At 44.3% G+C, this 72,089-nt stretch overlaps 1 protein-coding gene across 1 annotated transcript; it reads right to left on the bottom strand.

Moving 5' to 3' along the window:
- Positions 1-36,125: 36,125 nt before the first annotated feature.
- Positions 36,126-54,321, bottom strand: LOC124597149 (ran-binding protein 9). Its single transcript, XM_047135919.1, has 3 exons — positions 54,090-54,321; positions 49,647-49,849; positions 36,126-39,293 (listed from the first exon to the last, which is right to left on the bottom strand). Exons 1-3 carry the CDS (start codon positions 54,319-54,321, stop codon positions 39,084-39,086), a joined length of 645 nt encoding a protein of 214 aa, XP_046991875.1. The 3' UTR covers positions 36,126-39,083.
- Between the last annotated feature and the right edge of the window lie 17,768 nt (positions 54,322-72,089).

Genomic DNA, 72,089 nt, shown 5'->3' with positions numbered 1-72,089 from the left:
TTCTGCAAGAAACAGGGGGTATGGGGAGAGGACTGTTACTGGTACTTTCATAACATGCAACTTACAATACAGAAACATCCAAATACGATAATTCTTTAACTACCAATACGTAGTTTCCCGTCGTATTATTACATCAAATCGTACCAGAAACTGTGCATTTTCGAGAGATCCTGACTGTGCTGCTGCTTTGAAACAGCATATCACATTAAGGCGGTGAAGATATAATATAGAACGTAACAAATACGGGCTTCCAACTGCAAACGACGTTATTCAATATGGCGTCTTCCAAGTTCTGTTTGTGACAGAATGCGACCTTGTGTCTGATTGGCGACGTTCCTCTCCATGAAGCAAAGTCTGGCTTATTCAGTCTTCCCCGCATCAGAATTCTGTGATGCGTAAAATTCCACATTATTGCGTCACAAAACTTGTCGAGCTCCACGTCCACAAACGCTTTCGAGTTCCGTGCGAGGAAGGCTTTAGTGTAGCTGGCAAGAATCTGTTTGAGAAGTGACTTGCAGTCTCCCTGCGACCATTCGTACCACCACCTTCATATATCTTCATCTACATCTACGTGATTACTATGCTATTCACAATAAAGTGCCTGGCAGAGGGTTCAATGAACTGCCTTCAAGCAGTCTCTCTACCGTTCCACCCTCAAACGGCGCGCAGGAAAAACGAGCACTTAAATTTTTCTGTGCGAGCCCTGATTTCTCTTATTTTATCGTGATGGTCATTTCTCCCTATGTAGGTGGGTGCCAAAAGAATGTTTTCGCAATCGGAGGAGAAAACTGGTGATTGAAATTTCATGAGAAGATCCCGTCGCAACGAAAAACGCCTTTGTTTTAATGATTTCCACTCCTATTCACTTATCATGTCTGTGACACTATCTCCCCTATTTCGCGATAATACAAAACGAGCAGCCCTTCTTTGTACTGTTTCGATGTCATCCGTCAGTCCCACTTGATGCGCATCCCACATCGCACAGCAATACTCCAGAATAGGGCGGACAAGCGAGGTGTAAGCAGTTTCTTTAGTAGACCTGTTGCGCCTTCTAAGTGCTCTGCCAATGAATCGCAGTCTTTGGTTTGCTCTACCCACAATATTATCTATGTGATCGTTCCAATTTAGGTTATTTTTAATTGTAATCCCTAAGTATTTGGTTGAATTTACAGCCTTCAGATTTGTGTGACTTACCGCGTAATCGAAATTTAGCTGATTTCTTTTAGTACTCATGTGAATAACTTCACACTTCTCTTTATTCAGAATCAATTGCCACTTTTCGCACCGTGCAGATGTCTTATCTAAATCATTTTGCAAATCGTTTTGATTATCTGATGACTTTATAAGATGGTAAATGACAGCATCTTCTGCAAACATTAATACAGATCAGGAACAATAGAGGGCCTAAAGCACTTCCATGGGGAACGCCGGACATCACTTCTGATTTACTCGATGACTTTCCGTCTATTACTACGAACTGTAACCTTTCTGACAGAAAATCACGAATCCAGTCGCACAACTGAGGCGATACTCCGTAGGCACCCAGTTTGGTTAGAAGGCGCTTGTGAGGAACGGTGTCGAAAGCCTTCTGGAAATCTAGAAACATGGAATCAATTTGACATCCCCTGTCGATAGCACTTTTTACTTCATGAGTATAAAGAGTTAGTTGTGTTTCACAAGAACGATATTTTCTGAATCCGTGCTGACTATGTGTCAATAAATCGTTTTCTTCGAGGTATTTCATAATGTTCGAATACAGTATATGTTCCAAAACCCTACTGCAAATCGACGTTAGTGATATAGGCCTGAAATTCAGTGGATTACTCCTACTTCCCTTTTTGGGTATTGGTGTGACTTGAGCAATTTTCTAGTCTTTAGGCACGGATCTTTCTGTGAGCGAGTGGTTGTATATAACTGGTAAATATGGAGCTATATTTTCATCATACTCTGAGAGGAACCTGACTGGTATGCAATCTGGACTGGAGGCCTTGCCTTTATTAAGTGATTTAAGCTGCTTCGTTACTCCGAGGATATCTACTTCCATGTTTCTCATCTTGGCAGTTGTTCTTGATTGGGATTCAGTAATATTTACTTAGTCTTCTTTGGTGTGGGAGTTTCGGAAAACCGTGTTTAATAACTCTGCTTTAGTGGCACTGTCATCAGTGACATAACTGTTGCGCAGTGAAGATATTGATTGCGTCTTGCCACTGGTGTGCTTTATGTATGACCAGAATCTCTTTCGGTTTTATACCAGATTTCGAGACAGAATTTCGTTGTGGATATGATTGAAAGCATCTCGCATTGAAGTACGCGCTATATTTCGAATTTCTGTAAAATTTGGCAATCTTGGGGATTTTGCGTTTTTTTAAATTTGGCATGCTTTTTTCGTTGCTTCTGCAACAACGATCTGACCCGTTTTGTGTACCATGGGGGATCATTACCACTACTTATTAATTTATGTGGTATATATCTCTCAATTGCTGTCGATATTATCTCTTTGAAAACACTCCACTAATTTTCTTCAGTTACATGATGAGATCGGAAGGAGTGAAGACTGTCTCTTAAAAAGGTGTTACGAGAATTTTCACCAGTTTTTTTAAATAGATGTACTTTGCGTTTCTTTTTGATGGTTGTAGGTGTTACGGTATTCATAGTTTTCCAGGTGACCGACTTATCTCTCTCGTCCTTCGATGGAAAAGGTAAAAGGTTTTGTTCCGTCGCATAAAACAGAAAATGCGTTTCCGGACCGACGATTCCAAGATACGAACATCAGCGTGGAAATAATGTGAGTAAAATTTAAAGGCGACTATTTTGAGAAATAATTATCAGTTTAGGGCAAAAACTGTTTTTTTGCATTGTTTTTGCAAAAATAAATAAAAATGTAAAATGTGTCCCTTGTATACCAACATTCTTGCTGTGTCCATCTCAGTACACTTGCAGTGTGGTCAGTAAACCGCACTCACTATCATCCAGTTAGGCTAAGCTCTCAATTCTGGGAGTAATACCTGTAGCGTATCGCGAACCATAAAAGCGCTCAACACGCGGCCTCATCCTAACGACATACATGGTATCTCGCTGTACTGAGCGCTGATTGCACTGAACGACCTGGAGCGATCTTCGCCTCGCAGTTCAGATAAACCTGCCACCATCGCGTATGAAAAACTCCCCCCCCCCCCCCGCTCTCTCTGTCTCTCTCTCTCTCTCTCTTTCTCTCTCTCTCTCTCTCTCTCTCTCTCTCTGTGTATTTCTCCCTCGCTCTCTCTATTCCCTGGTATTATTCCCATTTCAGCGACCCACGTATGATGGGCACTCACTTATCTAGGATTAGCAGTTGGAGTATTTCACTGGCTTCATGCGATATCTGTTGCCGTATCGTCACCTACGCTAAAGTTAGAGAGAAAATCGTGTGCAATATCCACATACGAATCGCTTAAATTCTCTGCTGAGCATTTTTGTGCTTTAACTGTTGTGTTTAGTTGATGTGTGTGAAATGAGGGATCAGCCCGCCTTTTACCCAGATGGAAGTGTCCAGTACGAAATACTGGCAAACACGAGGGCCACTGAGATTATCCGGGCAGCGCGCCTTTGGTGCTTATAACGCAGCCGTCGAGATTTACTGTTTAATTATCATTCCTAGTGATCAGGAACGTATCGGACTCCAGTGCTGCGTTACAACAAAATTTTTATAATGCACGAATAAAGGGAGTACTTCGCTTTTGGGTTCACGATACTAAAAGTGAAAAATAAAAATGACTTTTTTGCTCACACGATATAGTCTACAATACTGCATTTGCGTAACACCAATATAGCACACTAATAATCCACACACCTTTTCACACAATCTGCGTTATTGACTATGACAATACACCATAATGCTGTGCAGCTAATAAAAGGTAATCAGAAAGATTTCAAGAAATGAATTTAAATAAATTTCAGCGCCAAGTAGTATCACTGATTCGAATTTGTCCTTCCATAGCAAAGTAATGGCTGCTACTTTGTCAAGATAGATTAATTAAGATTAATAAAGGTTAAGATTAACTTAGTAAAGGCAGTTTCGTCTTCTTTAAGATGAATTTGTCTTATTAGAGTGGAGGAGGGGAGGCTGGGGGAAATATAATAAATGTTAAGATTGACTTTAACAAAGGCGGTTTCGTATACTTCAGACTCAATATGTCTAATTAGGGTGGGTGGGGAAATGGAAAAAAGAACACATTGACACCGGTGTGTCAGACCCACCATACTTGCTCCGGACACTGCGAGAGGGCTGTACAAGCAATGATCACACGCACGGCACAGCGGACACACCAGGAACCGCGGTGTTGGCCGTCGAATGGCGCTAGCTGCGCAGCATTTGTGCACCGCCGCCGTCAGTGTCAGCCAGTTTGCCGTGGTATACGGAGCTCCATCGCAGTTTAACACTGGTAGCATGCCGCGACAGCGTGGACGTGAACCGTATGTGCAGTTGACGGACTTTGAGCGAGGGCGTATAGTGGGCATGCGGGAGGCCGGGTGGACGTACCGCCGAATTGCTCAACACGTGGGGCGTGAGGTCTCCACAGTACATCGATGTTGTCGCCAGTGGTCGGCGGAAGGTGCACGTGCCCGTCGACCTGGGACCGGACCGCAGCGACGCACGGATGCACGCCAAGACCGCAGGATCCTACGCAGTGCCGTAGGGGACCGCACCGCCACTTCCCAGCAAATTAGGGACACTGTTGCTCCTGGGGTATCGGCGAGGACCATTCGCAACCGTCTCCATGAAGCTGGGCTACGGTCCCGCACACCGTTAGGCCGTTTCCGCTCACGCCCCAACATCGTGCAGCCCGCCTCCAGTGGTGTCGCGACAGGCGTGAATGGAGGGACGAATGGAGACGTGTCGCCTTCAGCGATGAGAGTCGCTTCTGCCTTGGTGCCAATGATGGTCGTATGCGTGTTTGGCGCCGTGCAGGTGAGCGCCACAATCAGGACTGCATACGACCGAGGCACACAGGGCCAACACCCGGCATCATGGTGTGGGGAGCGATCTCCTACACTGGCCGTACACCACTGGTGATCGTCGAGGGGACAATGAATAGTGCACGGTAAATCCAAACCGTCATCGAACCCATCGTTCTACCATTCCTAGGCCGGCAAGGGAACTTGCTGTTCCAACAGGACAATGCACGTCCGCACGTATCCCGTGACACCCAACGTGCTCTAGAAGGTGTAAGTCAACTATCCTGGCCAGCAAGATCTCCGGATCTGTCCCCCATTGAGCATGTTTGGGACTGGATGAAGCGTCGTCTCACGCGGTCTGCGCGTCCAGCACGAACGCTGGTCCAACTGAGGCGCCAGGTGGAAATGGCATGGCAAGCCGTTCCACAGGACTACATCCAGCATCTCTACGATCGTCTCCATGGGAGAATAGCAGCCTGCATTGCTGCAAAAGGTGGATATACACTGTACTAGTGCCGACATTGTGCATGCTCTGTTGCCTGTGTCTATGTGCCTGTGGTTCTGTCAGTGTGATCATGTGATGTATCTGACCCCAGGAGTGTGTCAATAAAGTTTCCCCTTCCTGGGACAATGAATTCACGGTGTTCTTATTTCAATTTCCAGGAGTGTAGTTATTAACCAGGGAGTAAGCCAAGAGCGTGTATTATCACCCACTCTTTTTAACATTTGGACTGGCGGTATCCCACACATCTGAAGAATCTCAGGTACAACCTGAAATTAAGTAATGGGGGACCATTTTAAACGTACCACCTAATGCTGATGACATAGTGATTGTGTTAAACACTGAAGACGATTTTCAAAGAAGTATTTATCTACTACAAACGATTTGTAAAGTATGTAACTTTCAAATTTCTACTTCTAAAATCCATAATCATGGCAGTCCAAGGCACACATTCAGTAGGACCAAACATTACTTTGAATGACAGAATTCTAGAACAGGTTCAAAATTTTAGTAATTTAGGACATGATATCTCGTGTGATTACAATATCGATATAACTGCCTATTGGCCTCTGCCTCGGGTTCCTCGGCCGACGTTCATCTAATGATTGTACTGACGTTTAGTCAGCACGAGTGGCTGGCATTGTCAAAGCTTCACCCTCCATTGCCGGTGGTGAAGCTTTGACAATGCCAGCCACTCGTGTTGGCGAAACGTCAGTAAAATCATTAGATGAACGTCGGCCGAGGAACCCGAGGCAGAGGCCAATAGGCAGTTTGTCAACAAGTGGCCACGAAAGCCTTAACAATTTTGTAATAGAGACATAGATAGTATATTAGAAAGATACCAGACAATGTGCAGAACTATTCGAAGAACGCTGAAAATGGCGTGGTCCGAAACACAGTTGAAGCTGTACAAGATGAGGGCAGTGTCGGTTACCCTACGCGACAGTGAAGCGCGGACACTAAGACAGGAACTCCACACCAACACAGCTGCCACAGAAATTAAATTCCTTATAGTTCTGCTGGGACGCACATGCCTTGATAAAGTAAGAAACCAAACCAAGACATACGGGATCAGTTACAGATATTTGCAACACGGGAAAAGATAGACGAATGTAAAGCAAAGTGGGAACAACGCTTAGAAAGAATGAATAATCCAAGTATTCCGAAAAGTAGCGCTGCCATACAGACCTATTGACCGAAAAGGCCCTGGAAGACCAAGGAAAAGTTGGTCTGAGGCCAGAACAGGCCGAAAGGTATAATCCCTGAAAGGATGGGTTAAATACAGGGTGATTCAAAAAGAATACCACAACTTTAAGAATTTAAAACTCTGCAACGACAAAAGGCAGAGCTAAGCACTATCTGTCGGCGAATTAAGGGAGCTATAAAGTTTCATTTAGTTGTACATTTGTTCGCTTGAGGCGCTGTTGACTAGGCGTCAGCGTCAGTTGATGCTAAGATGGCGACCGCTCAACAGAAAGCTTTTTGTGTTATTGAGTACGGTTCAAATGGCTCTGAGCACTATGGGACTCAACTGCTGTGGTCATCAGTCCCCTAGAACTTAGAACTACTTAAACCTAACTAACCTAAGGACATCACACACATCCATGCCCGAGGCAGGATTCGAACCTGCGACCGTAGCAGTCGCGCGGTTCCGGACTGCGCGCCTTGAACCGCGAGACCACCGCGGCCGGCTATTGAGTACGGCAGAAGTGAATCGACGACAGTTGTTCAGCGTGCATTTCGAAAGAAGTATGGTGTTAAACCTCCTGATAGGTGGTGTATTAAACATTGGTATAAACAGTTTACAGAGAATGGGTGTTTGTGCAAAGGGAAAAGTTCTGGACGGCCGAGAACGAGTGATGAAAATGTAGCACGCATCCAGCAAGCATTTGTTCGCAGCCCAGGAAAATCGACTCGCAGAGCTAGCAGAGAGCTGCAAATTCCACAATCAACTGTATGGAGAGTCCTACGAAAAAGGTTAGTTATGAAACCTTATCGTCTGAAATTGGTTCAAGCACTGTCTGCAGCTGATAAGATTAAAAGAATCGATTTCTGTGATTTTATCCTTGCTCAAATGGAAACAGATGAATCTTTCGGTTCAAAGATTGTGTTTAGTGATGAAGCAACTTTCCACACTAACGGGAAAGTCATCCGTCACAATGTCTGTATATGGGGCACTGAGAATCCGCGGGAAACAACTCAGTATGAACGTCACTCGCCTAAGGTGAACGTTTTCTGTGCCATTTCAGCCAATAAAGTTTTTGGTCCCTTTTTCTTCGAAGGTGCTACTGTAACTGGACTACAGTATCTGGAGGTGTTAGAGAATTGGCTGTTCCCTCAGCTCGAACAAGAAGCACAGCAATTCATATTTCAGCAGGATGGAGCGCCACCACATTGGCACTTATCTGTCCGTAACTACCTGAACGTCAACTACCCGAGGCGATGGATCGGCCGCCAGGCAGCCCGTGACAGAGCACTTCATCACTGGCTTCCAAGAAGCCCTGATCTTACCCCTTGCGAGTTTTTCTTATGGGGGTATGTTAAGGATATGGTGTTTCGGCCACCTCTCCCAGCCACTATTGATGATTTGAAACGAGAAATAACCGCAGCTATCCAAACTGTTACGCCTGATATGCTACAGAGAGTGTGGAACGAGTTGGAGTATCGGGTTGATATTGCTCGTGTGTCTGGAGGGGGCCATATTGAACATCTCTGAACTTGTTTTTGAGTGAAAAAAAAACCTTTTTAAATACTCTTTGCAATGATGTATAACAGAAGGTTATATTATGTTTTTTTCATTAAATACACATTTTTAAAGTTGTGGTATTCTTTTTGAATCACCCTGTATAAGTAATCAGCAACTACTTCTATAAAATGAATTTTATTTCCTTGACTGGTTTCAGGCACTTAGTGCCCTTATTTATAAGGTTATAACTATCGAATTATTTGCGAGTGTCAAAAACAATATTCATGCAGCGTACTGCTGTGATCGTGTGGTTCTCGGTGCTTGTAGTGAATCACATGACCACCTCAATCTTGTTTTTGACACTGGATAGATGGGGTGAGGGTGCGATGCAGGACAGAGTCATGCAAGAAGAAGACTGGCAAGATAGGAAGAGATGGTCGCATTGAGAAGAAAACTGGCAGAAAGAAAAGAAGATTGAATTTCGCCGTGGACAGCTTGTCGTATTACATGGCCACAGATAAAACTAGTAACGAACAGCCATTATCAACGGGGTCCCGTTACATTGTGACATAATTGGTGACGTTAGAAATAAAAGGCAAATTTGTTTCCGCGAGTTCATGGACTTGGGTTGTTGAATCGCGCCGGAGACCACTGTCGCTGCCACGTCCCTCGCTCCCACATTCCAGTGCCAGTCTGGAAGCTCGCACGCTGCTCAATTGCGCCCTCAGTCTGTTGGAGGAGTTGTGGTGACGGGGGGGGAAGGGGGAGGGGGTTAGGGGGGCGCTTTGCCGCACCATTGAGCGGTGCGTTCGCGGCGTGTGATTTGAGGGTAGTCGCGCCGCTAACGCTCCAGTAGGGGCGCAGCCGTCGCTGGTCTGCATTCTGCTCTGTTCCACGACCGTATCTGGCGCGCTGCAGGCATTACTTGCGCCACAGAACGTCGCTCTCTCGCTTGTCACGAGGGGAATCGGCCAGACAGAATGTACGGAGTATTTTTCTCATCACTAGAAATGCTAGGAAGACTGAGAGCGCTGTCACTAATTTTTCGAAAGTAACGATGGTAACGTAGATATAAGGGGGCTCTTCAGTAAGTAATGTAACACACTCCTTTTTTCCGTCAGTTTCGGTTGAAAAAAATGCAGAATTTGTTGTGAGACGTCGTGGAATACTCCTCCTTCAGCCCCGTTTGCTTCATAAGGTTCAGATAGGTGGAGGCGCTGTAAGAAGCTTTCAAAATTGCGTCTGAAACGGAGCAAGCTGTCAGTGAGTTTCTTTCACCGGAAAACCAGAGCACAGTGGACATTCGTAGGCGTTTGCACTATGTCATTGAAGACATGACAGTGAACAAAAGCAAGGTGAGTCGTTGGGCGAGGCTTCTGTCGTTATCATCGCAACAATGTCGTGCAAACCTATCCAATCTATCGCATGCCGGTTGGTCGCACACAGCTGAGACTTCTGTAATGTTGGAACGTGCGGACAGTCTCATTCGAGGTGCTCGGCTGATCGCAATGAAACACCTCGCTCCGCAGTTGCACGGTACTCAAAGGTGTGTCCACAGTGTTCCTCGCCACCTAACAGAATACCATAAAGAGCGACGAAAGACAATCTGTGCGGAACTGCTTCCCGCTGCGAGGCTGATTATGAAAATTTTTTGTCGAACATCGCCATAGGTGATGAATGGGTGCGTCAGTTCGAACCGGAAACAAAATTGCAATCCATTTCCGAAGAAAAAGTTCAAAGCCAGACCTCCAGACGGTATAGTCATAGCGACGATCTTCTGAGACTGAAGGGGTTATTCTGTTTGACGTCCTCCCTCATAGTGCAACAGTCAACTAAAAAGTGTATTTTGCCACACTCAAGAAATGGAAGAAACGACTTCAGGGTCACCGTCGCCAAAAATGTCCAAACGAACTTCTTTTCCTCCGTGACAACGCAAGGCCTCACACAAGTGTGCAACGCCATTGGCCTGTTTTTTCTCATATACCCAACAATCTGGATTTCGTACCTTCCGACTTCCATTTGCCTGGAACAATGAAGAGTGCTTTCAGAGAGAAGCAGTATCTGGATGATGGGGAGGTTATTGAAGCGAGGTCGACCAGTGGAGCGATAACATGCGGGCATACAGCCCCATCCTCACCCCCAATAAGGTGCTGTAAGGCCATCGCATTGAACGAAGATTAAGTTGAAAAATAAGTTCTTGTAACCAAAAGAGTGGGAAATAATAGGGTGTACTGGAATCCTGGCGTATTGTGACGAGCCAGTTGCTCGGCCACCATTGACCAGACGTTTTCAGTTGGTGAGAGATCTGGAGAATGTGCTGGCCAGGGCAGCAGTCCAACATTTTCTGTATCCAGAAAGGTCTGTACAGGACCTGCAACATGCGGTCGTGCATTATCCTGCTGAAATGTAGGGTTTCGGAGGGATCGAATGAAGGGTAGAGCCACGGGTCGTAACAAATCTCGATTGTAACGTTCAGTGTTCAAACTGCCGTCAGTGGGAACAAGAGGTGACTGAGACGTGTAACAAATGGCACCCCATAGCATCACGCCGGGTGATTCGCCAGTATGGCGATGACGAATACACGCTTCCAATGTGCGTTCACCGCAATGTCGCCAAACACGGATGCGACCATCATGATGCTGTAAACAGAACCTGGATTCATCTGAAAAAATGACTTTTTGCCATTCGTGCACCCAGGTTCGTCGTTGAGTACACCATCGCAGGCGCTCCTTTCTCTGATGCAGCGTCAAGGGTAACTGCAGACATGGTCTCCTAGCTGATAGTCCATGCTGCTACAAACGTAGTCGAACTGTTCGTGCAGATGGTTGTTGTCTTGCAAACGTCCCCATCTGTTGACTCAGGGATCGAGACGTGGCTGCACGATCCGTTACAGCCATGCGGATAAGATGCCTGTCATCTCGACTGCTAGTGATACGAGGCCGTTTGGATCCAGCACGGCGTTCCGTATTACCCTGCTGAACCCACCAATTCCGTATTCTGCTAACAGTCATTGGATCTCGACCAACGCGAACACAAATGTCGCGATATGATAAACCGCAATCGCGATAGGCTACAAACGTGATGGTACGCATTTCTCCTCCTTACACGAGGCATCACAACAACGTTTCACCAGGAAACGCCGGTCAACTGCTGTTTGTGTATGAGAAATCGGTTGCAAACTTTCCTCATGTCAGCACGTTGTAAGTGTCGCCACCGGCGCCAACCTTGTGTGAATGTTCTGAAAAGCTAATCATTTGGATATCACAGCATCTTCTACCTGTCGGTTAAATTTCTCGTCTGTATCACGTCATCTTCGTGGCGCAGCAATTTTAATAACCAGTAGTGTATGTACTAGCCGTCTTCTTCACAGTCATACCAGAGATAAGCACATCTGAGCCCTTGTCATTTAGGCCATTACTATGTTGAAGACGCTTGAAATTAAAGAGTAATCTTTACCTATAAGGATCCCCGTATTAACTTTGAATTATTATTCTCAGAATCGATTAGGCCAGAAGTTATTTATGTCCTCGGGGGCTTGTATTTTCTGTGTACTGAAGTTGTGATTTTTCCAACGATTGGCACAAAACAAAAGCTATTTCGTCTCTTTTGAACAGAGGACGTGACGCCTCGGCCAATATTGACTGCAATATTTGCAACCCCTGAGGATGTGTGCTGTCAGCTATTATTGTTTACCCACGTGCCGTCCGTCTGTTTACAGACCACCTGTACTTTCGTCGTTAATCGTTTTCCGACTGCAGCCACACAGCAAAAATCGTTTCCAGCGCAGCTGCCGCCGCTGACAGCGGTAAATCACCCTGGGGGCAGCGGTGTCATTCTCTGACAGGTAGAGCTGCGGTTTTTAAAGCGCAGTTCTTTTGCCCAGTTTAGGCTCGCGGAAATACCACAACAGCTACGGCTGCGGGGTCATCTGCACCACTCACACAGTACTTTTATGTACATTTCAGATCGTACAAAATTTTCCGCCTTGGCTGTTATTAAATGTTCCGTGTAATCATAACGTCGATGAAACACTTCAAAAAATCGGAACAGATAAATAGACAAGAACAACGCAATAAATGAGACATTATCTAAAGACAAAAATGGTTCAAGTGGCTCTGAGCACTATGCGACTTAACATCTGAGGTTATCAGTCCCCTAGAACTTAGAACTACTTAAACCAAACTAACCTAAGGACATCACACACATCCATGCCCGAGGCAGGATTCGAACCTGCGACATTAGCGGTCGCATAGTTCCAAACTGAAGCGCCTAGAACCGCTCGACCACAGCGGCCGGCATCTAAAGTCAAACTCTTAATTTTTTACAGGTTTTATAAACATTCTGTGCGTCCACCCTTCGTCACTAGGTAAAGACTAATCGGAAGTCCAGTTCTGCCCACACCGGACGCAGGAGTAACAGCAAGAAAAGATTCTGCAATGCAGTCTCGCAAGTGTTCGTGGTTCTGCGGTAGAAGTTGCAACCTCCCCCTTCCTAATCGGCCTACTGGACTGCGATATAACTGACCGTGATTGCATATGCCTAATGAAATTTTACAGCGAATAAGGCTATCGTTGTCGAAGGAAAATAAGACCGGGTATTCAGAGGAAAGCGCACAACAGACCCTTCTGAAGGAAGAATATATAATAAAACTAATCTAACTACTGATGATAATTTTGAAATGAGTGGAATATACTGCAATCGCGCACGAACCACACAGAGAGAAAAGGGTACCACGTAATGTATACTACAAAAATCACTGATAACACAAAGAAAACACTGCTTAGCTAAAAAGGGGATAATTAAACGGTCGCCAGCCCGCTAGGGCAATTAATCTCCAGAATCTTAAGAAAGGTAATGGCAAAGAAATTGAAGCAAATAATCACTGGCATGGCAACAGAAGGTTGTCACGCTTTTCCATGGCACAACAGTTCACGAGAAAATAAATGAATCAGAAAGAACTTCAAAAATGGTTCAAATGGCTCTGAGCACTACAGGACTTAACTTCTGAGGTCATCAGTCCCCTAGAACTTAGGACGACTTAAAACTAACTAACCTGAGGACATCACACACATCCATCTCCGAGGCAGGATTCGAACCTGCGACCGTAGCAGTCGCGCAGTTCCAGACTGTAGCGCCTAGAAGCGCTCGGCCACACCAACCGGCCAGAAAGAACTGAGTTTGCAGTTACTCATTCTGAAATACTAAATTTTGGAAGTAAAGTTAAATGAAACTGCCGGTTAAATAAATGGAACTAAATGTTTCTTATGTAAAAAAAAAAAATTACTTTCAGTGACCTCAGTGTTACGTAATGCAAAATTTAGAAAGAGGCGACCAATGTACTTTTGATTATTGAAAGACTCAACTGAATTTCGATCAAGCAAATGAACATACTTTAAGTATAACAACAATAAAATACATTCCGAGACAGCAGAAGTCACTCGCTGAACTAAGTACAGAATAAATGACATTGTGTAGTCTTAATTTGTGCTGTATGTTTTGTTATTAGTTTTGCCAGAGAAATTTTAAGTTACTTTAAGTAAATGAAGTTAATATTCAACATTACAAATTATTTAAGCCTCTGTTATGCAATACAAGAATGAACATTTACTGAGGAAGAAAATTTAGACTGAAACTGGTCAGTAGCAAACACGCAAAACCGGCAGAAAATAGTTAATCATCTTTCATAATTTTACGACACTCAGTGATTAGCTGGAACGGAAAGGCACTCATATTGGTAATGTCTGAGGACAATAACGATACAAGTGCCCTGCATGTTTCAACTATTGCAGATTATCATTCAAGTTAGTCACACCTCGTGAAAGAAACGCCTCTGGATACGGCCTTTACATTCATATATTAGTCAGTTAATAGTCTTACGATGCTGTAGCTGTGCGAAAGACGAAGAATGTAGCCGACGACAATGCTGAGCTGTCGTTGTTGCTGCTGATGTTTGAGAACCCCGCGTCGTCTCCAGAGCCACGCATAATTACGGGACAGGCAGTAGCTGGAGCTGCAACTTCCTCCGCCTGTCCACTCAAATACCGTGCTCTCAATATTCGCGGGTTAACAAATCAGGCGCGCCTACACTGGCGCGAGCATAGCTGCACACCACACTCTTTCATCACTCAAGCTGCTCTGCCTACTCTCTGCTCGCAACGTGACAAAGACTCTCCATACACAAAGATAAACAACGGCACAGCTACTGCCATTTCGTCGTTGCTATCGATACATTTAAATAAAGTTCCCTCACCCATTACGCAGCAATTTACAGTATTTCCATTATAATTACAATCAATTATGCATAGTCAAAAATAAATACACTATTATATCGATAACGTATTAAATATAGTTTCTGTAATAAAGCTTACAGATTCAGAATCTGCGACGCAAAATCCATTTATCTGCATTTTCGGTTTTAGAAAGTGGAACAAAATCGCTATTCCTGATGTAACCCACAAGAAAAAATTTGGGGCTGGTTCTAGCCCCTAAATAGCTGTCTCCAGCCAGTCAGGTTTTGGCGTAGTGATACTTCCTGCAGGCCGTGGCTCGAGCTCTCCCTGCAGAAAGTAGTGCTCGAAATGTCTGTTTCCATTATCTTGTATGTAAATAGCCGGTGTTTACCATAGTGCTTTTGGTACGCCTTGAACATAGACAACCCCGTCCCCTGTGGTGTAATTTGGGTTGCCGGCCTCAGAGGCTACCTTGGCTCCGGCACAACAGACATATTAAGTTTTCTGTATCTCGGTAGGTAGACTTCGTGAGACTTCGCAACATCAAGTCCCTCAGTCGTTCCACTGCATATTCTGATACGCCCGCACAGACAGGCATGGAACGGTCAATCATCTCCTCCAATTTCTTGTACTACTTCAGTACGTTACAGTAAACTGGTGGTGTCTTGTGAAGCTTGCCAGGGAAAGCTCTATTTGCATACTCACTACCGATTGACAGTGAGCGAATTCTAGCGCAAAATTTGCTTTCTCTACCTGGTTTACCGCCTTATTCAGGAACTCTCGTTGGTGGGGCCCGTTTCGCCGGTTTTCCAAAGTAAGTCGCCGGCATCACAACGTTAAAAAAATAAGAATAAGAATAAAATTTAAAAAAATACTTCCATGTACCGCCTCATTTGTTAATTTATGTTAAGCCACTTACATATACAGATTTTTAAAATGTTCAGTGCACTTCATAATTACCCTGCACTTATTGAATACGATCGCGATTTCTCAAATTACAGCTCACTAGAAGGGGCGTCATATCGTTACTTTCTAGAGAACGCGGACTTCGTCTGAACCCCGTTTATATATTTCATGTTTCCATTACAATACAGACATTGCATAATGTTGGTGCTTCAGTTCGTAGCGTTTTGCATGTTGATATTCTGATTACTATCGCTTTATTTATCGATTGTCACTTTTTATTTGTAGTTCCCTGTTGGTATTTGAGTTTACATACTGATTGGAGCTGTGGGCGCTAGAAAATGGAGTGCCAAATGGAGAAATCGGAACATTGCCGACATGCGCTTCTGATTCAGCTCAATAGAGGGGAGACTGCAGCGGAGGGTGACAGGACCATTTGCGCCCTGTATGGGGATTATGGGGATAGTGCTACTGGAGAGAAAATGGCTTTTTTTCCTTTTAAGGGGTATTTTTTCACATTAGTCTCTCTCCACGTTCAGAAAGATCGTTTAAACGTATTAACCCACAATGATCCATAACAGTGTACTCCAGAAGTGGCAGATGTGATAAACTGTGATCATACCACCATCTTGCAACATTTCCAAGCAATGGGGAAGGTTCAAAAATCGGTTGTATGGGTACCGCATGCCCTAATCTGAAATCACAAAAACTAATGGCTGGCCATATATGAATCTCTGCTTGCTCGTCATGGATTGGCTCGTGAACAACAGCGACCATTCCCATCCTGTGTCGTCACTGCTGACGAGTAATTGTGTCTTTGTGTTAACATAAGGAAAAGAAAGGAACGGTTGAGCCCAAACAAAACAGCAGCTCACCGTAAAAAGACCTGTGCGCATTGATAAAAGACAATATTATGCATCTGGTGGAACGGCGACTGTGTGGTATACTACGAATTGCTTCCCCCGAGGTATAACCAACACTTCTGACATTTATTGTCATCAACTGAGACGTCTTCAAGAAGCAGTCCAAGAACAACGACCAGGAAGACAGCGTGAAGTGATGCTACTCCACTACAATTGAAACGTCCCCTTTGAACAATTCTACATGACTGTGCTTAAACTGACACACAATATTTTGTTAGCGCAACGCAATCTGACTTTCAAAATTCCCTACAAAAGAATGGCCCTGACTAACATTAAACTATACCTTTCACAAATCACTTACCTCACAAAATCTTCGCTGCTCAAGCTACTGCAATTCAGCGAGCGCCACTACTGCCAGCTAAATAAAAGATTCAAACTATGGAAGGCACTAACTACTGATAGGGATAGTTAGCAAATGAAAGATATTAATAGAGAACAAACAATGTATTTACCTTGATATCATCATATATAAATATAGCAGTTCATGACAAATTTCAAAACTCCGCCATCTCTCTCCCCACATCCACCACTGCTGGCGGCTCACCTCCAACTGCGCAACGCTACGCGCTGTTCACATCCAGCTGCCGCTGCCCAACACTACAATGGCGAGTATTACAACAATGCAAAGCAGACACAGACTGCCCACAGCACAGCCAGTGATTTTCATACAGAGGTGGCGTCACCAATAAAAAAACCTAAACAGCCTACTTACATAGCCCCCATGCTCCCCACAAAAAATTTTACAAATTGGATTGGGCAGTGGCCAATACAGATTTGAAAAAAATTTTTCGTAACTACAATAACAAAGAAATCAAATGCACACACTTATTGATACAATGTTGGTCAAAAGCTAAAATTTTCTCACAGTCCATAAAGATAGTCCTGATCATTCATCATAATAGTAATTACAGGTTTTTTTCACAAAGTCTCATTAGTAAAAGAAATTGCACACAGAAGTAGTGGATTTCCATGCAGTGTTGAAGAAGTAGTGTTGTCCTTCCAACGGAAAGACAGTGCTGACTCTTGACATGCAGACAGGTAATGGGCCACAACAGAGCAAACCCACAACAGAGTCATTCGAAGTGTTGAAGACTATTGGTAGGTAGCTCATCACAGAGAAGACCCACTGCAGTCCTGGTAGAGAATACGGTATTGGTGGGCCACCAGAGGTGCAGACCCACTGCAGTCCTTGTAGAAATAATGGTATTGGTGGATCATCAAAGATGTAGACCCACTGTAGTCCTTGTACAGATAATGGTACTGGTGGGTCATCAAAGATGCAGACCCACTGTAGTCCATATAGAGACGGCCAGCAGCCATCTGTTGCGACTGTGTAGGTGCACAATCACCATCGAAGAGTCTTGCAGAGAATATAGCAAGTCCATAACCACCACTTGTGCACTCACAAAGTTTTTGGAATTGTCCTTAGAACCAGCAATGCTGTTATCCAGTCCCTTGCTGAATTATCAACACACGTGCAAACACTAACAGTCCATACTTCTCACATATTGTCCATATACACTCCTGGAAATTGAAATAAGAACACCGTGAATTCATTGTCCCAGGAAGGGGAAACTTTATTGACACATTCCTGGGGTCAGATACATCACATGATCACACTGACAGAACCACAGGCACATAGACACAGGCAACAGAGCATGCACAATGTCGGCACTAGTACAGTGTATATCCACCTTTCGCAGCAATGCAGGCTGCTATTCTCCCATGGAGACGATCGTAGAGATGCTGGATGTAGTCCTGTGGAACGGTTTGCCATGCCATTTCCACCTGGCGCCTCAGTTGGACCAGCGTTCGTGCTGGACGTGCAGACCGCGTGAGACGACGCTTCATCCAGTCCCAAACATGCTCAATGGGGGACAGATCCCGAGATCTTGCTGGCCAGGGTAGTTGACTTACACCTTCTAGAGCACGTTGGGTGGCACGGGATACATGCAGACGTGCATTGTCCTGTTGGAACAGCAAGTTGCCTTGCCGGTCTAGGAATGGTAGAACGATGGGTTCGATGACGGTTTGGATGTACCGTGCACTATTCAGTGTCCCCTCGACGATCACCAGTGGTGTACGGCCAGTGTAGGAGATCGCTCCCCACACCATAATGCCGGGTGTTGGCCCTATGTGCCTCGGTCGTATGCAGTCCTGATTGTGGCGCTCACCTGCACGGCGCCAAACACGCATACGACCATCATTGGCACCAAGGCAGAAGCGACTCTCATCGCTGAAGACGACACGTCTCCATTCGTCCCTCCATTCACGCCTGTCGCGACACCACTGGAGGCGGGCTGCACGATGTTGGGGCGTGAGCGGAAGACGGCCTAACGGTGTGCGGGACCGTAGCCCAGCTTCATGGAGACGGTTGCGAATGGTCCTCGCCGATACCCCAGGAGCAACAGTGTCCCTAATTTGCTGGGAAGTGGCGGTGCGGTCCCCTACGGCACTGCGTAGGATCCTACGGTCTTAGCGTGCATCCGTGCGTCGCTGCGGTCCGGTCCCAGGTCGACGGGCACATGCACCTTCCGCCGACCACTGGCGACAACATCGATGTACTGTGGAGACCTCACGCCCCACGTGTTGAGCAATTCGGTGGTACGTCCACCCGGCCTCCCGCATGCCCACTATACGCCCTCGCTCAAAGTCCGTCAACTGCACATACGGTTCACGTCCACGCTGTCGCGGCATGCTACCAGTGTTAAAGACTGCGATGGAGCTCCGTATGCCACGACAAACTGGCTGACACTGACGGCGGCGGTGCACAAATGCTGCGCAGCTAGCGCCATTCGACGGCCAATACCGCGGTTCCTGGTGTGTCCGCTGTGCCGTGCGTGTGATCATTGCTTGTACAGCCCTCTCGCAGTGTCCGGAGCAAGTATGGTGGGTCTGACACACCGGTGTCAATGTGTTCTTTTTTCCATTTCCAGGAGTGTACTATGACCAACGGTTGTCATACGGGTGGTGTCTGTTTTGGTCACGATTTGTGTTGTGAGAATAGCCTTGTCGTGTCAAGTTATTACTTCTTTCATCGCGGAATTGCGACGGATGTGACCTGTAATTGTTGTGTTCCTGGTTTCGCGTTCCGCGATTGTCAGTGTCAATTTCTAATTCTTGTAAGAGTCCCTGAAATGCTTCAATGTCGTCTTTGCAACGTCCTGCCAAAATAATATGCCGTAAATGTTCAGGCAGTTTGATTAAGCAAATGCGGATGAGTTCTGAGGGGCTGTATGGGTTTGAAAGATACTGATTCTTATGCAACATGTCTTCAAAATATTTCATAAGACTGGAAAATTCAGATTGTTCGAAACGTTTCATCATTATGATGCTATGTTTTACTCAGTCTTGTGTGGCTTGAGACCAATATGCTGAGAGGAAGGCATGGTAAAACTCTCCTTCACTGTGGCAACCGTGAATTACCGATCGCATTCTTACAGCTGGTTTATTCTCCAAGTAGCCACACATAAATTCTAATCTGTGTTCTAACGACCAGTTGGGAGGAAAACAATGCGAGAATTGATGGAGCCATGCTTGTGGATGAATGTCGTTGCCAGAATTCTTAAATGTTTTGAATTTACGTGTAGTAATGAACAGCTTATAGTCAAAATCATCATGTCGCCGAGTCGCATATCGGTCATTGTTAGGTCGTGTCGGCCGTTCCATCTCAAAATTCGGTGCACATTGCCAATTTCTTTCATAACTTCCGAAATGCCCTGTGTTATTATTTTGTGGCTGTTCCGTATTTCTGTGTCCCTCTTCCCGTATTGGGGCGCGAGTATCCTCTGAAATACGTAATTCTTGTATTACCTGTGTCAGCTGATCTTGTACTTCCCGGATTTCTCTTTTGTACTGTGTATTGATTTGATTTTGATTCTGTTTGAATTTTCTAATTTGTTCATACTCTTCTGTGTCAGTGAAGGCTACAGGTCTTGTGTCATTCAGATCATCATCTACCTTTGTAGATAAGTTAGTGACCTGATCCGTAAATTCGGCTACTTTCTCCGGTAGTGAACACATTTCCTCAGTGTGTTTTTCTGAACCAAGTTTCAGAGTGTCCATTTGTGTTGAAATCGAATCTACTGTGTCCTTTAAGTTTTTCTGAGTTTTTGCAAGTTGCGTAACCGAATCGGTAGATGCAACTGAGTCAATTTTAGCCCACAAGGTCTCATGATTTTCGTGAACAATGGTTTGCAGTTCTTTTATGGCTGCTTCGTGATTCTGTAATGCATTTTCATGCCGCGAAAAAATAGGTTGAAAATGCTCACAAATTTGTGTTTTTACGTCATTACAGACTTTTTGACATTTCGATTCAATGTTATGTAACTCAGTAGTTAAATCTTCACGTGTTTGTTCAAGTGTTTGTTCCAATGAGTCTAACTTTTTAAGATTTTGTTCCACTGTGTCTAACTTTTGAAGCTTTTGCTGTGTTTGTCTCTGATTTTGTTCCATTGTGTCTAACTTTTGAAGCTTTTGCTGTGTTTGTCTCTGATTTTGTTCCATTGTGTCTAACTGTTGCTGTGTTTGTCTCTGATGTTGTTCCATTGTGTCTAACTTTTTAAGATTTTGTTCCACTGTGTCTAACTTTTTAAGATTTTGTCCCATTTGTCTCTGATTTTGTTCCATTTGTTGCATTAATTGCAGTAATAATGTATTAGTGTCTGGAATCTGTTCCCCTACGCTTTTCGGCAGTGCATTTGCACCGGCAACATTCACATTTTGACAAGCAGAAAAAGTGTCTTGACTTATTTGAGAAAACGGTGATGACCCAAAACCTGAATCTACAGTATTTGCGAAATTGTGTCCTGTCATTTCGGATTCCTGAGGCGAGCTGTTGCCGACCGATCGATCAATAATGCTTCCCTGCTCACTACCTGTTTCACTGTCTACACCATTGTTTGCAGCCCGCTCCATTTCCCTATGCACAATTACCAAATTACTACTTTGAACATCAGTTAATTCATTACTCGGCGGCGCTAACTGTCATTTCTCAGTTTACTTTGGAGCCTAGTATTATGAAACGTCCCCTTTGACAATTCTACATGACTGTGCTTAAACTGACACACAATATTTTGTTAACGCAACGCAATCTGACTTTCAAAATTCCCTACAAAAGAATGGCCCTGACTAACATTAAACTATACCTTTCACAAATCACTTACCTCACAAAATCTTCGCTGCTCAAGCTACGGCAATACAGCGAGCGCCACTACTGCCAGCTAAATAAAAGATTCAAACTATGGAAGGCACTATCTACTGATAGGGATAGTTAGCAAATGAAAGATATTAATAGAGAACAAACAATGTATTTACCTTGATATCATCATATATAAATATAGCAGTTCATGACAAATTTCAAAACTCCGCCATCTCTCTCCCCACATCCACCACTGCTGGCGGCTCACCTCCAACTGCGCAACGCTACGCGCTGTTCACATCCAGCTGCCGCTGCCCAACACTACAATGGCGAGTATTACAACAATGCAAAGCAGACGCAGACTGCCCACAGCACAGCCAGTGATTTTCATACAGAGGTGGCGTTACCAATAAAAAAACCTAAACAGCGTACTTACACAATGTCCGCCTGTATTCTGCTAGACTGACAAAAAACGCTACACAGGAGTTGGATTCGGAGATCATTTCCGCATCCACCTTATTCACCTGATCTTGTGCACTCACATTTTCCGCTCTCTATCGAAAATGGCTCAACTAGTTCTTCGCGTCAAAACTACGTGATTTCTACATTGCCGGGAGGAGAATTTATTTTAAATGTGAACATTTTAGGTTAGGCTTTACCGTGACTGTTATTGACATTAAATGAAACAACAAGTTTACTGTTACCAGTCACCATTTTATTTATTTCCACGACGCGTTTCAAAGGTTTAAACCTCCATCATCGGGTGGATTTACATTAGTTAGTATGACATTTGTGTGTGTGCTGTGTTACGATTTTTTGGAGGAAGTTATGGCACTGCCTAATGGAGATTCAAGACACTATTTCAGAACGGAATTAATGTAATTAAGGAGAATATATTATTCATGAATAAAATCTCTCTTATGTATATCTGTTTTGTCTATTAAACTTATGGAAATACTCTATGGACTTATACACCCACCTAAAATGCAAATTCAGACATAGCAGTTTACTTTTTACGCAACACGATGTCCACTTTATGCCATTTTCGCCGGCCGCTGTGGGCGAGCGGTTCTAGGCGCTTCAGTCCAGAACAGCGCTGCTGCTACGGTCGCAGGTTCGAATCTTGCCTCGGGCATGGATGTGTGTGATGTCCTTAGGTTAGTTAGGTTTCAGTAGTTCTACGTCTAGGGGACTGATGACCTCAGATGTTAAGTCCCATAGTGCTTAGAGCCATTTGAACCATTTTTATGTCATTTTCACATTTGTTTCATTGCTCAGGTACCGCTGTTAGTTCAGTTGAGAATGCGCATCAGTTACTGCGTCGAGTGTTTTGCTAATGTAACTGGTTCGGTGGAGGCGACACCATTAACACAGAAATGATACAGGATTTGGGGTTGACATCATTAATACAAAGATGTTTTTCGCTGCGGAGGAATCTTCTCAAAAAATTTCAATCGCCAACTTTCTCTACCGAATGCGAAAATATTTTGTTGACGCCGACCTACATAGGGAGAAACGATGATCATCATAAAATAAGGGAAATCAGAGCTCGTACGGAAAGACATAGGTGTTCGTTCTTTCCACGCACTATACGAGATTGGAATAATAGAGAATTGTGAAGGTGGATCGATGAACCCTCTGCCAGACACTTAAATGTGATTTGCAGGGTATCCATGTAAATGTAGATGAAGGATGGTTGTCGGAATGGCGTGATTTAGAATTTTTTTAATCATTTAGCAGAACAGTCTTCATTGCAACTGATGTTTATTTTGTCAATGTCAATGAAATTCACCAACATCCTGTATCTTAAGATGTAAATTTATTTTACTTTGGAGGCTACCAGTCTCAGAATTTCATTATGCCATCTTCAGGTCCCATATGCATCTCTACAAGCAAATCAAAATGTCACATAGAGCCGTAGATCTCCGGATGTCGTGAACTCGATCGTTACACTTGTGCTTCTTTGGAAGATTTGATAGCAACTCAAGTCTTCGAATGAAACACTACTTTATCAATTGAATTCAGCCGGCCTGTGTGGCCGAGCGGTTCTAGGCGCTTCAGTATGGAACCGCGCGACCGCTACGGTCGCAGGTTCGAATCCTGCCTCGGGCATGGATGTGTGTATGTCCTTAGGTTAGTTAGGTTTAAGTAGTTTTAAGCTCTAGGGAACTGATGACCTCAGATGTTAAGTCCCATAGCGCTCAGAGCCATTTTAACCACGGCAGTCAGAGATTTATAACTCTATATGACATTTTGGTTTACTTGAAGAGATGGACTAAAGACGGCATAGCGAAATAGTGAAACTGGGAGCCTTCAAAATAAAATAAAGTAACATCTTAAGATACACGCCTGTTGGTAAATTTCATTGACATTGACAATTACTCAACCAGCCGATGTACCCTGCCCATGGTGGACCAACAGAGACTGGATGTTTATTTTGGTTGGCAACCGGCTTCGGTCTATAACGCGACCATTAGGCCGTAGGCACCATGATGAGGGCGGAGAAAGATTCACAATAACACGGACGTCAACTGCAGTCGTTCCGTCCACCATCACCTGCCGCCGTCATGGTGCCTGACGATGGCCTAAATTATAGGCGAAACCAGGGCCAACCAAAATAATCAGATGTTGGGATCGAGACTGATTTACAAAATTTCCAAAGTATTTTACATTGAACGCTGCCCACTCTTCAATGAAAGAACGTTTACCTTAATTTTAGGATGGTGTGTGCAGAACGATGGGTTGCACACTACCCACTTCCCGGTAGTCATGGAATCAGAAGAGCTCTATTAGTAACATCCTTTACTTAGTAAGTGATGGGTGGCATCCGTGGACCCCCTCAGGCAGCAACCATTAGGAGAACACGCGGCAGCGTGCTTGGTTACAGTAGTGCGACGGCTCCGGGCAGGTGTGGCTTGCGGAGTATGTATGTAGATGTAAATGTAGATGTGGTGCCACCTCAGGGGGTTAGCAGTGGCTGTTGAGACCTGCGAACCAAGGACCCCTCGTCCAGGTGCCCAGAGATCCATTGACTTCACCCTAGTAGTGGTCCGCTCTTCATGGCACAGGCTCGAGGCCTGGAATGATCATGTCTACTAGCGCTCATAGATCAGCAACCGGTGGATGATGCGGTAATAACACGTAAACGAACCAGACTGGCCCGCGTGGCACTGACACCTGGCGTGGAGTAGCATCGGCCACAGTCGAAGGCCTGTTTACAGGTCGTCTGCCCAGTTTCGTCGTGACAGGGTCACAGCGTCAGGAAATTCAGTTCACAACTGCTGTGGAGTAGGGTCTCGCACCATGCTGTTTCAGCAATATTCCAACCCCGGGAGCAGGATTTCACTGAAATTAATACACTACTGGCCATTAAAAATGCTACACCACGAAGATGACGTGCTACAGACCCGAAATTTAACCGTCAGGAAGAAGATACTGTGATACGCAAATGATTAGCTTTTCAGAGCATTCACACAACTTTGGCGCCGGTGGAGACACCTACGACGTGCTGACATGAGGAAAGTTTCCAACCGATTTCTCATTCACAAACAGCAGTTGACTGGCGTTGCCTGGTGTAAGGAGGAGAAATGCGTACCATTACGTTTCCGACTTTGATAAAGGTCGCATAGTGGTCAATCCTGATTGTGGTTTATCGTATCGCGACATTACTGCCCGCGTTGGTCGAGATCCAATGACTGTTGCCAGAATTTCGAATCGGTGGGTTCAGGAGGGCAATACGGAACGCCGTGCTGGATCCCAACGGCCTCGTATCACCAGCAGGCGAGATGATAGGCATCTTATCTGCATGGCTGTAACGGATCGTGCAGCCACGTCTCGATCCCTGAGTCAACAGATGGGGACGTTTGCAAGGCAACTACAATCTGCACGAACGGTTCGACGACGTTTGCAGCAGCATGGACTGTCAGCTCGGAGACCGTGGCTGCGGTTACACTTGACGCTGCATCACAGACAGGAGCGCCTGCGATGGTGTACTCAACGACGAACCTGGGTGCCCGAAAGGCAAAACGCCATTTTTTCTGGTGAATCCAGGTTCTTCGTACAGCATCATGATGGTCGCATCCGTGTTTGGCGACATCGCGGTGAACGCACATTGGAAGCGTGTATTCGTCATCGCCATACTGAAGTATCACCCGGCGTGATGGTATGGGGTGCCATAGGTTACACGTCTCGGTCACCTCTTGTTCGCATTGACGACACTTTGAACAGTGGACGTTACATTTCAGATGCGTTAAGACCCGAGGTTCTACCCTTCATTCGATCCCTGCGAAACCCTACATTTCAGCAGGATAATGCACGACCGCAAGTTGCAGGTTCTGTACAGGCCTTTCTGGATACAGAAAATGTTCGACTGCTGTCCTGGCCAGCACAATCTCCAGATCTCTCACCAACTGAAAACGTCTGGTCAATGTTGGCCGAGCAACTGGATCGTCACAATACGCCAGTCACTACTCTTGATGAACTGTGGTATCGTGTTGAAGCTGCATGGACAGTTGTACCTGTACACGCCATCCAAGCTCTGTTTGACTCGATGCCCAGGCGTATCGAAGCCGTTGTTACGTCCGGAGGTGGTTGTCCTGGGTACTATTATGCACCCAAATTGCGTAAAAATGTAATCAGATGTCAGTTGTAGTATAATACATTTGTCCAATGAATACCCGTTTATTATCTGCATTTATTCTTGGTATAGCAATTTTAATCGTCAGTAGTGTAGAATTATAAAAAATTAAAAACAAAAACAAAAGCTCGTACCGTGTTGATGGAATTTAAAACATGTTTCTGGGAAGCTCTTGTAACTTAATAAGTAATATTCTTGGTAATAAAAGTAGTGTAACATGGGCACAGAGAATTTTTTACGGGTGGTGGATGTTATGTAACAGTACAAGAGCACGTGAACACCGTAACTTTTGACACGTTGCGGATTTATTGGTTATTTTTCTTTGAATGTTGTTAAAAGTAACACACACTATGTTATCAAAAGTATGCGAACACCCCTAAAAACATATGTTTTTCATGTTAGATGTATTGTCCTGCCACCTACGCCATGTACTCCGTATCAGCGACATCAGTAGTCACTAGACATCGTGAGAGTGGAGAATGGGACGCTCTGGTGAACTCACGGACTTGTAACGTCGTTAGGTGATGGGGTGTCACTTGTGTCACACGTCTGTACGCGATATTTCCACACTCCTAAACATCCCTACGTCCATCGTTTTCGATGTGATAGTGAAGTGGAAACGTGAAGGGACGCGTACAGCACAAAAGCGTACAGCCCGACCTCGTCTGTTGACAGACAGAGACCGCCGACAGTTGAAGAGGGCCGTAATGTGTAATAGCCAGACATCTATCCAGACCACCACACAGGAATTCCGAACTGCATCATGATCCACTGCAAGTACTACGACAGTTAGGCGTGGAGGTGAGAAAACTTGGATTTCATAGTCGAGCGGCAGCTCATAAGCCATACATCAGACCGTAGATGCCTAACGACGACTCGCTTGGTGTAAAGAGTGTAAACACTGGACGATTGAACAGTGGAAAAACATTGTGTGAAGTGATGAATCACGGTACACAATGTGGCGATCCGATGGCAGGGTGTGGGTATAGCGAATGCCCGGTGAGCGTCATCTGCCTGCGTGTGTAGTGCGAACAGTAAAATTTTTAGGCAATGGTCTTGTGGTGTGGTCGTGTTTTTCATGGAGAGGGCTGGCACTCCTTGTTGCTTTGCGTCGCACTATCACAGCACAGGCATACACTGACGTTTTAAGCAGCTTCTCGCTTCCCACTGTTGAACAGCAATTCGGGGATGGCGATTGCATCTTTCAGCACGATCGAGCTCCTGTTCGTAATGCATGGCCTGTGGCGGAGTGGTCACAAGACAATAACATCTCTGTAATGGACTGGCCTGCACAGAGTCCTGACCTGAATCCTATAGAATACCTGTGGGATGTTTTAGAACGCCGACTTCGTGTCAGGCCTCAGCGACTGATATCGATTACTCTCCGCAGCGCAGCACTCCGTGAAGAATGGGCTGCCATTCCCGAAGAAACCTTCCAGCACCTGACTGAATGTATGCCTGCCAGAGTGAATGCTGTCATCAAGGTTAAGGGTAGACCAACACCACACTGAATTCCAGCGTTATCAAAGGAGGACGCGACGAACTTGTAAGTTATTTCCAGCCAGGTGTCTGGATACTTCTGATCACATAGTGTAGATGCTGTAATCTGAAATACATGACACCTAAATCTAACGCACTATGCTACGTTGGTTACTCCTATAGACTCCGTGAAACTTGGTATCTGGGCCGTGAGCACACCTTTATATGTGCACGTTTTAAAGATCTTTTGCGCATGCGGAACTGGTGTGACTAATTGCCTTACCGGCGAAATACATGGAGATTTGATACACAACGTGCACCGTTCACGGTGTGTACAGTTAGGCCTTACTGCTAAACTACAAGTTTATGTCTGTGGCAGTAGGTGGTAGCATACGGCTTGGCATAAATCTCGCTAGACGGCTGCATACTCCTCAGATATTCCAGGTCACTCACTATACAGCAAAATTAGATAGAACTTTAGTATATGTTCTAGTTGGGCTTATAAAAAACCTATTTTGTGGAAATCTGAATGAGATATAGTTAAATAGTCCTAACTACTGTGTTATCTGAGATATGTGCGTGAAGAACTTAGTAATGCGAAGAACAAACTCTCAAATTTTACTCGTTTCCCGCTAGGTAGCAGCAGTGTGCGACCACTTCAGTTCTAGAAAAATCGTGTCGGGACAACAGAAAGCGTTTTGTGTTCTAAGTTTTGCGCAATTCGGGTCAGTAATAACTGTTCAGCGTTACTTTCGTACTAGGTATGGTGAGGATCCTCCCACAGCACAGTGCATTAGACGACGGCAAGAGCAATTCCGAGAAACAGGTTGTTTGTGAAAAGGCAAATGACCTCCTGGACGGCTGTTTTCAGCTTAGCAATGGTTTTGGGGTTATTGCTGTACACCTTGTCTTTAATGCAGACCCAGAAAAAGCAGACACATGTGTTCAGATACGGAAATATGGTGGCCAATCGAGGCCCAAGCCAGTGGCCTCTGGGTACCCCACAGCCACAATGGGGTCCCCAAAATGTATCTCCAGGACATCAAACACTCTCCTGCTTCGATGGGGGCGAGCTCCATCTTGCATGAACCACTTCTTGTCGAAATCAGGGTCACTTTGGATAATGGGGATGAAATCATCTTCCAAAACCTTCACATACCATTCAGTAGTCACAGTGCCATCAAGCAATGTCGCACCGGTTATTCCGCGACTGGACACTGCACACCACACAGTCACCTGTTTAGGGCGAAAGGACTTCTAGATCGCGACATGCGCGTTCTCAGTCCTGCAAATGCGCCAGTTTTGCTTTTTGAGAAACCCATCCAAATAAAGGTGGACTTCGTCGCTAAACCTAACCATACAGCGCGTACTAATTCCCAACATGCCCCGCGGCCAAGCGGGCAGTTTGAACGTCCTAACGCAAACCGTTCAGAAGTAATGAGGGATTTATTTCATACAGTTCAGTAGTTATCACCCTGTACATGTGAATGAACTTCCACTTAACATTCAACAAGCAAAATTGTTAGTTCCAGGCTACATTCATTTCTCTATAGCAAACATTCATAACAAGAGTTGACGTAGCACATGAACGGGATGCAAAAAACAGGGCAGAATGCTGCAAATGTTTGGGTGTAGATACTGATGAAAACTTGAATTGGAAGAAATTTATTACTAGTCTTCCTGAACAGCTAAGTTCAGCTACTTTTTTGAAGAAAATGTCCACACAAGTTGGACTTTTACTACGACCGGCTTCGGCCCCCGAGCACCTATCTAGTGGTTCACGTCAGATGTCCTGAGACGGCACAGGTCGACTACTTTTGCTCTTTTTATAATTGCTGGTATGGGAATTAAATGAATTAATCCGATAAATTTTCCATATTTCCACCCAAATCAATCGTTATGGTATAAGTTTCTGGGACAGGGATCGACTCAGAAGGAAAGTACTGATTGAACAAAGGCGAGCAGTAAGAAGAATACGTAGTGTTCACCCGCGGTTGTCATGTAGGTACCTCTTCAAAGCTTAAACTGCATTATCAGACTACACAAATTTGCTAGTAAATTCATCCTAAATAATCCATCACAATTATGAGTAATAGTAATCCCAACAAACGCAAAGAAATAGTATCGAGAGCAATTGAGAGCTTTATACCAAATAAATTAACAAACGAAAAAGCTGATCTCCCGTGGAGCGTAAAACAGGTCTGAACACTGTTGCAGAAACAACGAAAGAAGAATGCCAAATTTAAATGAAGTAAAAATCCCCAAAATTGGTAATATTTTATAGAAGTTCGAAATTTTGCGCTGACTTCAATGCGAGATGCTTATAATAGTTTCCACAACGAAACTTTGTCTCGAAACCTGCTGAAAATCCAAAGAGATTCTGGTCGCATGTAAAGTGTATGTTAGCGATAAGACACAGTCAGTGCCTTCTCTGAGCGATACCGATGGAAATACTATCGATGATAGTGCTGCCAAAGCAGAGTTATTTAACATAGCATCCCGAAATCCCTTCACCAAATAAGCGGAAGTAAATAATCCAGATTTCGAATCAACAACAGCTGCCAACATGAGTAATGTAGAGGTAAATGTCCTCGGATTAGTGAAGCAAGTCTTCAGGTCCAGACCGTATACCAGTTAGGTTCCTTTCATCAGACTATGCTGACGCAATAGCTCCACACTTAACAATAACATACAACCGCTCGCTCGATGAAAGATTCGTACCCACATACTGGAAAGTTGCACAGGTCACACCAGTATTCAAGGAAAGTAGCAGGAGTAATCTACTAAATTACAGATCCGTATCATTAACGTTGATAAGCAGCAGGATTTTGGAACGTATACTGTGTTCGAACGTTATGAATTACCTCTAAGGAAACGGTCTATAGACCCACAGTCAACACAGATTTAAAGAACTCGTTCTTGTGAAACACAACTAGGTCTTTACTCACATGAAGTGTTAAGTGCTGTTCACAAAGTATTGTAAATTGATTCCGTATTTATAGATTTCCAGAAAGGTTTTGACACTGTACCTCACAAACGGTTTGTAATCAAATTTCGTGCTAATGGAATATTGTCTCAATTACGTAAACGGATTCGTGATTTGTTGTGAGAGAGGTCATAGTTCGTAGAAACTGATGGAAGGTCATCGACTAAAGCAGAAGTGATTTATGGTGGTCTCCAAGGTATTATTATAGGCTCTTTGCGGTTCCTTATCCATATAAGTGATGTAGGAGACAATTTGAGCAGCCATCTTAGGTTGTTTGCAGATGAAGTTGTCGTTTATCGACTATTAAAGTCAGCACAAGATCAAAACAAATTGCAAACCGAATTAGAAAAGGTATCTGTAGGGTGCGAAAATTGGCAGTTGACCCTAAATAATGAAAAATGTGAGGCCATCCACATGAGCGGTAAAAGGAATCCGTTAAACTTCGCTTGCACGATACATAATTTAAATCTGGATGCCGCAAATTCAATTAAGTACCTAGGAATTACATAAGGAACAACTTAAACAGGAAAGAAGACATAGAAAATGTCGTGTAAAATGTCAACCAGAGAATGCATTTTATTGGCGGAACACCTAGAAGATGCAACGGATCAACTAAAGAGACTGCCTACACTACGCTTGTCCGTCCTCTTTTAGAGTACTGCTGCGCGGTGTGGGATCCTTACCAGATAGGATTAACGGAGTACATCGAGAAAGTTCAAAGAAGGGCAGCACGTTTTTTATTATTGAGAAATAGGGGAGAGAGTGTTACTGCCATGATACAAGATTCTGGATGGACATAATTAAAACAAAGGCGTTTCTTGTCGCGGCGGGATCCTCTCACGAAATTTTGATCACCAACTTTCATTTACAAATGAGAAAATATTTTATTGACGCCGACCTACACAGGGAAAAACGATCATCATAAAAAAATAAAGGGAATAAGAGCTCGCACGGAAAGATATAGGTGCTCGTTTTTTCCTGGCGCTGTTCGAGATTGAAATAATAGAGAGTTATTGTGACGGTGGTTCGATGGACTCTCTGCCAGGCACTTAAGTGTGATTTGCAGTGTATCCATGTAGATGTCAAAAGCTTTCTTGAAATTTATAAGTACGGAATCAATTTGAAGTCCCTTGTAGATAGCACTACAATTCGTGTGAGTGAAGAGCTAGTTGTGTTCCACAAGAACGATGTTTTCTAAATCAGTGTTGACTGTGCCAAGAGACCGTTTTGTTCGAGTTAATTCATAATATTGGAGCACAGTATATGTTCCAAAATCTTGCTGCATATCGACGTCAATGATATGGACTTGTAATTTAGTAGATTATTCCTACTGCCTTTCTTGGCTGTTGGAGAGACCTGTCCAATTGGTGTGAGCTGTGCAACTTTCCAGTATTTGGGTACGGATCTTTCGTCACACGAGCGGTTGTATATGATTGTTAAGTATGGAGCTATTGGATTAGCATACTCCAAAACAAACTTAATTAGTATAGAGATTGGACCTCAAGACTTGCTTTTGTTAAGCTATTTCAATTGCTTCACTACTTCTTCTACTATTTTTAAGTTTCTCATGTTGGCAGTCGTTCCTGATTCGAATTCTGGAATATTTACTTTGTCTTCTTTGGTGAAGGAATTTCAGAAGACTATGATTAGTAACTCTGCTTTGCCAGCACTGTTATCGGTAGTATTTTCATTGCTATCGTTCAGAGAATGCATTGACTATGTCTTGCAGACCAGAATCTCTTTAGATTTTCTGTCAGGTTTCGAGAAAAAAATGGTTCAAATGGCTCTGAACACTATGGGACTTAACATCTGAGGTCATCAGTCCCCCAGAACTTAGAATTATTTAAACCTAACTAACCTAAGGACATCACACACATCCACGCCCGAGGCAGGATTAGAACCTGTGACCGTAGCAGTCGCACGGTTCCGGACTGAAGCGCCTAGAATCGCTCTGCCACCGCGGCCGGCTCGAAAAAAAGTTACGTAATGGTAACTAGTATAAGCATCTCGAATATAAATCCGCGCTAAATTTCGAGCTTCCGTAAAAGATCGCCATCTTGGTAATTTTGCACAAATCTCTCAATTGCTTCCGATACCATATCTTTGAATTCAAGCCACATTTGGTCTATATTTACAGTGTTCATTTGAAAGGATGGAGATTGTCTCTCAGGAAGGCGTCAACTGAGTTTTTATCTACTTCTTTGAACAGGTATATTTTTCCTTTATTTGTGGAAGGTTTTAGAATTACAATATTCAGTCTCGCTACGACAACCCTCTGTTCACTAATGCCTGTAACCGTTTTGGTGCTCTTTATTAGCTTAGGATTATTTGTTGCTAAGAGATCAATTGTGTTTTCGCAACCGTTTACTATTCGAGCGAGCTCATGAACTAACTGCTCGAAATAATTTTCAAAAATGGTTCAAATGGCTCTGAGCACTATGGGACTTAACATCTGAGGTCATCAGTCCCCTAGAACTTAGAACTACTTAAACCTAACTAACCTAAAGACATCACACACATCCATGCCCGAGGCAGGATTAGAACCTGCGACCGTAGCAGTCGCGCGGTTCCGGACTGAGCGCCTGAACCGCTAGACCACCGCGGCCGGCAATAATTTTCAGAGAATGCGTTTAGCACAATTACGGTTGGTGTTCTATGCATACTCCCGGATTTAAACATATATTTTCTCCAACATATCGAAGGTAAATTGAAGTCACTAGCAACTATAATTGCACGAGTTGTGTACATGTTTGAAATTAAACTCAAGTTTTCTTTGAACCGTCGGTAAAATGATCCAACTATTATTTTATTCCTGTTGCCAAGAATTATTTGTACTCATACTAACTCACAGGAACTATACTCTTCAATTTTGTATCAAGATAAACTACTTCTGACAGCAACAAACACGCCACCGCCAACTGTGTTTAGCTTTTCCATTCTGAACACCGCTTGGTTCTCCGCACAAATTTCGGTTGAATTTACCACCGGCTTCAGCCAGCTTCCTGTGCCTATAACGATCTGAGCATCAGTGCTTTTCGAGCTCCGGTCCTTCCCCAATACGGCTAATGCAGTTATACCCATGGTTCCTGTATCTACGTTCTTCCTGTGTTCAGCCTGCACCCTTTGTGACTGAAGTCCTTTTTGTGTTTTCCCTACACCCTCTAACCTAAAAAACCGCCCGGTCCACGCCACACTGCCCCTGCTACCACTGTAGCCGCCTCTTGCGTGTAGTGGACTCCTGACCTATTCAGCGGAACCCGAAACCCCACCACCCAATGGCGCAAGTCGAGGAATCTGCAGCCTACGCGGTCACAGAACCGTCTGAGCCTCAGATTCAGACCCTCCACTCGGCTCTGCACCAGAGGTCCGCAATCGCTCCTGTCGACTATGTTGCAAATGATGAGCCCTGCTTTCGTCTCGCATTCCAGACTGCCGGCCTTTACCACTTGTAATAGCCGCTCGAAACCAGAGAGAATCTCTTCCGATCCAAAGCGACACACGTCATTGGTAGCGACGTGAGCCACCATCTGCAGTTGGCTGCACCCTGTGCTCTTCACGGCATCCACGTCATTTCGATAAGTAACTAACGAACTAACTAAATTAAATGTCGAATAATATTTAACTTCCCTCACGATTCGAAAATATCATCACAACTTGTGAGATCCTGTAGTTGATATGGTGTGTCTGGCTTTCACATAGAGAGCAGCAGAACTACCTTCTATATTTACTAGGTAGTGAAGCCCGATGGTGACCCGAGTACACAACATTTAACCTACACTCCTGGAAATGGAAAAAAGAACACATTGACACCGGTGTGTCAGACCCACCATACTTGCTCCGGACACTGCGAGAGGGCTGTACAAGCAATGATCACACGCACGGCACAGCGGACACACCAGGAACCGCGGTGTTGGCCGTCGAATGGCGCTAGCTGCGCAGCATTTGTGCACCGCCGCCGTCAGTGTCAGCCAGTTTGCCGTGGCATACGGAGCTCCATCACAGTCTTTAACACTGGTAGCATGCCGCGACAGCGTGGACGTGAACCGTATGTGCAGTTGACGGACTTTGAGCGAGGGCGTATAGTGGGCATGCGGGAGGCCGGGTGGACGTACCGCCGAATTGCTCAACACGTGGGGCGTGAGGTCTCCACAGTACATCGATGTTGTCGCCAGTGGTCGGCGGAAGGTGCACGTGCCCGTCGACCTGGGACCGGACCGCAGCGACGCACGGATGCACGCCAAGACCGTAGGATCCTACGCAGTGCCGTAGGGGACCGCACCGCCACTTCCCAGCAAATTAGGGACACTGTTGCTCCTGGGGTATCGGCGAGGACCATTCGCAACCGTCTCCATGAAGCTGGGCTACGGTCCCGCACACCGTTAGGCCGTCTTCCGCTCACGCCCCAACATCGTGCAACCCGCCTCCAGTGGTGTCGCGACAGGCGTGAATGGAGGGACGAATGGAGACGTGTCGTCTTCAGCGATGAGAGTCGCTTCTGCCTTGGTGCCAATGATGGTCGTATGCGTGTTTGGCGCCGTGCAGGTGAGCGCCACAATCAGGACTGCATACGACCGAGGCACACAGGGCCAACACCCGGCATCATGGTGTGGGGAGCGATCTCCTACACTGGCCGTACACCACTGGTGATCGTCGAGGGGCACTGAATAGTGCACGGTACATCCAAACCGTCATCGAACCCATCGTTCTACCATTCCTAGACCGGCAAGGGAACTTGCTGTTCCAACAGGACAATGCACGTCCGCATGTATCCCGTGCCACCCAACGTGCTCTAGAAGGTGTACGTCAACTACCCTGGCCAGCAAGATCTCCGGATCTGTCCCCCATTGAGCATGTTTGGGACTGGATGAAGCGTCGTCTCACGCGGTCTGCACGTCCAGCACGAACGCTGGTCCAACTGAGGCGCCAGGTGGAAATGGCATGGCAAGCCGTTCCACAGGACTACATCCAGCATCTCTACGATCGTCTCCATGGGAGAATAGCAGCCTGCATTGCTGCGAAAGGTGGATATACACTGTACTAGTGCTGACATTGTGCATGCTCTGTTGCCTGTGTCTATGTGCCTGTGGTTCTGTCAGTGTGATCATGTGATGTATCTGACCCCAGGAATGTGTCAATAAAGTTTCCCCTTCCTGGGACAATGAATTCACGGTGTTCTTATTTCAATTTCCAGGAGTGTATTTTTGTCATATTTCAGAGTTAGCAGACGACTTGTAACTGGTCCTTAGATAAACTGAACCTAAAACCTGTGGGTCAGTGCAGAAATGAAATGCAAGTGCTAAGCTAATAAAGGAAGTTGTACTGTGTTAGCAAATACATAAACAACAACCCACTATTCACTTAACCCCTCAATATAAAAGTGGTTTCCTGTAACAGCTGAGCCAACATACTGCACTTTATTGTGTAGGCATTGCTAAATTGGTCTTTTCTGAAGACAATGATCTTGACGTTACCATTATTTAATTTTCATATCTTATTTTCTGCTCCAGCTACTACTTTCTGAATTTTAGTATGCCATACATAAAAGTCTAGTTGTTATGTCTACGAAATTTTGAACTTTTCACACTATATACTTTATTGTTCAGCACGACCACTACTAATTAATCCTTCTATGCGAATGTAAATGATTTTGAGTTGAAACGGTAGTGGGAATTAAAACACAATTTTATTTAGAGGATAGAGTATCGTTTTATTACGAACTTACTTACAAACTAACGAAATAATCACTTAAAAAGAAAGCGCTTTTAATTCTTACAGGCATGATCTGGCACAAAAAACATTTTTTGCTCTCACCGTTGTAATCGTAAATAATATCACAGCTCTTATAGAGTGTCACAAAAAAGATAAAAATTTGTACTAGTTAAGGAACAAGAATATATTTGATATGTACTACAGGTCTGAATTTATTTATTTAGTCTTAATAATAAAAACTAATTTACTACTCAAACTTCTGGTAATTCAGACATTCATTGTCTTGTGGACTGTTATCTATTATTAGCTTTGGCAATTTATGGCTCCCAAAACATGGACTTATGTCAGTTTAGATTCTTAACAAAACTAAATTATTTAATTCTACTGAATTATTTAATTCCACTGGGTGCCATAGAATTAATCAGTTGGTGTGTATCTCATATTTCCTTAACTGGCACTGTTTATCAATAAATTTTAAAAATACAACAAAAGTTTGCACATAAATAAATTAAGACTATTTCTGCGTCTTAATGTCTTTGCGTCAAACAGTATAACAATAAATTTACCATCAAATTAAATTGCTGAAGGTTTAATAAACAACAACGCTCAGCATTGAATTTTACCGTTGTAACAGCGTTGAACTGTCTTTTCCTGAAGTATATAATTCAATATAAGTGTCAGTAATACAAATGTTTGCTGCATTCACTACGAAAACATGGCATCAAACATGTAGCCAAATAATCTTATTTTCTTCAGCTGAAGCAAAAGCTGCTACAAAACAAGACTAGAGCAACCTTAATATGTGAGAAAGCAACAATTATTTTCAACGAGATGTTCATATGTTACTAAAAATTAATTTGGAATACAAAAAATGTAAAAGCTACTTGTATTAGATCTTAGGATAGGATTTTAACCTATAAAATATTACTATGCAGTCCAAATTGTGTTCATTTCATTTTGAAATGAGTGCGTTAAGGAAATGATTTACAGCAGAAAATTTTGATTTTGTTACAAAAATATCAATATTGGCAACACAACAGTTGTATTCTTCATACTCACTAGACTCCTTTGTATTTACTTGGTCAGAAAAAGTTTCGGAAAAAAATTGTTTCAGAAGAACTATTATGAAGAAACGTTATATATATTCTGTGAAAGAACAGGTATATTTCAGCATCTAGCGAGCACATTTGTTGGCAGACGCCTTTGTGGCGTTCTCCTTACAGATACTTAGCACAAGCAAGCAGAAGGAGAACTTTGACAGTCACTGAAACCCACAAAGCAGCGAGTCTGTACAGGCATCGAATCTTGACTTTGTCTCTGCTCACAAGACCAGCCCGATTCAACGTGACCTTTTGCTTTCCACCGGTTGACCTTTTTTTTCAAGATTTTGGCGAAAACCATTACAAGAAAGTAGAAACTTCGTCAAACGTCAATAATAAAGTGAGAGCACTAGAGAAAGAAACTAATTTCAGTAAGTTTCTGATCGCCCATGTGAACGCATGTATCACTGAGATTACAATATGTCATCCACTGCCATTACAGATACTGATTTTGACTATGCAACATAGAGCTGCTGATATAATCTTTCAGAGGAAGCATTTACAGAAGGGCAAGAAGAATGAGGACGATAGAATCAATAGAATGAGAAAAACGCAGATAACAAGTTACAATTGTGCGCCAGATCGTGCTTTGAAAACATATAACTAGTGTACCAGTAAGATTTCGAAGTGATGTTTTTTGCAAAACCATACAATCGAATTGGCGTAATACTGCTGCTTCCTCTATGCCGAGTTTCATTCCTTTGAACTGGGCTCAGTAGAAGTTCGTGAAAAGTATAGAGGGAATTTGACGGCTTTTGCCAGAAATGAGACTCGGTCCATTTACTACCGTGTTTCTCGCAGTCTTACTGTACATAACATGCTACATTTGGAGTAGTTTATATCAGAAGCCTTGTAACAATTAAGCGATCGATTTTGCGGCACATTCATGAGGTGTTCACACTGTTTATCTTGTACAGTTTGTGCCGAAACTAACTAAAATCAATCCCCATCTGCCATTTCCTTTGATTCTAAGGCCACTGTGAGAGCTAGGAATCTCCTTCCAAATATTCCCAATGGGGACTCTCTCTGCCGCAACGCCATGTCATTACTCGAACAACTGGCACTAGGTGGGGAATGAAAAGTTTTAAAATGATAAAAAACAAAGAGACCTCAGCAGAAATAGGAACACATGAACTACTAAGCTAAGGTGCGCGCAGAATAACTCGGATTCTACTTGTGCGAGCGGCATGACTGGGGAGGTGACAGCGGTAGTGGTGGGAGAGAGTCCCTTCGTAAATGGCCACGGCACAGTAGGGAAGAGGAGGGGAGGTGCAGATCAGCTGAAAGCTATACACAAAGTCTTCCATATCGGAACTTCTAAGCTACAGCCGGTAAGTGTTCGTTCTAGCATCTTATATCAGTACAGCCAACAGTTTGACAAGTACAGACGTTTAAAATCATTAGCGCCAGAGTAGAAAACAAAAAAAAAAATAAAAAGGACACTGGGCTGCTCCTAATGGCTGAAGCACACAGTGAAGGAAAGAAGGATGTGCAAAGCGTCTTTGGCACAAAGAGATGGAGTCGCCCAGGCCTGAGATTATGTTTCTGAACATAGGCCGGATTACTTTGCGTGAGTTCTACTTCCCTTCTCCAAATCTGCCTCTGGCATCCGTCATTCGGTGGATGCAGCCGAAGACTAAACAGTAGACATTACCCTACAGTGCAGAGAACTGAGAGAAAGTGTAAATTTGTGGGTGCAGCAGGACAGGTACACGAGGTGTTTAGCTCTTCGCCAGTTCCCCGTCACTCCTTCATTTGGCCAGCGGCAAACAGAACCTGCCGCTCTGGTACACACAATAGACGAAGAGAGATGAAGCGCCGCTGCTGAGCAGTCTGGGACGGTGGTGGGTCCGTCTAGAGGTAGAAGTGGAGGGCGGCCTCGAGCGCAGAGCTGGTGATGTGCCGCTCGCAGGGGCTGGTGTCCCAGAAGGCGCCGTGGCAGCCGGACTGCTCGAAGCAGCCGTAGCGCACCGCCTTCGAGTTGGGGCTGCAGCAGGTCACGATGGCCCACACGCAGCGAGATATCTGCGGCTCGTCCAGCACGGAGTTGCCCCTCCCAAACACCTGCGAACACAGTGACATACGTCACCTCTGGGATGCCCCTAGAAGAGCAAAAACACTGTCATATGGCTCACCGCACGTCCACACCTGCACTACCATATCAAAAGCATCTGGACATCTCTACTCGACGAACTGACCACCAGATGTCACGACAGGTGGACCCAACAGTATAAAAGAAGATGGGGACTAGATGTTGGTACAGAAGCAGTATGAGTCAAATGGGCGGGTCAGAGGGAGTTCAGTCACTTCCAACGTGGAATGTCACCCGAGGAACAGATCTACATCTACATCATACTCAAAAAGCCACCAAACGGTGTGTGGTGGAGGGTACTTTCAGGACCACTATCTGATTCCTCCAACCCTGTTCCACTTGCGGATAGTTCGTTGCATTGGCTCTAATTTCTCGAATTTTCTCCTCGTGGTCAATACGCGAGATGTATGTGGGGGGGAAGTAATATGTTCTCCGACACCTTCTGAAAAGTGCTGTCCCAAAATTTCAATAATAACTCTCTCTGTGATGCACAACGCCTTCTTTGTAACGTCTGCTAGTGGGGTTTGTTTAACATCTCCGTAACGCTCTCTCACCAGCTAAACGATCCCGTGACGAAAGGTGCCACTCTTCGTTGGATCTTCTCTGTCAGTCCTACCTGATAGGGATGCCAGATAGATGAACAATACTCAAGAATCTGGCGAATAAGCGCCTTATAAGCCACTTCTTTTGTGGATGTGTTACATTTCCTTAAGTCTGAGTCTGGTATCAGCTTTTCCCACTGTCTGTTTTATGTGGTCATTCTACTTACGGTCTCTCTGTATAGTTACTCCTAGAAATTTTACGGTAGACGCTGTCTCCAGCTGTTCGTCATCAATAGTGTAGCTGTACAACAGTGGATTTCTTTTCCTATGTGTGCGCAATGTTACTTTTATTTACGTTCAGGATCAACTGCCAGAGTCTACAAAGTTCATCAGTTCTCTACAGGTCGTTCTGCAAATTCTTACTGTCTTTTAGCGTTACTACTCTGGCATAAACAACTGCATCATCTGCGAATAACCTTGAAGAGCATCTGACGCTTTCTACTAGACCATTTATATATATATTGCAAACAGCAAAGGTCCTATCACACTTCCCTGTGGTACTCCGGATATTACCTTTACATCTGTCGATTTTGTTCCGTTAAGAGCGACGTGTTGAGTTCTATGTGCAAGAAAGCCTTGTTGAATCCAATGGCAAGTCCGCTCCGATACTCCGTAAGCTCGTATTTTTTCTTCATTAAACGGCAATGGGGGTGTCATATGCCTTACTGAAATCAAGGAACACGGCATCAGCCAGAGCACCGTTGTCCACTGCGCTGTGGATCTCATGGAGGAACAGAGCGAGCTAGTTTCAGAAGGATCTGTATTTGATTTTTATAGAACAGATGTTCATTTTCAAAAAAGTCATAATTCTTTAGCATAAAACATGTTCCATAGTTCTACAACAGATTGACGTCAACGATATAGGTCTATAAATGTGCGGATCTGCCTTCCGGCCTTTCTTAAAAACGGGAATGACCTGTACTTTTTCGTTGCTCAAGCGATCTATGAGAAATTAGTGCTAAAAGGGGAGCACGTTCTTTCACATAATCTTTATAGAATCTTATAGGTATCTCATCTGTTGCTGACGCCTTTCCACTACTAAGCGATTGTAGCTACTTTTCAATTCCGAGATCGGTTATTTCAATATCTGCAAGTATAAATGGAGGTGGGGAGTAAGTGTTAGTACAGGAACAGTAACAGTAAAATAATGGGTGGGTCAAAGGGTGCTCAGTCACTTCCAACGTGGGATACTCATTAGATGTCACCTGAGCTACAGATCCATTGGGGACATATCAACCCTTCTGCAAGTGTCCAAATCAAGTTCGTGATGTGATTGTGAAGTGGAAACGCGAAGGAACAATCAAAACCAAACCAAGGCCACGTAGATCTCACATACTGATGGACAGCGACCGCCGAGTATTGCAAAGGCTGGTAGTAAAGACAATAGGATAAAAACAACGGAAGGAATCACTCGAGAGTTCCAAAATACAGTAGTTCAGCTAGCACAATGACTCTGTGCAGGAGAGTTAAGAAGAATGGAGTACAATGGTCAAGCAACTCATTCAGATCCACACATTTCTGGTCTCAGTGCTAAGCGATGCTTGAGGTGGTGCTAAGAGCGACACTACTGGACGGTGGATGAGTGGAAACTATTGATTTGGAGTGATGAATCACGTTATATCTTGTGGCAATCCAATGGAAGATTTTGGGTTTGGCAAACGCATGGAGGGCGTTATCTACCATAGTATACAGTGCCAATGGCGAAATACGGAGACGGTGGTGTCATGGAAAGGGGGGGCGTTTACCGTGGTTAGACTGTGGTACTCACATTAAGCTCAATGAAGCGCTAAATCCAGAATTTTACAGCAGGGTAATGCGCAGTTGAGGAACAGTTTCGAGACGGTGGTTGGTCGTATCGGTATGACAATGCACCCTGCCATAAAAAAGCATTGTTTATGGACAATAACATCCATAAAATGAACTGGCCTGTCAGTGGCCTAGACATGAACCCAATGGAACACCTTTGATATGAGTCAGAACGTCGACTTTGCTCCAGACCCTAGGGTCCAACATCGTTACTTTCTCTGGTTTCGACTGTTGAAAAAGAGTGGGCTCCTATTCCTCCACAGGCATTCCAACATCTCATTCAAGGTATTCTTGGCAGAGTTCAAGCCGTTATGAAGGCGATGAGCGTCCGGATACTTTTGATTAGAGATTACATTAGATTAGTAATTGTTCCATAGATCATGAATGCAACACTTCGTAATGATGTGGAACGTGTCAGGTTAATAAAAGGTGTCTATGCAAGATATTACATTACACAAAATATTACATGACACTTAATACTTTTTTAATGGGGAAATTACCCACTTACTATATCCAAAAATTCATCTAATGAGTAGAAGGAGTTGCCATTTAGAAATTCTTTTAATTTCCTTTTAAATGCTATATGGCTATCTGTCAGACTTTTGATGCTATTAGGTAAGTGACCAAAGACTTTTGTGGCAGCATAATTTACTCCCTTCTGAGCCAAAGTTAGATTTAACCTTGAGTAGTGAATATCATCCTTTCTCCTAGTGTTGTAGACAAGAACATTGCTATTACTTTTGAATTCGTTCGGATTGTTAATACCAAATTTAATAAGTGAGTATATATATATTGGGAGGCTACAGTGAGGATCCCTAGCTCTTCAAAGAAGTGTCTGCAGGATGATCTTGGATAAGCTTCAGCAATTATTCTGATTACACGCTTTTTTGCAATGAACACTCTTTTACTCAATGGCGAGTTACCCCAGAATATGATGTCATATGAAAGCAGAGAATGAAAACAGGCGTGGTAAGCTAATTTGCTGGGATGTATATCGCCAATAAGAATGACCAGATATTCTATACTACGCAAGTCACTTCATGATGTGTGGCGGAGGGTACTTTGTATACCACTCTAACGTCTCGCTCATTTCCTGTTCCAGTCACGAATGGCTCGCGGAAAGAAAGATTGTTGGTTAGAATCCGTTTGAACTCGAATATTTCTAATTTTACCTTCGTGGCCTTTCCGCGAGAACGTAGGGAAAAGAACTCTTTTATACGAGAACGTACTCGGAATTCTATCAGTAGGCCACATCGGGATGCGATGCAAAACGCCTCTCTTGCAGGGTCTGCCACTGCAGTTGGCGTCACCAGGACGCTTTCGTGCTCCCCCCTCCCCCCCCCCCCCCCCCCCGACGAGAGGCGCTACTCTTCTTTGCATCTTCCCTACTTTCCTCTACTTTTATCATTTGTACCTGATCCCAGAGTGACGCACAATGTTCAATTATTGGTTGAACAAAGATAGACTACACTTTCCGAGGATTTTTGTAATTTACCTCAGTCTGGTATCTGCCTCATCTGCGATTAGTTTCATGCGGTAGTTCCACTTAAAATCGATACTCATGCTTATTTCCATATATTTAACGGATACGATTGCTTACAGTGATTTTCTTGCAGTCATGTAATCACATAATGGATTTTTCTAAAAATCAAATAAGCGCGTTTTCAGACTTTTTATTTGTTAGAAACCAGTTTCGGACGGAGCGAGATCCGTAGAAGTAAGGATGTCACTGACATAGTTACTTATTGACACCGTTACTTAGGGACATCCTTACTTCGATGCATCCCGCTCCGTCTGCCGCCAGCAGCAGCTGTAATGGCGACGGCGGGGAAAAGCCTGAAAATGGTTTGAGGGAAGGGCCGAAACCAGTTGTAACAAATAACGAATCTGACAAATGCGATCGAGACTGTTTGTATTTGATTTTTAGCATTTTATACCGATTCCTGTGTTCCAAGAATGCTTTCTAAAATTTTAAGTGGACTTTTCTGCATATTTGTGCGCAGTGCGTGAAATTTGTTCTGTTCAGGGCCAACTTCCAACCCCCAGCAATTAATGTCGATCCTCTGCAGGTCTCCTTGCGTCTCGATACCGTCGCGACTTCTCTGTATATAACAGCATCATCCTCGTAAAACCCCACGGGACTTCTGAGTCGTAAACCCCCCGGGACTTCTGAGTATATCCTCTGGGTCGTTTGGATATATTGTTCCAATGTGTGTGAAATCTTATGGGACTTAACTGCTAAGGTCATCAGTCCCTAAGCTTACACACTACTTAACCTAAATTATCCTAAGGACAAACACACACACCCATGCCCGAGGGAGGACTCGAACCTCCGCTGGGACCAGCCGCACAGTCCATGACTGCAGCGCCCTCGACCGCTCGGCTAATCCCGCGCGGCGTATATATTGTGAAAATGTAATGGTCTCATAACAGCCCCCCGGTGTATGGCCGAAGTTATTTTTACATGATAAGATTTCTCTCCATCGAGAATGACAGAATCATAAGAAAATTTGTCCTGCCTTGACCTACGTCGCTTTGCCTCACTATTGACAGCTGAGATTTCGAAATAGTGAATTAGTAACGGCACTGAACTGTCGAAATCACGTGAACGCGAGAAGGAATGATTGTGTCTAACTAAGACATCGAGAGGGTGAAAAGATGAGCCGGCCGCGGTGGTCTAGCGGTTCTAGGCGCTCAGTCCGGAACCGCGCGACTGCTACGGTCGCAGGTTCGAATCCTGCCTCGGGCATGGATGTGTGTGTTGTCCTTAGGTTAGTTAGGTTTAAGTAGTTCTAAGTTCTAGGGGACTGATGACCACAGATGTTAAGTCCCATAGTGCTCAGAGCCATTTGAACCATTTTTGAAAAGATGAGCGTTACTTGAGGATTCTGGGATCAGGTCTCTTAGCTTGGCCTGTGTCTACTACATTTACTGAACAACGTTTACAATGAGCTGGTGAGGGATCCAGCAAAGCTGTCTGTGTATGTGATCAGAGATGAACGTGTCATTTGGCAGTTCAACTACACCAATGAAATATCACTTGGTGTAATCGCACATGCTAACTACATACAGCACATATCTGGGAGACACAATCAGTGCTCAACTACTGGATGCTCTACAGCATGCATGTAACTGATAAAGGACATCTCGAAACTTCTTTGCAGATCAGATTAAAACTGTGTGCCGGACCGAGAATCGAACTCGGGACCTTTGCCTTTCGCGGGCAAGGTAGGAGACGAGGTACTGGTGGAATAACAGCTGTGAGGACGGGTCGTGAGTCGTGCTTGGGTAGGTCAGCTGACAGAGCACTTGCCTGCGAAAGGCAAAGGTACCGAATTCGAGTCTCGGTCCGGCACACAGTTTTAATCTGCAGGGAAGTTTCTTATCAGTGCACACTCCACTGCAGAGTGAAAATTTTATTCCAAAGGACATCTTGATGTATACTTCAACTACACATCAGAAGGAGAGGGTCAGCAAAACAAAACTGGCCGGAAATTACACTACTGGCCATTAAAATTGCTACACCAAGAAAAAATGCGGATGATAAACGTGTATTCATTGGACAAATATATTATACTAGAACTGACATGTGAACACATTTTCACGCAATTTGGGTGCATGGATCCTGAGAAATCAGTACCCAGAACAACCACCTCTAGCCGTAATAACGGCCTTGATACGCCTGGGCATTGAGTCAAACAGAGCTGGGATGGCGTGTACAGGTACAGCTGCCCATGCAGCTTCAACACTATACCACAGTTCATCAAGAGTAGTGACTGGCGAATTGTGACGAGCAAGTTGCTCGGCCACCATTGACCAGACGTTTTCCATTGGTGAGAGATCTGGAGAATGCGCTGGCCAGGGCAGAAGTCGAATATTTTCTGTATCCAGAAAGGCCAATACAGGACCTGCAACATGCGGTCGTGCATTATCCTACTGAAATGTAGGGTTTCGCAGGGTTTGAATGAAGGGTAGAGCGACGGGTCGTAACCCATCTGAAATGTAACGTCCACTGTTCAAAGTGCAGTCAATGCGAACAGGAGCTGACCGAGACGTGTAACCAATAGCACCCCTTACCATCACGCCGGGTGATACGCCAGTATGGCGATGACGAATACACGCTTCCCATGTGCGTTCACTGCAATGTCGCCAAACACTGATGCGACCATTATGATGCTGTAAACAGAACCTTTATTCATCCGAAAAAATGACGTTTTGCCATTAGTGCCCCCAGGTTCGTCGTTGAGTACACCATTGCAGGCGCTCCTGTCTGTGATGCAGCGTCATGGGTAACCGCAGCCATGGTCTCCGAGCTAATAGTCCATGCTGCTGCAAACGTCATCGAATTGTTCGTGCAGATTGTTGTTGTCTTGAAATGTCCCCATCTGTTGACTCAGGGATCGAGACGTGGCTGCACGATCCGTTATAGCCATGCGGATAAGATTCCTGTCATCTCGACTGCTAGTGATACGAGGCCGTTGGGATCCAGCACAGCGTTTCCTATTAGCCTCCTGAAACCGATTCCATATTCTGCTAACAGTCATTGGATCTCGACCAACGCGAGCAGCAATGTCGCGATACGATATACCGTAATCGCGATAGGTTACAATCTGACCTTTATCAAAGTCGGAAACGTGATAGTACGTATTTCTCCTCCTTTCACGAGTCATCACAACAACGTTTCACCAGGCAACGCCGGTCAACTGTTGTTTGTGTATGAGAAATCGGTTGGAAACTTTCCTCATCTCAGCACGTTGTAGGTGTGAATGCTCTGAGAAGATAATCATTTGCATATCACAGCATCTTCTTCCTGTCGGTTAAATTTCGCGTCTGTAGCACATCATCTTCATGGTGTAGCAATTTTAATGGCCAGTAGTGTATTTAATCCACCCTAAGATAGGCAAACCAACTTACATCACCAGGTCCAGGAGCAGATAGAAGTTGCGTTGCCAAACCTGTGTAAATGGAATGAGACCTCCAGGGGAATGGATTTAGTGGGGGTTTTTGTCTCTCCTGCCACCATGGATACATGTATGAACTGAATTCATTTCACTCACATGACATTCATAAAGATAACGTTGCATGAAATCGTTGTTATCAAAGTGACATGGAACTGACAGCAGTGAGCAGATATACAGTTCTCCAGTGTAATGGGCGTGTCTGACTAATAACGCCGGAAGATGGTATGAGGAAAGGGCCAAAACCGGTTGCTAACGAATAATAAAAATCTGAAAACGCGATCGAGACTATTTTTATTATCTCGTACCCAATGATTTGTAACTGTGCTGAGAGAATATTTTAATTTAATATGAATGCTTTTCGTGTCTCCTTCTCTTCCTTGCAACTAACTGGTTGTCCCATAGTTAACAAATATCGTCAGTACGTTTCTACATTTCTGAACTGAGGTCTTGCCGTGACGGTATTTTTCTTTGTAAAACAGATGTCATCATTTGAAACATTCCCAAGTGGAGAGAGATTGATATAATTCTTTATTATTATTTTGGGTAACTGATCGTTACCTGAAAGTGCACAGAGCAATATGAGTGATCTCTCATTGCCACTGTGGTTTCTTGTGTTATTTTGCCTACAAGGCGTAATATTAAATAGACTATGTTGAGCTGGCAAGTGCGGCAGGCACCTTGCACTTTCTGCTGTCGAAGGCTAAAGCACTCACCCAAACGACACGCAGAAAGCACTGAATAGGCAATACATAAACATCTTTTAAATGACCGTAGACAATATAGACGGCAAGAAACCTTTACTTTCGTGGATACTGGTTTCGGTCAGTTACTGACCATCATCAGACATCACACCACGATGGTAAGTGCCGGCGGAGAAAGCAGCAGGCGTTACGAACTCCAGGAACGTCAGCTACTTTTATTGTCTGTTATTAAATTCGTACGAATATTATAATGAGCCTAATGTTTTTAAAAAGCGTTCGCACCTAGTGTGGAAAGTATCCGTGCGTGACTGACAAATTTTTACTACTGTTATGAATTTTTTATTTTCCGGAATAGTCACGTACACTTTCAGCTCATTTTTATAAAATTTTAATTATTATTTTAACTAAACAGATGACAGGGAAAATTAAACTTAAGAAAAATAAAGTAAGTTTAAACTTTGATATTTATTTTAAAGTTTATCAGTGTTCAATGAAAGGTACAACATGGTAAGCCCGACTCAAAGCTGGTGCCTTATTTAATGTTAGGAAAACGTGACTTTCTAAGAACAGGAAACAAAAAAAATAGGAAACAAGGAATAGGAAACAAAGAATGGAAAACAGGGTGCAATACCACATTCAAAACTAACGCACAAAGATCGTTGAAGGGTACACAAAAGTAAATGAACCACAACCAATCGATTCTATTTAAGACAAAGAAAATAGGCTCGTGCCGTAGTCCTGTTCCTAAGGGATAACCACAGACTGGTATAGTAAGTTTATATAAAGAAAACGTGGTGAGATATATCCACAGTCTTACCAAATGGCCTATGAAATCTTTCAAAAGGGATGTGAAACAGGAAGAACTGCTCGTAGTACCGATTAATTACGTTTGAATACCCGACGTATTATCCAGAAGAGTAGCTGAGGGCCAGTTTTGTTACTACACCACAAGCTCCACGTGGTCAACTATATTTACAGAAATGTGTAATTCCACAATAATTTTAATAATAAAAGAAATTAAATGGAAACATCAGTTACAAGAGAAACTTCCGAACTGCGTTACTAACGCCGTAGTATTAACCTGATGGATCAAACAATTTTACGAGCACGTGGTACTGGTACCACAAAGCACACACCACGTGGATTGAACATAAAGAAAATTAGTAATTTGAAAAATTTTATCGAGAGGAAAGCTTACAATCGCACGCACATTCTCACTAAAGACCGATGATCTTAATTACAATTACGCCTCAAAACCACGTGCTTCCACTTTCCTTTATTCGAGTGGAGACAAAGCCACTACCGAAATACATTCTGAAACTAACACTGAAACTGCACTGCGTCACGATTTAAAATAATATAAAAACATTTTCGATGTAGACCTGTAACAAAAGTGATTAATTTTTCAGTTAGGCTGAACTTAAGAATTCCGTTGTCCTTCGGACTCACCAGGCACGCGCTTACCCGGAGATCTTACCACTTCAGAAATAGGCTACAGACTGACCAGGGTGGGCCCCTTCTGAAGGTGTCCCACAGATACAATGGGAAGTGACCAGAGAGGCGGCTTCCTGTACCAACTTGACGAGGGACGGACAGAACCACACCAAGGAGACAAACCTCTAGCAGACAGACATCTCTGCTACCACCGAGCATGCGACTACAAATACTCTCACTTACTCATCCTTTCACACCAGAAGGGAAGGAGATGACAGTATCTCAAGACATCATATTCACTATGTAAAGGAGGCGGTGGCGGCTGTGGGTTCCATATGAAACTGTATGATACCAATTACATATAAAAAATGTCTTTGAAAGTGTTGTATGACAAGTTGTTCGTATTTATGTGTCAATATAACATATTCCATTGCTCAGTCTCCTCCCAGATAAATTTAGAAATACCGCAGTAAATTGCAGAGGTGGAATGTATGACGTAAACAAAAACAGATCGAGGAAAATAGCATGAAAGGAATCTAACAGAGACCTTTCAATGTCTGATACCTGCTTGGAAGAATAAGCCGAGGGAGAGCGAAGAAACAGTGAATTTGATATCTGCTAGAACGAATTTAGTTGAAATATGTTCTATCATTCAAACAGATACTGATGGAAGAAGTACTTGTTTTTCCGTTTTATCTGGTGATGGTAGCGTAGCACATTAACGTTAAGTATCTCAGAAGGCCTTTAATGATGCCTTCCTGGAGACGTTTCCAGCTTTGGTAGAGACGGGAGCGCTAATGGGTATCTGTTCTGACAGTCACCTGAGAAAAACCGTCGACGGCTGTGATGTCGGCGGCCCTGTCGGGTGCCGGCCCAGAACGCAGCGGCAAAATAGTCTCCGAAGGCGCCGGGGGTGCCTCCTTGGTAGTGCTCTTAGTAGCCGCTGGAGGCGCGCTCGTCGTCGTCGGCGTCGACGTCTTCGTCGCAGCCTTCCCGGAAGACGGAAACACGAACGGCCAGTTACCTGAAAGGTGACACAGTGCCATTCAGTCGTGGATACTAATAGTGGTGTAGAGACTTATAACAGATCATTTGTAGATGGAAATAGACAAAAACAGTAATGTTGACGCTGTCCTGCCACTTTTAACCAAAAAGTAATTGCTGGTACAACTGTGGATATTCAAGGAAATATTACCGCGGATAGCCGCCGATAACTAAAACCTGGTTTAGAACGGAACGAATGTACTAGGCGTATTCGGAAAATAAGGTCCGATTAGGCGCGAAATGAAACCACTGTGAAAATCCAATGAAACTTTGCACAGATGTGTTGGGCAGTGTCTGAAGTGTACCTGCCGATGGCTTCACGTCGCTCTTTCAGTTCAGAGCGCAAAGTGATCATGTAGAAATGACTAAAACAACAGTGTCTCCCGCCAGGTATGTGGGTATGGTGAGAGATTTTGCCTGAAGCTATGCAGCCCAGACAACATAAATGTCATGAGTTTCTTTCTTCAAGACGATTTTCAGCCGCACTCTGCAGGGGCAATGAAGCTCCTGCAGCGTTTTCGATGCGAAGTGTTTGATCGCCCACAGTATAGCCCGTAATTGGCTCTCTCCATTGTTCATCTCTGTTCACATGAACCGCTGGTTACGAAGAAAACATTTTGAAGCAAACAACGAAAGGCAGACAGGCGTACAGAATTGGCGAAAAGCACAGGCGGCTGCTTTCTGTGACGAGGGTAGTGGAAAGTTTGTACAGCCCCACAACAAATCTATAAGTCGGAGAGGCGACTATGTAGAGAGGTACTCGGAAGGTAAGGCTAACTGTTGCGAATAAAAAAAATTTTGGTTTTTACTATGTTTTCCGTTTCGCGACCAATCGGACCTTACTTTCCGAACAGCCCTCGTATGTAAAAGCTAGCGAATGAGCATTTGTAGACAACTCGCCAGTGTTGACTACAATTCGCTTGTATCTGTAAACAAGTGTTTACACTAGGTGGGTTGGAGGAGACCACGGTATAACGAACATAGCATTCGAACGCTGCGTTGCTGTTTTTTTTTTTTTTTTTTTTTTTTTCACGATACAACACTGTACTCTTAGAGATACTATGCAAAACTTTGACACTCAGGGACGAACATTTTGCATGGCGGACGCAGTGTTTTTGTTGAAGCAAAAAACATGGCATGAGAAAAAAATAGGTGAGGAGCCTCATTTTGTACATAAACGTGAAATACGTGGAGGTAGAGCATTAATTGCAACGCCAACTTTCCTCAGCTTTTATTCCAAAGCTTCGCACACACGTCGTTCAAGCACTTCCTTGGCTCGCCATTACAGTCGAGGAAATTTAAAACTAGAATTTATGCACAACTGAAAAGGAGACCTTCACTGTTGCGGCGTTGTACGTAATCACAGTAGTAGAACGTGTTTACCGGGAGACGGTGTGACGGTTTTCCCAGTTGCACAAGCAGAGTTAACGGCTTCGCAGCAATTTTCTCATTTCCGGAGAGTTTTTGCCACCGTTCGTTGTATGATGGATTCCTCCAAATCAGCACAAGGAACGGTTAGCCAATTTCTTCTAGCAGGAGCGGAGCACGCTTCACAAATTTATCATAAGGTGAAAGAGGTGTATCGAGAGAAGTGTCTTGCATGTTTCACAACATTCCTATGGTGTCAGCGTTATGAGGCGAGAAGTGTAGACGATATCATAAAGCTCCTTCAGAAATTTCCGGACGGCCTGCAACATTCTCCCTTTTCTATCTTTCTTTGGGCCTTGTCCCACGCCAACGCGGGGTCAAGGGTGGCCGAATGCCCTTCCTGCCGCCACTGGAACATCCTCCTTACAGCCCTGATATCTCCCCAGGTGATTCGCACATCTTCGGCCCCTTAAAACAGTCTCTAAAACGTCAAGAGGGTGATGCGGAAGTGCAGGAAACCGCGGGCAACTAGATCCATCAGTAACTCTGGAGTTTGTACAACGAAGCCCTCCACTCACTTCCTACGTGCTGGGATTGTAATTTTGCTATTAAAATTTCTTAACATACAACTGAAATCTCATTTTCATTTGGGCACACCTAACAGAACATTAATTACCGACGAGCAACATAACCTAAAGGAAGGCTAGTATTTACACTCTGGTCATTACCATCCTCAGACGTATACATTGGTGATGTTTTCCGATCTAAATAGCTGCTGTGTCTCAGATAGTTTCTGATGCCTGCAATGGTATATGCAAAGCACAGTGATTTTATTAAAGTACATATAAGAAACATATTGTGAATAAAATATGATTAAGGGAATGACATAAGCTGCCTAATAAAATGGTTTGTGTTAATAAAATCTGCTGTATAGGGGACTACATACCAGGTAAACTAATTTTACTTGTCATCAAAAATCCCTATGATAACAGTACAACATCAGTTACCACAAACATAAGCAACAATAATGACCAAGTCTTTAATATCTCTTTAGATTTATTCCACATTATCATCAGTTTTACATATAAACCAAAGTATATTTATGTGTGTATGTCTGGAATCTCCTCCCAAATCCCTGGATCGACTTCAACCAAATATGGTACAGAAACAGCAGGTCTTCTGGTTATCAGCACTTCGATCTGTTAGCTCCAACAAAAGTGAAAATACTGGGTAAAAAGTGTTTCTCCGCACCCATGCTCTGCTTGAAAGACATGCTGTGTGGGAGCAGTATTGGCCTGCCCAATCAATTTGCTATGCAGGGCAATATACATATCAGGGGCAAGAAACAGTTTTCCAGTCCCTGACATGTAGACTACACTACAAGAATGACATGCATGTTGTGTTGAAGTAATATTAGCCTGTTTTATCTACCTGTTTTTGGTGGTGGTCAGTATGTCAGGGGGAAGGAAATGAATTTCAGGCCCCTGATTTGTAGCCTTCCCTGAATGACAGGCATGTTGTGGAAGTAGCAGAGACCTGCTCTATTGAACTGTACTGCAGGGGATACAGTTGCCAAATGGTGGCTGGGGACAGTTTAAGATGGATAGAGGATGGTATAAACAGAGTGAGGGGAGGAAAGAGAGAGGGGAGGAAGGGATTGCATGAGCCACGTAGGTGGGAAATGGAAGAGGAGGAGGAGGATATGGACAGAGGGAGGGGAGAAAGATATGGTAGGGAGAGGGGGAGTAAGATATGAAGAGACAGATTGACAGGGGAGGAGGAGGTAGACAGAGGAGGGAGGATGTTGTGGACAGACAGATGGAGGTAGAGAGCAAGAAGGTGGGAAGAGATGTGTTTGATATATGTGTCAAATGCTTAAACAGGTGAAGCTGTGTGGAAAAGGCCAGTGTGTGTGTGTGTGTTTGTTTGTGTATGTGTGTGTGTGTGTGTGTGTGTGTGTGTGTGTGTGTGTGTGTGTGTGTGTGTACATTTCACATCTCCTTCTGAAACACTGAATCAGTTTGAGCCAAATTTGGTAAACATACTAGTTATTGTCTGGGGAGGTAGAACTGCAGGGGTAAGAACCACCTACCTCCCATAGTCGTGGGACAGGGGCGAGTAGGTTTGGTAACCCCTGTCAGCTAAGCTGGACTATATGACAGGCACGTTTGTGGATAGTATTGCGATGCATTCCAGGGGCTATATGAGCAAATGTGTGTAGCCTAATAGGGAAAAAGGGAAGGAGGAGGAGACGGATAAATTGAGAGGGAACAACGAAATACAGTGATAAAGGAGTGACAAGGAAATGGACAGAGAGGGGGAAGGAGGAAATGGACAGGTAGAGATGGGAGGATGATATGGACAAACAGAGAAGGGGAGGAAGAGGTGGACAGGGAGGGATGGGAGCAGGAGATGTGTGCCATTGGCATAGGCAGGCAAAGCAGCAGGTAAAAGGCTAGGAGGTACATATTTGTTTATATATTTTTCTCTTTCGACATTTGTGCACTGATATCTATATTCTTCTATCAGCAACATTACATTCTCTAAACATCATCCCATCGATCACTCAACTCATGTCAACAACAGATGTAGACACGATAGCAGAGAAAAGCTTTGTGACTGCTGACGCCGAAGTGGAGAGGACGCGTATTTCCTTCAGTGGTTTGCTGAAAGCCCGACAGCCAGAGGAACACGAGCGAAGACCAGCAGATAACAGAGCGTGACTCAACACAGTTCGCTCACACTCGCGTATCATTTACACGAGACAGAATGTTAGCCTTTCTCGTGTTCGGTCCAGTCCAAACGAGGCTTCAGCCAGTACCCGCACTGGGTAGAGGAGGCAGTCCTCTCACCTGAGAATGCCGCGGGCTTATCGTGGCTGCGGCCGTTGTTTCCGTGGGCGCCGACGCTGAGTCCGGGGCGGGAGGCGGCGTACCTGCCGCCGGGGATGAGGTTGGCGGCGGCGGGCGGCGGCTGCAGCAGCAGCGCCAGTGGCCGCAGCGACGGCGGCGGGGGCGGCGGCGGCTGCCCGGCCACCAGACCGCCCGTCAGCGCCGTCACCCATAGCAGCGTCAGCGGCGTCATTGCAAAAAGACCTGCAACAGCGGAGGCAGTCTTCTCTCAGAAACCCGGCAAGCCTTCACACTGGGTGGAATCAGATAGGGCCTACGTCGCTAAAGGGTCCCACCTCCTCTCGTCGAACTTTCCTTATAGCTGTAACTTAAAAGGCCTTGCATCGCATAGCAAAATACTGTTTTTGACGTGTATCAGATACTACAATACTATTTTGTATAGTAATGGGCCTTGTATCGTATATTTAATTACTATTTGGGGGTGTATCGAATACTACAGTACTGTTTTGTACGTTCAAACATTGGCAAATAAAACCCACAGATGAAAAAATACGCATCAGACTACCATCTTTCATGTTGAAGGTTATATAGACTTATAATGTTCAGTTTACATGTCACTTATTGATAATGGCAAGAAAGGTAACTGATGAGTAGTAGTTACACAGGAGATGATGAAATTAACTCATGGAAAGAGAAAATATAAAAATGTATCAAATGAAGCTGGCAAAAGGGAAAACAAAAGACTAGAAAATGAAATCGACGGTAAGTGCAAAATGGCTTGAGGGCAATGGTTAGAGGACAAATGTAAAGATTTAGAAGCATACCTCACTGGGAGGAAGATAGCTGCCAACTCAAAAAAATTAAGGAGGCCTTTGGAGAAAACAGAAGCAGTTATAAAATGGTTCAAATGGCTCTGAGCACTATGCGACTTAACTTCTGAGGACATCAGTCGCCTAGAACTTAGAACTAATTAAACCTAACTAACCTAAGGACATCACACACATCCATGCCCGAGGCAGGATTCGAACCTGCGACCGTAGCTGTCACGCGGTTCCAAACTGAAGCGCCTTTAACCGCACGGCCACACCGGCCGGCGAAGCAGTTATATGACTATCGAAATCTCAGATGGAAAACCTGTCGCAAGCAAGGAAGGGAAAGCTGAAAGGTGGAAGAAGTAATAGTCGGTCTGTACAAGGGAAATGAACTTGCAGGCAGTACTATAGGAATGGAACAGGACGTCGATGAAAACGAGGTGGTAAATACGATACTTCGAGAAGAGTCTGGCAGAGCACCGAAAGACCCGTGGAGACAATGCTCCAGGAGTAGATGACATTCTGTCAGAGCTACAGATAGCTTTGGGAGGTGTCATCCAATTTCTCACCCTTCTCCTTCCTATTATAAAACACTTCAGGAATTTCAGTAGAAGGAGGCGGGCGTGGAACTGAATAACATCTGGGTTTCGGTACTCTAGAAAACGTATGCCAATCTTCCACAACGGGGTGATAGCAACAGCGGACGACGGCAGCCGACAACGGCCAATTACGCTAGCACATTTAAAACATGTGACGTCATGCCATTGGGCGGATGCACGCGGAAGTAGAATTTTGTTGTAGTCAGTAACGAGCAAGGGTGTGAGTCGGGCATTCAAGGTAGCTATGATCACCCTTGAAAATGACCTCTGCATATGAGGACGAAAGTGTTTTAACGTATAATCCATTCGACCACGCATAATATTCCGAAACATTTTTATTGTGACTCTAATTTTTAACTTCACAGCCTTTTAGCGAAATACAAACATGAGGAGTAATAATTATTTTTGCTAAGTCAGGTGAAAGGAAACTGAAACAAACTGTTGTCATCTGATCAAAATGTTCCAAGTCGACTGAAAAATGTCACACACGTACGGAAGACTGAAAAGGGTGACTGGATAGCTCTATTAATACATAGTAATGCAATATATACCTTGCAAACGAGACTGAATCCCAGTCCGGAAAAAAATTAGGTACTGTGGCGACTACAACTGTTATGAAATACATGAAATGTATTCGCAGTTGCGAATATGGACAACCATCAGTTGTATAATGGAATGAAGATAATGAAAATTAGTGCCGGATCGGGACTCAAATGCAGATTCCCCGCTTATCGCTAGCGGTTGCCTTACATTTAGGCTATCCGAACACGCGCCGCAGCCAGCCCCGAAGTTACACATTTCGCAACAATGCATCTGCAGTTTGCTCTCGTACATCCGTAACGTTCAATTCGAAGTCGCTTGCTCTATGTCGATGCATAAATTCGATATTGCATTGCCTGTGTTGCTGAGAAATACGATGCAATGTCTCCCCGTACGGGAATATACAGGGTGGTCCATCTGAAATTTCGGATGAGATTATCTCAAAAACTATACATTGGATAAAAATAGTGGGTAAGACAAGTTCGTAAGCCGAAAGGGGGACATAAAATGATACTACACGTGACCTCCAGCCCCCTCCCCCTTGGGTGGGTCGGGGGCAACGTATAAATCTTAAATGGGAAGACCGATTTTTATTGCAGATTAGGATTCTCCATAAAAAAGTAATCAAGTTTTGTCTGAAACGTTTTTTAAACCATTGACAGATGACGCTGAAATCGAGAAGAATTAAAATTGGGGAAGAACTCCGATTTATTTAGAATGATCCGAAAAGGACGCATCAAATCGATACAAAATGTGCACCAATTCTTTCATTACGCCAAATTAAGTTACTTTTGTACAAAATGTATCCCACCCGCCACTGTTTTTGATGGAGGGATGCGGAATGGTATTACAATCTCATTAGGGAACTCTTCACAATTGCATTACTCACCCGACTGTCGCGCTACCGTGGCCAACCTGCGAACTATGGCTCAGTATACAATGCTATCAGACGTCACTTCACTTTCAGATTGTGAACCGTAAATAACAACTGACGAAAGTAAATTATTCTTTAGCGAAACATGGCTCACTGTCCTCTTACAGGGGTTGTTGATATGATGTTAATTTTAGGTGAATTCCGTAACAATTACGCTGCAGCTACGCAATTGTATGTGGATCGTTTCCCAAACAGACGACATCCGAGTGAAAACATTATTCGAAATTGCACTCGACGAGCTCGAAATGGATACTTGCACCGTCCACCTCGTCATCGCGAAAGCAATGAAATTGACGCTCATACCCTTATCGTTCTCGCCTGTGTTCAACTGGATCCCGAAATGAGTAGTCGTGCGATTCAGCGACAAACTGGAAGACCGAACTCAACTGTTTTGAGGATTTTGAAGGCACATAAACATCATTCGTATCATATCACACTGACACAGGCATTAACACCGAAAGATATGCAAATACGCGTGCCTTTCTGCCAGTGGGCCTTGGAAATGATAAGAGGTGACAATGATTTTTTTAGATACGTTATGTTCACCGATGAGGCCACATTCAAAAACAATGGCGAATTAAATCGTCATGATTGTTATTATTGGCCCCCTGTCAATCGCCATTGGCACAGACCCGTTGACAATGAACACAAATGGTCGTTAACGGTCTGGTGTGGAATTTTAAACGCCTTCTTGATAGGACAATATTTTTTTGACCAAAATGTTACTGGGGAATCTTATACACAACTTCTCCGCGATGATTTGTTGGAGCCAATGGAAGATGTTCATTTAGAAACTAGAGAACGAATGTGGTTCCAACAGGACGGAGCAACTCCCCATTATGCTAAAAATGTGCGGAACGTTTTAAATTTACGATACCCTGGTCTGTGGATAGAATGCGGCGGACCAGTTCAGTGGCCTCTACGTTCACCAGACCTAACATCTCCAGATTTTTTTCCTGTGGGGTTACTAAAAAAATATTGTTAACGAAAAACAACCCACAACCAGAAACGATGTGGAGCAACGCATTCGAAGAGCGTGTGCAGCCATACCACGGGATGTTGCTGCTCAAAACTGTGGACACTTTAAGCATTGAAGCAAATGGGGATAGTTTTGAACAATTTCTTCGTGGCTATTTTCATTAATTAAGCACCCCAAATTTTGAGAGGGAGGGCGACTCACACTAATGAAGCACCCCAACATGTGAGAGGCAAGGGGACTCACACTAATGAACCACCCCATGGAACATTATTCTACTACGTCCATGTCGCTGCTCCTGGGTAACGCTAAAAGTAGGATACAGAAGTTAAAACGTTTGAACTGATGTGACGAATTAATTGAATAAAAATAACGATCAAAGTCATTTCGATAAAGATTTAAAAATAGAAAACAAAATCAATGTACCTAAAGCGACTCGAACTAAAAATCTTTTGCGTGAAAGGCCAGTACCTTAACCATTATTCAGTGCAACCGGTCTGTAAATTGCTACTATTTTAAAAACCGTAGAGCATCACGCGAAATTACGAATTTTTTATCATCGATTACTTACAAACGAGAGTCCACCAGGGCGAATGGCTGCAGTGTGCTATTCCTTTGCACCTTAAGCTACATCATCGTACAGACTGTTTCAAAAAGTCGATCCCACCGCTAGGGACCTGTCCATGTTAGTACAAATACACTACTGCCCATTAATATTGCTACACCACGAATAGGACGTGCTACAGACGAGAAATTTAACCGATAGGAAGAAGATGCTGTGATATGCAAACGATTAGCTTTTCAGAGGATTCACACAATGTTGGCGCCGGTGGCGACACCTACAACATGCTGACATGAGGAAAGTTTCCGACCGATTTCTCTTACACAAACAGCAGTTGACCGGCGTTGCCTGGTGAAACGTTGTTGTGATGCCTCGTGTAAGCAGGAGAAACGCGTACCATCACGTTTCAGACTTTGATAAAGGTCGGATTGTAGCCTATCGCGATTGCGGTTTATCGTATCGCGAGATTTCTGCTCGCGTTTGTCGAGATCCAATGACTGTTAGCAGAATATGGAATCGGTGGGTTCAGCAGGGTAATACGGAACGCCGTGCTGGATCCCAACGGCCTCGTATCACTAGCAGTCGAGATGACAGGCATCTTATCCGCATGACTGTAAGGGATCGTGCAGCCACGTCTCGATCCCTGAGTCAACAGATGGGGACGTTTGCAAGACATCAACCATCTGCACGAACAGTTCGACGACGTTTGCACCAGCATGGACTATCAGCTCGGAGACCGTGGCTGCGGTTACACTTGACGCTGCATCACAGACAGGAGCGCCTGCGATGGTGTACTCAACGACGAACCTGGATGCACGAATGCCAAAACGACATTTTTTCGGATAAATCCAGGTTCTGTTTACAGTATCATGATGGTCGCATCCGTATTTGGCGACATCGCGGTGAACGCACATTGGAAGCGTGTATTCGTCATCACCATACTGGAGTATCACCCGGCGTGATGGTATGGAGTACCATTGGTTACACGTCTCGGTCACCTCTTGTTCGCATTGACGGCACATTGAACAGTGGACGTTACATTTCAGATGTGTTACGAAACGTGGCTCTACCCTTCATTCGATCCCTGCGAAACCCTACATTTCAGCAGGATAATGCACGACCGCATGTTGTAGGTCCTGTACGGGTCTTTCTGAATACAGAAAATGTTCGACTGCTGCCCTGGTCAACACATTCTCCAGATCTCTCACTAATTGAAAACGTCTGGTCAATGGTGACCGAGCAACTGGTTCGTCACAATACGCCAGTCACTACTCTTGAAGTCATGTTGAAGCTTCATGGGCAGCTGTACCTGTACACGATATCCAAGCTCTGTTTAACTCAATGCCCAGGCGTATCAACGCCGTTATTACGGCCAGAGGTGGTTGTTCTGGGCACTCATTTCTCAGGATCTGTGCACAAATTGCGTGAAAATGTAATCACATGTCAGTTCTAGTATAATATATTCGTCCAATGAATACCCGTTTATCATCTGCATTTCTTCTTGGTGTAGCAATTTTAATGACCAGTAGTGTAAGTTATAGAAACGGCCCTTTCCAAACAACAACACGCACAACCAACTCAGTACATAATTTTTTCGGAATACAGACTTGGAAATAAAATCCAGTGTGCGTTGCTCGCTGTCTTAGCTCGACCTCACTGGCAAGAGATCGGGCATTGCGACCACTGTGTTGTCTGCACCTCGGACCGGCTGTCACACTGCGCAGTTCAATTCGCCTTTTGGTGTAGCCCTTCCAGACGCGACGGTAGACCAGTCGGGCGCGCGACGCCATAAAAAGCTACTGCGAGGTCGCAGACCCGACCATTCCCCCCCTCCCGGCCAGAGCGACACAGTAAAATTCGGCCCCACTGTAAAATTCGGCGCCCGCCGCCCTTCTCGAGACGCGGAGCAGGCGAGGCCGCTCCAGTTTTACTGTCGTCCCACACTTTGACGGCAAGCGGCTGCCTCTCTGGACCAGAAGAAACGCCGCGCGCCGCGCCCTCCTTTCGTCATCCACGGCCTCCCGCCCAGCGTATCAGACGCGACGGGAAGTGAGTGTCTCCGCTGCCGCCGAAAAGTTTTGAAAGAGCAACAGATTAACGTGAAACTGAAAAGAAACCAAAAGCCAAAATTAGCGTAAGAGAGGCGTGAAGCGCTCAACGAATCCGAAAACAAAGTTCTATTTACCGAATTGACAAAAAATGCTAAGAAGTTTTCGTCTTATGTTAAGTCAGTAACCGAACCGAACCATCACTCGAGACAGTCTGTAATCGTAATGGCATTGAAACGGGGGATGACGCAGTAAAGGCAAAACTAATAAACGTCTTTTCCCAAAGCTGTTTTACAAAGGCAGGTCGCACAATTCCTTCTTTAAAAAGTCATAATAACGACAAAATGACAGATATTTATCAATGAAATTCGCCAACAGCCATGTAACTGAGATGTTATTTTAATTTATTTTGACGACCAGTTTCGGCATTCCACTGTGTCATCTTCAGGCCCCGTATGCATCTCTCAGAAATAAACGATGTTGGGATACGGTTTCGAATTCACGACATCCGGGAATATGTGGCCTTGTATGACAAGCGCTTCATTCGAAGACTAGATTGCAATCAAGTCTTCCAGCAAAATATGGCACTGTATCACAATATCGTTTATTTTTGAGAGATGCATACGGGTCGTGAGGATGGCATAGAGGAATGCCGAAACTGGTAGTAAAAATACATCTACGTCTACATCTACGAGATTACTCTGCTATTCACAATAAAGTGCCTGGCAGAGGGTTCAATGAACCACCTTCAAGCTGTCTCTCTGGAATGGCGAGCGGGAAAAACGAGCATGTAAATTTGCGAGGAGCCGGGGTGTAGAAGAGTTTGTACCTCTTTAATTCAGACGAATTTCACATCAGAACTGGACATGCACTCGACCCCCTCCTTACATACCACCTAATTGACTATGTGCGCAACGGTAATCGGAGAAAATGATGGTCGACCCTGCTAGTTGGTAAAATAAGGAGTGCGCACTCACAATAATTTAATAAAAATCGTAATCTACTCAGAAAAAAGGAGAGCTTTATCATAATAAACAACAGGAAATGGGATTCTGCATATATCTACGAAATGATATGCGGATTAAATATTACAATGAGATTTATTATACATCATAACATAAATGTACATGATTATCGACACAAACAGTGTGTTAAAGGACAGGGTATACTGAAATATTATGAGAATAAGAGTTGGCTCGAGAACAAGGTGCTCCTACTCTCTGTGATGCAATAGACTGACGATAATGACTGGATGTCCTAATGAATCAAATATTAATCTCCCGACTATATAGCAGTATCGCAATTAGTAGTGAAACCTCAAATGGGATCACATGGAGAAACAAGCAAGGTGGACTTGTAGCAAAGCGAGCGCGCGTGCTGCTGAGGGATTCAGTATAAAATTGATAAGGTCCATTTGCCAGAGCCGCAAAATACTGCACCAGTACTGAAATCTGCAGCACATCGTCGGTAGGCAGCGTCCTGATGATGTAGGCGCCGACTTCTGCCATGCAGCAACTCTGTGTCAATTCCTGGCCGTGAAGGCTGTCCGAGAATTCTAAGTTCTTCCGAAAAAGAGCGACCAAGTCGCAAGACTGTCCGACGACCCCGACGAAGATCAGATCCCGAATCCACTGCCCACGAAACGCAAGAGTGAAGCCAGCATTGCTCTACTCCCTACTCTCCTCGAAAAAACCGCGAATCAGCATTCAGATCTGATTCCAAAATTCCCCCACACTGTCTCATAGCATTATTCGCACCAATAGTGACCGTTCCCTCTAATTTCGAGCAGGGCTTTATGACGTCAACTAGTCTCAGTTTAAGTTGACCAATCATGCCTCTGCTTTTCAGCTGAGGGCACTGACTGGCTACGAAAACAACCTGCCTAGACCACCGGCCATCCGGTGCCAGACTGTCGCACCCAGCAGGGCACAGTCCACAAGTTTTCTCCGAATCAAGAGGACAATGCAGTCAGTCGGTGCGAGGAATCTTCGTTCCAGACTCGCCGGAGCGGTAAACACATAAACTGCGGCTACACTCAGACGTCTCGCAGGTCGTTTCGCCCTGCATACAACAGGCGAAACTCGACCGACGTCAGTCGTTCCGCCAGGCGCTTAAGCCTATTATACGAACCCCTCAGAATTCAGGGAATTGCAGCCCACAACCGGAAACGCAGTGTGCCGCGTCCTCCAATGCTCGACTCGCACAAGCCACCCAGGTAAGTAAAACAACATGTTTAGGAATCCAGTGATAAGTATTTTTTGAGCTCCTCTCAGTACAGATACTCGCTTTACAATAACGTTATTCGGTATGTTACTACCGTGCTATGACATAGAACATTTATAAAATTTAAGAAAATGAGAGGCGACATACGAAAGAGGGCATGGAACCTCTGAAATTTTTCTGTACAGGCCCTGATTTCTCTTATTTTATCGTAATGATCATTTCTCCCTAAGTAGGTGCGTGCCAACAGAATGTTTTCGCAATCGGAGGAGAAAAATGGTGACTGAAATATCATGTGAAGATAAAATAACATCGCAACTATAAGGCTGTTGGCGAATTTCATTGATAATTAGTTGAACAGCTGATACCCCCTGTCCATGATGGATCAACAGAGACTAAATGACAGATAAGTCATCAAGGGATAGAAAAGCAGCTGAGATCCCTCGTAGAGAAACGTCCGCTATACCAGACGGGATACCATATCGATTATTTATTTATTTATTTATTGTTTATTTAACCTGGCAAGATTAGGGCCATCAGGCCCTCTCTTACATCTAATCAGGCATTCTACTTATTTTACATTCATATGTTTTAGTAGGGATGTTAAACTACATCTAGTACAAAAAGTGAAATAAACAATTTGAAAGGTACACCTGGAAAAATACATACATATAGAGTTTATATTCTTAGGTCACAAGTACTGTTATAATTAGTCATTATTGAAGAGACAGATTTTAGATAGGAGTGCTGGCAGCAGGGAGTATGAGGGAGACTCATGGTGAAGGGGGAGAAGAATAGAGACATGATGAAACATAATTAAGGAAATATAAAGGAAAAGAAGATTGCGTGGCTAATAGAGATAGATGAAGAGGAAGGCATCTCAGGAGCAAGATAGGAGACGCTAGCTTTGTTATTTGACAGATGAGGGGATTGTCCTTGTACATTAATTTTGTGGATAACTTTGTGAGGATGATAGTAGGAAATGCTTCAACTTCTTCTTAAAAGCAGCAGGAGATCGAATTTTGCGCAAGGTAAGGGGCAGTTTGTTCCAGAGGCGGACAGCGGCAACTGAGAAGGAGTTTGCAAAAGTTTTTGTTTTGTGAGTGGGCACAGTTAGGATACCAAATAAGAGTGACCTCGTGTTTCGATTATGATGACATGACAGGTTTTAATCTCTGAAGCAAGGTACTGGGGTGCTTGCGCGACGAGGAGTCGGTGGAGTAGACATAGAGTGTGGTAGTCACGCAATTTGTCCGGCCGCAGCCACCCTAGCTCGGAGTATGAAGCACTGACATGATCATATCGGCGAATGTTGCAGGTGTAATGCACACAGGCATTCATGGTTAGCTCTAGCCGTCTTTTGTTTTCACTATTAGTGCCTTGTTGAATCACATCACAATAGTGGAGGTTCGGTAGAACGAGTGCCTGCACGAGCTGGCGTTTCAAGTCCTGTGGAAATACGTTCCGAAACTTTTTGAGAGCATAGAGACAAGCGGACGCCTTCCGGCACACTGCGTCTGTATTCTCCGCCCAGTTGAGATGCTCATCCAAAGTTACACCCAAGTTCTTCACTGTTTTTTGATATGGTATTGGAGTACCGTCGAACAGAATAGGAGGTAGCCGTTCGCGGAAATCTGAACTTATTAATTTCTGATGGGCTATTAAGATTACTTGCGTCTCTTTTGCATTTAGTTTAAGCCCCAGGTTTTTCGCCCATCTCACTACTGAAGACAGATCATCATTCATCTGAGCGATTGCAGTGTTTACATCTTAGGTCTGACGCTTAGGTAGAGCTGGAGGTCGTCGGCATAGAAATGATTACGGACAAAACTTGTGAAAGAACTTGTCCCTCTTCTAGCAGCAGGGTTGCTTAAGTCTCTGGAGGAGTGAAGCTTTCATAATGATCCGAAAACAGTACGGGTCATCCCAGTTTTCAAGAAGGACCGTCGAACCGACGCACAAAACTGCAGGTCTACTTTTCTGATGTCAGTCTGCTGTAGAATGTTGGAACACGTTTCATTCCATTTTATGGTGATACACGTGATGAAATGCGCCATCAGCGACTCGCGAGGCCGCAACAGAGACGACACTGGGCAGATTTGCTACTCGCACAGTGGCTAACCAGCAGCGCTCGCCTGGGGCTAATTAAAGACGGTAGTATTTATTGCTCTCTGTCTGTCTGCTGTAAAAAGTGGCGTGCGTCAGCAGCGGGCGACGCGGCCGGAGGAGATTAATCCCAGCCCGGAGCCGGCCCCGGCCGGCTGTGGTGTGGCGTGGCCTCCGGTCGCTGTATATTGCGCTCGCGGCCGCCTGACGCCTGTAATGGCCGGGGCGGGCCACGCGGCTCTACGTCAGCGCGTCGCCGCCAGATGTCGCCGCCGAGCCACGCCCCCTCTCTGTGACGTGGCCACGCTGTAGCTCAGCCAGCCTAGGACGGGACAAGCTACTGCCACTTCGAGTGACGTCAAAGTGACGTGTCTCTTGATGCGACCGCGAAAGTCGACTGCAGTTGACAAATCGGAGGAGATTGGAAAAGGGCACAGGTGATCCGCGTTTTCAAGAAGGGACGTCGAACAGATGTGCAGAACTATAGACCTATATCTCTAACGTCGATCAGTTGTAGAATTTTGGAACACGTTTTGTGTTCGAGTATAATGACTTTTCTGGAGACTAGAAATCTACTCTATAGGAATCAGCATGGGATTCGAAAAAGACGATCGTGTGAAACCCAGCTCGCGCTATTCGTCCACGAGACGCAGAGGGCCATAAACACGGGTTCCCAGGTAGATGCCGTGTTTCTTGACTTTCGCAAGGCGTTCGATACAGTTCCCCACAGTCGTTTAATGAACAAAGTAAGAGCGTATGGACTATCAGACCAATTGTGTTCAAAATGGTTCAAATGGCTCTGAGCACTATGGGACTTAACATCTGTGGCCATCAGTCTCCTAGAACTTAGAACTACTTAAACCTAACTATCCTAAGGACATCACACACATCCATGCCCGAGGCAGGATTCGAACCTGCGACCGTAGCAGTCGCGCTGTGCCGGACTGAGCGCCTAGAACCGCTAGACCACCGCGGCCGGCCAGACCAATTGTGTGATTGGATTGAAGAGTTCCTAGATAACAGAACGCAGCATGTCATTCTCAATGAAGAGAAGTCTTCAGAAGTGTAGCGATTTCAGTGTGCTGCAGGGGAGGGTCGTAGGACCGTTGCTAATCACAATATACATAAATGACCTTGTGGATAACATCGGAAGTTCACTGAGGCTCTTCGCAGATGATGCTGTACTGTATCCAGGAGTTGTAACAATAGAAAATTGTACTGAAATGCAGGAGGATCTGCAACGAATTCACGCATGGTGCAGAGAATGGCAATTGAATCTCAATGTAGACAAGTGTAATGTGCTGCGAATACATAGAAAGAAAGATCCCTTATCATTTAGCTACAATATAGCAGGTCAGCAAATGGAAGCAGTTAATTCCATAAATTATCTGGGAGTAGGAGGAGGAGATTAGTGTTTAACGTCCCGTCGACAACGAGGTCATTAGAGACGGAGCACAATCTCGGGTTAGGGAAGGACGGGGAAGGAAATTGGCCATGCCCTTTCAAAGGAACCATCCAGGCATTTGCCTGAAAGGATTTAGGGAAATCACGGAAAACCTAAATCAGGATGGCCGGAGACGGGATTGAACCGTCGTCCTCCCGAATGCGAGTCCAGTGTGCTAACCACTGCGCCACCTCACACGGTGGGGAGTAGGCATTAGGAGTGATTTAAAATGGAATGATTATATAAAGTTGATCGTCGGTAAAGCAGATGCCAGACTGAGATTCATTGACAGAATCCTATGGAAATGCAATCCGAAAACAAAGGAAGCAGTATACAGTACACTTGGTCGCCCACTGCTTCAGTATTGCTCACCAGTGTGGGATCCGTACCAGATAGGCTTGATGGAAGAGGTAGAGAAGATCCAACGGAGAACAGCGCGCTTCGTTACGGGATCATTTAGTAATCGCGAAACCGTTACGTAGATGATAGATAAACTCCAGTGGAAGACTCTGCAGGAGAGACGCTCAGTAGCTCGGTACGGGCTTTTGTTGAAGTTTCGAGAACATACCTTCACCGAGGAGTCAAGCAGTATATTACTCCCTCCTACCTATATCTCGCGAAGAGACCATGAGGATAAAATCAGAGAGATTAGAGGCCACACAGAGGTATACCGACAATCTTTCTTTCCACGAACAATACGAGACTGGAATAGAAGGGAGAACCGATAGAGGTACTCAAAGTACCCTCCGCCACACACCGTCAAGTGGCTTGCGGAGTATGGATGTAGATGTAGAAATGAACGGCTTCGGAGACGCCATATTGGATTTCGTGGTATTTCGTTATTTCTGCATTATAACTTGCATTTACAGTAGTAGACCGATTCAAGCCAACAGCGCATTGAAGATTTATCACAAGCACGTTACTCTTAGCTTGTTTTGTTATAAGTAAATGTCAGTTAATGACACATCAACGATAAAAGCCATCAAGGAGAAAGGTAACTATTAATACTGTTGAAAGTTGCTTGAGTTCAGCGTGGTCTTGTTGTTAGAGGTGTGGTGTTATGAAGACGAAGGTACAAATTTCATGTACTGCTGTATGCTTCTTCGTCATTGTAACAGATTGTTGGACTTCTTTATCAAAATAATAGTAGTGTGTTCTGCAATATTCGACATTGTTTTCGTGTAGGACTGCATTCTCTCGTGAATAAGTTTCTTCAATTTTCTGACTTCAGTCTCATTAAAGAAACGAATGATCAATTGCTGTGAGTGAAATGACCAGCAGCGACATTTGTAGACATGCTTGTCACAAATAATTGGCCTTTTTCCGAAAACGTCGCGATTTCCGTGTGTGTGTTCAGGCAGAAACCAAAGATCATAGCAAGTGGCAGTTATATTCTTGTCACAAATATTTAGCTGTTTTCTTCCGTCGCGATTTCCGAAGGTTCACTCGCACGTGAGAGAAGCTAGTGCAACTCGCGGCTTATTGGCTCAACTGCTATCGACTTTCATCACCACATCGAGAGAAACATCAGTTTGACGTTACATCTCTCCCACTAGCGGGCGGCTTACTGTGGCTCACATGTTCGTATGGCTGCCGCCAGCAAAACTTTCTTGTCTTGCACAGTGTTGTCTGAATATATATAATTTTTTGACACCTTACGGTGTGTGGCGAATGATACTTCTGCTCCCTTCATCTTTCCCCCTTTCCCGGATCCATTCACGAATGGCAACTTGGGAGATTGCTTGTAAAGCTCCGTGCAACATATAATTTCTCTGATTTTCCAGTTTTAAACGTGGCTCGTACTCAGCAACCATGTACTAGATTCAACGTAGGATTACACATCCAACCGGTTGCACATAACTGGTAGGTACATTGACCTAGGTTTCGACACCTACTGGGCGTGTCTTCGTCAGAATGAAGTTATGATATACCTTATAAAATAATACCTAGAAAAGCAGGTATGAAAAACAACACGACAATTTTCATGACGTACTGAGGTTACTTAGGCAAAATTACAACGCTAAAAAGCAATGGTCATAATTTGGAGCAGCTATGCTCAAGTAAAAAGTGAAATAAGACGTTGTAGCCTTCGCCACGTGTGCCCAGTTGGGGACATCAGACTGTTCGGCCCAGTGGCCTACATTGCTGCCAAGGAGACAATACGAGCTGCGCCGCCTATCAGGCGCGGACAATGTTATGTGCCCATTTGAAACATTGTAACAGAAATAATTGAAAAAAGGACAGTTAATTTTAAAAACGAAACATAAAGAAAGCGAGGGTAATGTCTTTTGAAAATACACGTAGAGAAGCAGATTAAGTATAATGGAGCAACCTGTTAGGCTTTACAGAAATTACTACACTACTGGCCATTAAAATAGCTACACCAAGAAGAAATGCAGATGATAATCGGTTATTCATTGGACAAATATATTATACTACAACTGACACGTGATTACATTTTCACGCAATTTTGGTGCATAGATCCGGAGAAATCAGTAACCAGAACAACCACCTCTAGCCGTAATAACGGCCTTGATACGCCTGGCCATTGAGTCAAACAGAGTTTGGATGGCGTGTACAGGTACAGCTACTCATGCAGCTTCAACACGATACCACAGTTCATCAAGAGTAATGACTGGCGTATTGTGACGAACCAGTTTCTCGGCCACCATTTACCAGACGTTTTCAATTGGTGAGAGATCTGGAGAATGTGCTGGCCAGGGCAGCAGTCGAACATTTTCTGTATCCAGAAAGGCCCGTACAGGACCTGCAACGTGCGGTCGTGCATTATCCTGCTGAAATGTAGGCTTTCGCGGGGATCGAATGAAGGGTAGAGCCACGGGTCGTAATACTTCTGAAATGTAACGCCCACTGTTCAACGTGCCGTCAATGCGAACAAGAGGTGGCCGAGACGTGTAACCAATGTCACTCCATACCATCACTCCGGGTGATACGCCAGTATGGCGATGACGAATACACGCTTCCAATGTGCGTTCACCGCAATGTCGCCAAATACGGATGCGACCATCATGATGCTGTAAACAGAACCTGGATTCATCCGAAAAAATGTCATTTTGCCATTCGTGCCCCCAGGATTGTCGTTGAATACACCATCGCAGGCGCTCCTGTCTGTGATGCAGCGTCAAGGGTAACCGCAGCCATGGCTCCGAGCTGATAGTCCTTGCTACTGCAAACGTCGTCGAACTGTTCGTGCAGATGGTTGTTGTCTTGCAAACGTCCGCATCTGTTAACTCAGGGATCGAGACGTGGCTGTACGATCCGTTATAGCCATGCGGATACGATCCTGTCATCTCGACTGCTAGTGATACGAGGCCGTTGGGATCCAGCACGGCATTCCGTATTACCCTTCTGAACCCACCGATCCTGTATTCTGCTAACAGTCACTGGATCTCGACCTACGCGAGCAGCAATGTCGCGATACGACAAACCGAAGTCGCGATAGGCTATAATCCGAGGCTTACACGAGGCATCACAACAACGTTTCACCAGGCAACGCCGGTCAACTGCTGTTTGTGTATGAGAAATCGGTTGGAAGCTTCCCTCATGTCAGCATGTTGTAGATGTCGCCACCGGCGCCAACCTTGTGTGAATGCTCTGAAAAGCTACTCATTTGCAAATCACACCATCTTCTTCCTGTCGATTAAATTTTACATCTGTAGCACGTCATCTCGTGGTGTAGCAATTTTAATGACCTGTAGTGTATTACGTAAAGGACAGAATGATACAGAAAAAATTTTACAAACAGCTCTAAAATCCTGGAAATAATTAGTTGAAGGTAACTTAAGCAGCACATATCTATGAGACTCGATGAAAGTGATGTGTCTGAGCCAGAAACATGGATAATATAGTAAAAAAATAGAGAAATCAAAATTTCGCGAGCAGTGGATTGAAACCATTGCAAAAATGTTTGTTATGTAGTTGTAACTGTCCTTTGAGGAAGAGGCCATCGTTCTTAGAAATAACCTAGAAAATTTCCAACTCTTCGAGTACATCGAGCCTATGACGTTTCTTTTCTCTATACAAAACTGAAATTTCTTCCAAGCATTTCGGTTTGTTTTCGGAAATTAGCAGATGATAAGCAGAAGTGGAATTGTGTACATTAGTGCCTCTTTTTCCCAACAAATGTTCCTTGTACCTGACACTAAAAGACCTTCCAGTTTGTGCTAATAATAAACGGGACACACATCAAACGTTGTTTGATACACTCCTGAGTTGTGTATCGGAGCAACAGTGGACTTGACACAGTGAATGAGATTTTTTTGCAAGCTGTCGTTCGTGATCATTTCGCAAGAGGTTAGGTGAGAGGTAGTAACATCTTGTCCGACTCTTCCTGCAATGTGCGCTCTCGAAATTTCGATAATAAACCTCTCTCTTAGTGGCCGCGACTGAAGATCGTTGATCATCTCCATAACGCTGGCATATGCATACTGAACCGTACGTAAGAATACTGTCAGTTTCGTTACATGTAGGTGCATACGGTCGCGCCGATTACTTACGCAACTCATAGCTTTGACGATGATTGACTTTGACCGATAACCGTAGTACCAAAAAAGAATAAATGTGCAACTGAGGTTCGAGCCCTCCCTCGGGCATGGGTGTGTGTGTTTGTCCTTAGGATAATTTAGGTTAAGTAGTGTGTAAGGTTAGGGACTGATGACATTAGCAGTTAAGTCCCATAAGACTTCACACACATTTGAACCTTTGTTTGTGCAACTGAGACGGCCAAACTAAAAGATAAATTTTAAATATCACAACATTTGCTGCGGTTCTCGCGACAAATATCTCAGCTATAATGATAAACTTCGTGGTTATGTTACAACACCTTTTCTTGGTCGATACTGGCGTTAGTTAGGAAAGTTTTTTTTTCTTTTTTTTTGGGGGGGGGGGGGGGATCGAAGGGGAGAACATGACAGAAACGACGTATGGTACTCATGCTCCGGTACGCTATAGACAGGTGGACATGTTGTGATTAATTCTTTAAAAATTCATCAAATTCCCTTCTAATCTCTTTCGCGCTGAATATCGCCGTATATCCTGAACATCCCGAAAAATCAATTCGAACAGCTCTGTCGTTCCCTTCCTTTTTAACTATCCTGGAATCCTTCAGAATGCAATACCTACACCAATACATTCTCCACATCATCTCCTGACGCAACTGCAACATTCACCTCTTTTCAAGAAAAAAAACCTTCCCCGACATTTATCCATGGCATCAATAATAATATGCTCTACCCTCCCTACCTTTTCTCACAAGACATAAAGGTTCCCTCCTCATTTCACATCTAATCCTTTTCTTGCCTCTCGTTTATAGTGACATGGTTGCCATCCTAGCTATTCCTCTACCTAATCTCATGTCCTGGTACCCACTTTTACTCTCCCTATTGCTTTCAGTGTGGTTTAATGAAGTGCTTTATTCTCCTTTTAAGGATTTACATTATTTTAAAAAACGATTTTGACATTATCGATACAGAACAGTACCTTTTTGATAATTTGAGATTTTTAAAAAGAAGTATTTTTAAAATATTTTTTGCTATACGGCGGCGAATGTATCGCTGATTATCCACCGCCACGCGTCAAGATGAGAAAATGGAACAGTAACAAAAGGAAAGGATAGCTGACAACTATCATCCTCTGTCACACCCTTTGCTTCCTGAATGGAGGTACCAACCCGCCCATTTACTAGCTGAAATTATATTACGTCCTAATTCGTACTAGTTGAAACAAAGAATAGATCTGAG

This window comes from Schistocerca americana, chromosome 1, assembly GCF_021461395.2.
Source record: "Schistocerca americana isolate TAMUIC-IGC-003095 chromosome 1, iqSchAmer2.1, whole genome shotgun sequence".
Lineage (NCBI taxonomy): Eukaryota > Metazoa > Arthropoda > Insecta > Orthoptera > Acrididae > Schistocerca > Schistocerca americana.
Note: the sequence above shows the minus strand (reverse complement) of the source record. Positions and strands in the feature narration are given on the sequence as shown.

Excerpts from the sequence above, each read along its gene's own strand:
- LOC124597149 (XM_047135919.1), bottom strand. The coding sequence starts at position 54,321 with ATGACGCCGCTGACGCTGCTATGGGTGACGGCGCTGACGGGCGGTCTG. Across the intron at positions 49,850-54,089 it reads TAAGCCCGCGGCATTCTCAG|GTAACTGGCCGTTCGTGTTT; the intron begins GTGAGAGGACTG and ends GTCACCTTTCAG. Across the intron at positions 39,294-49,646 it reads CCGTCGACGGTTTTTCTCAG|GTGTTTGGGAGGGGCAACTC; the intron begins GTGACTGTCAGA and ends CTGTGTTCGCAG.